Source organism: Haemaphysalis longicornis, unplaced genomic scaffold (genome assembly GCF_048455015.1).
Source record: "Haemaphysalis longicornis isolate Haplotype H1 unplaced genomic scaffold, Haemaphysalis longicornis Haplotype H1 scaffold_7, whole genome shotgun sequence".
NCBI classification, from domain to species: Eukaryota; Metazoa; Arthropoda; class Arachnida; order Ixodida; family Ixodidae; genus Haemaphysalis; species Haemaphysalis longicornis.
This window is the reverse complement of record NW_027526422.1, coordinates 140,027,547-140,099,471: the sequence shown is the minus strand read 5'-3', so window position 1 is coordinate 140,099,471 and position 71,925 is coordinate 140,027,547. Positions and strand designations below refer to the sequence as shown.

The 71,925-nt window shown below is 47.6% G+C and overlaps 2 protein-coding genes across 3 annotated transcripts; both read left to right on the top strand.

Moving 5' to 3' along the window:
* The first annotated feature begins 23,498 nt into the window (after nt 1-23,498).
* Nucleotides 23,499-69,449, top strand: LOC144147073 (uncharacterized). Of its 2 annotated transcripts, none has more exons than XM_077679112.1 (5): nt 23,499-23,656; nt 60,069-60,130; nt 64,808-64,903; nt 66,491-66,514; nt 69,321-69,449. In XM_077679112.1, the coding sequence occupies exons 1-5, from the start codon at nt 23,500-23,502 to the stop codon at nt 69,375-69,377; spliced, it is 396 nt and encodes a 131-aa protein (XP_077535238.1). In that variant the 5' UTR covers nt 23,499; the 3' UTR covers nt 69,378-69,449. The 2 variants fall into 2 exon arrangements, with proteins under 2 accessions (XP_077535238.1, XP_077535239.1); XM_077679113.1 differs by lacking the exon at nt 23,499-23,656 and adding an exon at nt 50,547-50,705.
* On the top strand, nt 53,062-54,406 carry LOC144144791 (uncharacterized). Its single transcript, XM_077676295.1, has 2 exons — nt 53,062-53,778; nt 54,377-54,406. The coding sequence occupies exons 1-2, from the start codon at nt 53,062-53,064 to the stop codon at nt 54,404-54,406; spliced, it is 747 nt and encodes a 248-aa protein (XP_077532421.1).
* Nucleotides 69,450-71,925: the final 2,476 nt, after the last annotated feature.

Here is a 71,925-nt window from a genome sequence, read left to right as displayed (position 1 = left end):
CCCCCACGTGGGTATGTGCCATGTCAGCGGCCAGGCTGCGCGTTCGCACGAGCGCGGACATCGCCGGTGGACGCAGGTTCAGGGTCGCTTAAGAAGTGCATTCGCACTTAAAAGCAGCACGACGCAGGAAATGCCTACGCTGCAGCGCCGTTGCCGGCGGACGCCGATATCGACACAGGTGCGCCCGCACCTTTCCCACAGCAGAGTCGTTCAGCACAAAAGCAAAATAATGCTTCCAAAGACATGGTGAGGCTTACGCGCACAACGAGTAGTGAGTGCATTGTTAGCTTGCAGACTAGCGACACATATCGGCAAGTGGCTGAGCGGCCGAAAGGGAAGGCGCTCCCCGAGAGCTGAGAAATCTGTGGCCGATACGAAAACACGGCAACTGGCGATCGGCTGATATGTGCCGACGAATTCACTCGTGTCTTGTGACAGGTAGGCTGTAGGACGCTGCGTGATACGGGATGTCGAAATAATTCTTTTGAACTCGGTCGCTGGGGCACAATGTTGCTGCTGCTGTTGCTTGCATAACCGCTGCCGCAGAGCAGCCCTTGCGCCGCGCTCACTTCACAGCCTATGAACCAAGACTATCTCGTATTCGCTCGTAATTAATTTTGGGTTGAAGCCCGGCTCAAATTGTTGGCACCGTTGGACGGAAGAGCCTCTCTCTTCGAGCAACCGACATTAACGCGGCACGCCGACCGTTACGGAATAACTCGAACACGGCTCATAAAACAAAATTACAAACTGCGTCTTAGGAAGCCCGATAGACGTGGATGATGATGATAGTTGGATTTTTATGGCGCAAGGCCGGTTAAGCGCAAAGAGCGCCAGAGAAGTTATTTAATGGCTGATGAGATTATATACCTGTGATTAGAAGTAAAAGTGACGCAATACAAAACACATTGGAGATGGCTGGTGTATAGGACCAGGATGATTACACGTAATATGACAAGAGCTGCAGAAACTTTACCTCAGCTAAAAACTTAAGAACGCGTTGAGTAGAAAACAGTGGTTCCTCGGCTAAGAGGTATGATGGGTGCAGTGGACTGTGTCGTCTCTATAATTCAGGGAAATGTTTGTGTCGTGTTGTGTCAAGTGCCTTGCATGTGATTAGTATGTGGGTTACGGATAGGTCCCTTCCACACCTGCTACACGTGGGTCACGAAGATCCTGTGAGCAGGTGGGAGTGCGTCACATGTGTGTGGCCTATCCGCAGCCTGGCCAGGGCAACTTCAGTGTATCTGTTGTTTCAGTCAGTTGTGAAGCGTTCCAGTTGTGGTTTTATTACGTGTAGTTTGTTGTCTGCCTGTTAAATCCAGTGTAGTTGCCATGTGTTACGAAGCTGTCATCTGATCTGTGTTAGGTCGGTGTAAGGTACGGTTGTTACGTCAACTGTGGTCATGAGAGCAGCAGCACCAGCCATTATATCGGAGGTCTCATTGCCAGGGATCCCACAGTGACCTTGTACCCAGCATATAGTTATTTTTAAATTTGAAGCATATGCAGTCATTATAACATTTAAAAGAACACTGATTAAATAGTTTTTAGATGACCTTCCTGATGATAGTGCCTGCACAACGCTTAGAGAATCTGTGTACACGATGGACGTGGGAATTTTATATTGATGCGTGTTGAAACTAGTAAGATGCCATACGCTTCGGCTGTGTAAATACTGCTATGAAAATTCATTCTTTTAGTAACGCTAACATTTGGTCTGTGCGCAGTGTAAGAGACAGCAGAAGAAGTTTTCGACACGTCGCTGAAGAATTCTGCGCACCTGTACTTGTCCTGGAAGAACAGGAAGTGCAGCATAATTGCAGTCCTGGGCACCCTATTTTTTTATTGCGTGAATGGTAGGTCACACGATATAAGACGAAGATGCCATGGTGGAATGAAAGGGGGGGATTGAGTGCAGAAGCCTCATCCCTAACTCTGAGAGAAAACGGTAAGGGAATAGATGGCCTGTTTAAAAAGTGTTGTAAATTTGATGTATCAACCATGATGGGATTAAAAGGATGGTTGGTCAGAGACACGATCTTGGATGCATACAACAGGTCAACATACTCCCGCTGATGGCCTAGGCACCATTTGTCGCACTCGACATAAAGACTTTCGACAGGGCTAGTGCGGAAAGCACCGCATGAGAGGAAAAGGGCAAGATGCAGCACTGGGTGGAGCATTTTCAATGCTGTCTTTTTCGCCGAACCATACACGACACTGCCGTAGTCGAGCCGACACCCCACCAAGGCTGTGTAGAGGCGCAGCAGGAGTTGTTTGTCGGCCCCATAAGATTATTGTGAGAGGACCTTAAGAATATTTATTGTTTTCAGGCATTTGCATTTGAGCTGTTTGATATGAGGAATGAGTTTTTCATCGAATAAAATACCTAAAAACTTGTGCTCCTTGTTCACAGGAATCGGCACATTTGCAAGAGTGATGTCTGGTTCCGGGTGGACCCCACGCTTCCTGGAGAACACAACACAAGAGCTCTTTCCGGGATTAATTTTAAAACCATTATTGTCAGCGCAGGTGGAAAGTTTGTTGACACCAAGCTGGACTTGACGTTTGCAGATGGACATGTTACACTATTTAAAGCATATCTGCACGTCATCTACATGCATGGAGTAAGAGATTGTATGTGGCAATGCCTTTCCAAGAGAGTTCATCTTTACTATGAAGAGAATGCAGCTCGATACGCCACCTTGCGGAACGCCATTTTCTTGCACGTGAACCTTTGAGAGTGCACAACCAACTCTCACTCGAATCGTTCTCTCCGACAAGTAACTAACAAGTGTGTTTAACATGTTAATAGAAACACCGAATGACTTGAGGTCACTAAGGATCCCATAACACCAAGCAGTGTCGTACTACTTCTGAAGTTCGAAAAACACAGTTAAACAATACTGTTTATGCCCGAAGGCATCCTTTATATATGTTTCAAGGGCTACGAGCTCATCGTTCGTGGAGCGCCCCGTCCTGAAGCTTACCTGGCAGCTCTCGAGAAGACCGTTGTACCCAAGGAAGTACACGAGCCTGCGATTTATCATCTTCCCGAGAAGCTTGCACAGACAGCTCGTCAGGGCTATGGGACGGTAACTTGAGGGGGACGACGAGTCCTTCCCCTTTTTCAGGAAAGTTACAACTATAGCCTCCTTCCAAGAGTTTGGAATGTGCCCCGAAAGCCATACCTTGTTATATAGGTGGAGGAGTGTTCGAAGAGTGTCTGAGTGCAGGTGCTGTATCATTGTATATGTGATGTTGCCTGGGCCTGGAGCTGAGGGTTTACAAGTGCTCAGAGCGGCCCTCAGCTCATGAAGTGAAAACTCAGAGTTATAAGCGGACGCTGACTTGTCGTTATCAAGTAAAGACTTTCTTTCGGCCGATTGTTTGTGTTTCATGAAACCGTTAGTGTAGTGTGCTGAACTGGACACGTCTTGGAAGTGTTGTGCGTGTGTGTCAGCCTGGTCTTCGAGTGTGTCCCCCGTTGTGCTGACCAGAGGCAGGCTGTGTGTTTGTTGTCCCTTGAGTTTGCGAATTCGTGTCCATACTTTTCGTGTGTCCGTGTAGGAGTTTATTGATGTTATGAAGGAACGCCAACTATCTCGTTTGACCTCACGCCGCGCACGTTTTCCTAACGCCTTGGCCCGTTTGAACAACAAAAGGTTACCCGACGTGGGGTGCCGACGGAGGATACCCCACGCCTTGTTCGGAGCCTCTCGCGCTCGCCTACAGTCCTCATTTCATCACGGCCTCCTCTGGTTGTGCGGGGCACCAGAGGCGTGGGGAATGGACTTTTCGGCAGCGTCGAGAATATGCGCCGTGAGGAGTAGGGTAGCTTCTTCAACCTGTAGGTGTCCAATAGTTGTGTGGTGTAGTTTGGATGTCTCTGTGCATGTATTCCAGTTAGCTTTTGCTTCATTGAACCTGTTTTGGGAAGATGGACTCCATGGGCTTTTACCTTTATATGTTAGTGAGGTAGGGAAGTGGTCACTACCATATGGGTCCGTGCCAATGCCCCACTCAAGAGAGGGAAAGAAAACTGAGGAGCCAAATCAGGATATGAGTATGTGTTGTTTCCTATGTTATGTAGGCTGTTTCTTGTTGAAAAGGCATGCTCCAGAGGATCTTAAAAACTTCTCTATCAGGCGACCTCGAGCATCAGTGCGAGAAGAGCCCTTAAGAGAATTGTGTGCATTAAGGTCGCCTGTTAGGATGTATGGTTCGGGCAGCTGGTGCACCAGCGCCTGAAAGTCAGAGCTCGAAAGTGCAAGATCAGGAGAAATGTAAATGGAGCATACTGTTATCAACCAATTAAATATTATTGTGCGTATTGCTACAGCGCCAAGGACAGTGTAAGGTCCACTTATGAGGTCAGTGGTCAGGCGCGCAGGCTGCGCGTGAGAACCCGCCACTCTGTCTGGCGACGTAGCACTGCCAACACTGCAGAGCAGTCGACGCCAATTTGTCACGGCACGCACGGGAGACGGATTGTCCGGCCGACCAAATACCACGGGGATAATCCCCCATTGAAAACGCAGACGGCGCCGCCGGGTTCCGAGAATCGTCGGCGTGGTGCGCCGGGGAGGGGTAATTGCCGGGGGCGCCGTCAAAACAGCGCACGACGAAAGGGCACGCGACAGAAGAGCACCGACATAACAGCACGGCGTCAAAAGGGCACGCGACAAAACAGCACGCGACAAAACAGCACGGCGTCAAAAGCGCACGCGACGGAAGAGCACACGGACAAGACAGCACAGCGTCAAAACAGCACAGCGACAGAATGTCACTATTTTATGGAATGTCTAACTGGGCTATTGTTAAGATTTTAAAGCGTATACAAACATTTTAGAGGGCGCAAGATGCTCTGTAGGAGTTTCTCTTCACTTTCCGCTACTCTTTATCGAAAAACCTGTTCCGGATTTAATTTTTAGACAATGTAGGACGTTTGAAATGAAAGCGGCAGAAGCAAGGGCCGTCATTTGATAAAACTATTCAGACACCGAGAGAAAACAAACTTGTAAACATAGAAACGATCCCTTACACTAATCGTTTTTGAAGTAGCCTTCAATTTTTGGGGGTAATAACAGAGTATAATAAAAATAATAAATAATAATAATAACAAGCTATTGCCTTGAGACCCCCTTACAAAACTTTTTGGAAGTCTCTGCACATCACAGTTCTTTCGATTCCATTCAAATATTTTCCAGCCTTGCAGTTCTGATTGAATGTAGAGGTGCCACAATATGTGGAACCTCTTTTCCACCTTATGCGACTCGGCGTTGAATACACATTTTTTCTTGTTTAAAAAATGGCGCAGCTTGCACTGCAAGCGAAAAAGCAGAGCTGGCGGCCCCCTCTCTTCGTCAGAGACCAGTCTGTTGCATCTCACATTTATTTCCGAACTTGCCGCTGAAAGGTCTCCAAGACTGGCAGGCCCGGATCGCTTCGTCCGCAGGCTTCCACATCTTTCCCAAAGTGGGCCGCCCGCGCTAGAACTGCCGGCCGAGTCTAAAGTCAACGCCCGCGCTAGAAACCCAAAGGAAATGCGGTGCTCCCGGAATGCGATGCTCAATCAGTATCCATAACGCGAGAATCCCAGGTTCGATACCGACCACGGGCAGGTGCCCCTTAGGGGCTGGGGATGTTGGCGTCTCCTGTCGTCGTGGTCGTCGTCGTAATCGTCGGCTCACGTAGTCATGGGGCTAAAACACAGGAAAAGTCGTTTACGCCTCGCGCTAGAACGTAACGCGTAATGAAAAACCGTGACACTCGTTTACCCCTCGCGCTGGAGTGCTTAGTAACGATTATTAAAAAACACCGGGATACTAGTTTACGCCTCGCGCACGAGAGCCTCGTGCTTCAAAGACAAGAGACTTTTACAGCAAATCTGTATACCTCTACCCCCAGTGGTTTCATCACCGTTGGCAAAAACGCCAAGGCGCCAAAATGCGCTTATACACTGCATGCACCGCCCCACCTCAGGTTTCACGTTAGTGGGGATAGCCCAGGATTTTTTTCTTTCCAATTAGTGTTTTTGTGTTGTTCACTGCCGCCGCTACAACCGTGCCACCCTTGGGCCTTTGGGGTGGCACAGTGTTAGGTTTCCGGTTTCATGGCGTTTCTGGTTTGTGGTTTCATGCCCTCCCGAACCACAGTTATTTCACAGTCTTCGAGGCTTTTTGGTGAGACTGACGGACAAAGCTCGGCCTCACCATTTCTACTGTTAAAATGACTGAAAATTCCCCATCCCGCGCATGTAGAGAGCACAAGGAATGTCACTTTCTAGCGCAAGTCGTTGGAAAACGAGTGTTCCGGTGTTTTAGCACCATGACTACAATGACGACAATGACAGGAGACGCAAAAAGCCCGAAACCCTAAAAAAACATCGAGCAAATACACATAACCCAAGCACGATGAAGTAGAGACCGATGATTGGCTTAAAGTACAAGACAGCGATTGCGAATAAAACAGAATCAGATCATTGGCTCCAACCTACCATAAATGACATTCATTGTAGCTGGTTGCAAACTAAACAGTAAATACGCAGACTCTGCGGGAAGCAATGTAGTTATCCAATTCAACGCAAATTATTCTCCCTCAGCTGATATTCAAGGCGAAACCCTTCCACCGTGCATAAAACCATAGAGGTGGCTTTAAACAAGTAAGCCTACAATCAGTTAACGCACTGAAATAAACCGCCACCAAATAATGCCTTTCTTAGTGAACGGCGTTTCGTAGAAGCAGGATTCTGTCAAGACGTTTCGTTGAATTAAATCGTACACATCTAGAGAAGCGTCTTTTGCGCGGATGGACAAAAGATAAGCGAGGTTGTTGTATTATATTCACGCTTACTGCATTTAAATTTGGTATTTCGACAGCAATCTTGTGTTCTTAATTTGTTGTGCACAGTAGGTATTCATGCCGCTCATTTATTTCTTTCAAAACAAATTTATAACTATGAAAGGCTTAGCTTCTTGGGCTTCTGCGGGATAGTTGCATGCATTTTTCCTAACATGGCGAAAATGTATGCCTTGTTCCAGTTGCTGCCTTTCAAATGCTACGTGCAAACACGGCTCCAGGACACAAAAAAATAATCAAAGTCATTTAATGAAGAAGACCGATGAAATACCTAGCTTTGTCTGGTTTAAATGAAGTGGGCGCTTACGATTCGTTTCTTTTAATTCGATTTATTGAGATGTTAGAGCGACTTGGAGTATAATTAGATGGAGAAAGCACGCCATTCTAAACTATTTATTAGAGATGTTCTTGCTCGCAATTCTGCGTTATTTTAGGCCAGCGGATGGTTATGCGGCCTTTCCAAAATGTACATTTATTTGTGGAATATGAGCCGATATAATTGAAGCGTTCAGTCAATTTTGTTCTTTATTTCTTTTTTACAGAGACTTAATTTATAGAGCAAATCAGTGACAGTATCATCGTGGATTTTTTTTTCACTGGTTTCTTGTAACGACTTATTGCCCCCTTTTTTTTTAGCAAAGCTTTGAGTAACCTGCGACAACAGCTGAGTAATATAGCGCCACGGCCTGCGTAATTGAAGTGAGTGCGTGTTGAAATATTGTTTAAAACAAACATTCACCCAATGAAAAACGATCGACGAGCGATCCTCATTAAAATCGCAGAAGCCATTGTTTCAAAAAACACGCGGAATTATAATTTCGCGATTTCAATCATGTTTCAATTGTTATTTTCCGGGATTTTATATTTCAGTCTCTGTTAATTTTTGAATATCTATAAGATGCACACTTTTTATTTGGTTAAGTAATTTTTGTAAGTTTGTTCTTTCTATTCTTGGGCGTTCAAATCTTCATTATACCAACTGCCTCCAGCCACGCTGTTATAAAGCTGAAATATGTCGGCTTGTTTTGCTTTCGTCTACTCGTATGCTTTCGCAGTACCTGCAGAAGTCTCTGTAGGTTTTTTCTGCCAGGAATGCCGCAGATGAGAGGAGGGGAGGAAGGGAGTGTAGGTGGCGGCCGAAGAGCCCCAGGGAAATAATTGAGACGCTAATGTACAGGACACTTTAGACTCGCCAACTTCACGTGCGTGCCTCGGCTCGCGGGGGGAAGGTCGACGAACCCAAATTCCAAGGAAGGAGTTCCGGGCGCCCCGCGGGCCAGTGACGGTCGTCATTGCATTGGCGTGGGTCGTCATCTTTTTTTGGGGGAAAACCTGATGCGGTGGGAAAATGGGAGTGTAGACGATGACGTTGACCAGATAGGCCAGCCGGCTTGAGCCGATAGCTGGCGGGTTGCCAGGGAGTAGTTATCGCCAAAGTTGTAATAAACGAGTGATGGCACAAGCAATAATGATATAATGAGCCGGAGAGTTCAATCTTGCCTACATCTTCGGTGCAGCCGCAACGAGTCTCAGTGTCCCCACGCAAACAAAGTTGTAATAATCTAGTGATGACACAAGCAATCATTATATAATGAGCCGGAGAGTTCAATCTCGTCTGCATCGTCGGTGCAGCCGGAACGAGTACTAGCGTCCCCCTCGGGGGTCATGGAATCAGCACAAAAAAGAACGCGAATGATATGACGCGAGTAACTCAACACAGCCGCTGCTTGAGCTGGCGAAGATGGGTATGTCGTGCCAGCTAATTAAAGTGATGAAAATGACCGGAAAAACAAGCAAGAAGGGGGCCCTCCAGCCGGTATCCGGACATTTCGGTGTAGGAGGACATGTCGGTGCAGGACGTTTCGGTGCGGACATTTCGGTGCACGGACATTGCGGTGGGTGGACCACGAAATAACCCGAACGCCCTTTGCCAGTCTAAGAATCCCCTTCTCAAAACAACCGCGCTATTTTCACTCGTGTTCACCGTCCCTCCTCTCAAATACACACGTCAGCATTTACAAATACACAAATTTACAAATACAGCAAATACACACGTCCTCTCAAATACACACGTCCGTGTAACCTCGACTGCGTCCTCTCCTCAGTGAAAACGAGGGGGGGGGTCGGCTTTTGTTGCACCCAAGAGGAACAAAGGGGCAGTGCCATCCCTGCGCAGGACTATACAATGGCCTCCGCTCCCCCCGGACACAACAGCAATAAACGGGTATTACAAGGCGTGCGCGGGGACGTACAATGCGTGCACATGCTTTCAAAAAGGTTCCTTCTTCCTTTTAGCAGTCCCTCCGTTCCGTTCCTTATGTTGTTACCGGGTTGACCGGGACCGGTCTGCTCCTGCGCGCGCGGAAGGGCGAGGAGGCGCGTACATAGCGAAGGCAGGCCGGCGGAACTAATGGTCCTACCATGACGAATGGTCAATTAAGTGCCCTGCGGGGTCCAGGTCAACCAGGTAACTCTGCACACTACGGAACGGGCGGGCTGCTAAAACTCTCTAATATCGCAGGCTTGTCTGGAGAAAAAAACTAGGGACAACAGTGTTTGAAAATTCAGTTTATTGTGACAACGCAGTTTACTTAAAACTTTTCATAAGATTTTCTGCATTTTGGGGGGCAAGTGAATGTTTGTAAAGCGGCTTTCTTTGCAAAGGCAGTGTGCCTTTTATTTTCAGCAAATATTATTAAGAATGCATTATACCGTAGTGAACACCGCCCAAATGCCTTAGTTGATTTGCTTGCCGTAAAAATTTATGGTCCTTATATGAAACTTATGTTCCCGGAACAAATAATCCCGGGCACCTCATCGGGCAAAAAGATTCTACGAATTCTTACGTTGGCTTTTTGTTTACATTTGTTGCATCTTGCTGAAGTGGTGTATCGCCTTCTCTAACAAAAACTGTCAGGAAACCATCGCTTCATTTCAGTATGCATTTTTGCGCAAATTCAAATGCATGGCGTAACACAGTTGGCTGGTTTCTTGTTATTTTTTATTTGTGTTTCCGCCATTATTTTCCGGCTTTTCATTTCATTCTTTGTTGTAGATGTTTGAAAATACATTTTTCTTTCTTTAGTTAGTAATTTTTTACTTTTGTATTTCTTTCGTAATATTTATTTATTTATTTATTGATTTATTTTGTATTTATAAAAATTCCGCACTACAATTTATTTCTATTAACGCTATTTTAACTATTAAACCGTTAAATCCGCTAATTATATATTTTCGCTAGTTCTTCCCACCCCTCTCCGAGGTTTTCCTTATCACAGGTACTACACTAACAGCAACTAAGTCCAGGCACGGCCAGGCTCCACGCTCCTTTCTCACTCAGGAAGACAGTTTTTGAGTCCGGCCGTGTTCCAGGAAGGCGCACCTGTCGCGAGTAACCTAAAGTTCCTCTATATAGCTCCCGCAGGGAGCTATAAACAGGAACTCTAGAGTAACCGCGGCGCATAAGAGAGGCTGGTGACAGGCAGAGTTCGGAGACATGGGCACGCCTGATTACGACTACCTCGCGCACCGTCGGCTGGGCCGCTGGTCCAACGTGGCTATCACGACATTCAGCACCATGACAAATTTCTACTAAAGAGAGCAACGAGGGCCAGCTCCGGCAAAAGAAATATTCTAGCGAAGTGAACCACTTTTACGCCCCCCGCCCGCTCCTTCCGGTTTGATCACGCTTTTTAAAGGGCGTCCCAAAAAGGCAAGTCTAGCGGCGTGGTGCATCAACTTGCATCAATCGTTGGCTTTTCATTGAACCATGACATGTGACTGTCTTTGGTTCTCGCAATTTCTGGCAAATTAAATCCGCCAGAAAGACGAGCGAAAACATGTTTTCGTATTTTCGCAAATAAACTGCATATATTCGTGCTCAAATGCAATTCCGAAGAATAAAGTTTGTTGTTGATGGTGGGTGACCAGTTTCGATGAGCTCACCTGCTGCCCTTAGCAAATGTTACTCTTCCGCAACACGCCGGCAAAATTAACAAATCATGTTAGTAGCAGTCTTCTAAACCTTGCAGCAAGATACGAGGCAAATTACTAGCTACTTCGCATATTTTTAGAGAAAAACAAAAGTATCTAAGCTGCAAGCTGCCAAATTATCAAGGCCCAAAATCTTTACTAGAGCCACTTCGCTCGATCCGAACTGCAGATATCCAAGCCTTTGAGATGGAGAGCGCCGTAACGGAGCTTAGCTAACAAAATATACCATTCATTGTGTAAGATTCTTTTTTGAAATAGTGATAAATCAGTGAGCGTGATGTACTAGTACAGCTCTATGCTGTCTAATATTCAGAAGTACCGGCCCACTCACATCTTCAATACTTCACATAACCTAAATAATACTGCCACTGTAAATAGGCTCCCCGCACAGGTTCAAGTGGCACTCGCTTCACAAGCTTTAATAAACAGAACAAAGCAAAGGAAGCACGAGAGAACACACAAGTACGACGACAAATTTGTATGCAGCATTTAACTAGAGTAAATTCAGCCTTAGCAAATATATTATAGAGGGTGGTCAAAGTTAGGCCGACAGGTTTTTTTTTTAGTTAGGCGTTTAATTTTACGCGAAGACCACCTCGACAATTAGGTTATGCGTCCAGGGGGACACAGAATGATGTGCTAAATTTTGATGTCGGTGGCTTAATTAACTAAAATTGAATATTTAACTTTTTTGTGGCTGCAGTAAGCAGGCATGTTTGTATTGAGAAGTTCCATGTAGTTTCATTTACCAGAATTCTTCTAGCGCATCCGTACTCCGAGATATCCAACTGCGAAATTTTATTACCCTTCGCATGATTACGCATGTCAGACAGTGACGACCGGCGCAAAGCTCTTCCCCTTTGTTCTGTTTCGATTGTTGTCCTGAGTACTGCAGATTGCGATAACACCAGCTAAGACTGAAAGGGTGCCAGTTATCACTTTTTCTTATGCCTCCACCGCGTTGTCGAACTAAACACCGTACACAGCAGGCACGTCACAAAAGGGAGGAGCTTTGCGCTGGTCTTCACGGTCTTGCATGCGTAATTATGCGAACGGCAATTAAACTTCACGTTTCGACATCTCAGAGTACGAATGCGCTAAAATAATTATGTCAAATGGAACTTCGTGGAAACACGGTTGCCTCTAAATTTTCAATACAAACATGCTTGCTTACTGCAGCCGCTAAAAAGTTAATTAAACAATGTAAGTTAATTAAGCCACGGACATCTATAGTTACCACCTTACTGTGTGTCCCCCTTGGTGCATAACCTCACTGTAGTGGTGGTCTTCACGTATATCTAAGCGCCTAATTTTAAAAATAAATGTCGACTTAACTTTGATCACCCTGTATATAGACAGATGCAAAATAAATTGTGCACAAATGCAGACATACAAATATAAATACACTGACCCCCTCCCTCCTTCTCTCATAGAGGCGCTCATGCATAGGTGCAGTAGCGGTGGGACCATTTTTTCCTATTTTGAAGTTGAGACCAATTGTTCCTAGACTATTTGTTCCAGGACCATTAGTTCCGGCGGAATTAGTTCCGGGGCTATTTGTTTCGGGACCATTTGTTCCGGGGCAATTTGTTCCGAGACTATCTTTTCCGTGACCGGGCGTGGTGTAGTACCGGTGAACGTATGGTGCGAGAAAATCAACACGGCCGCTGTTTGAGCCGGCGTGTGTGCCCCTGTCATACCCGTGAATTCAAGTGTTGAAAAAAAAAAAAGTTGAGCGAACGCGTGCCTCAAACGACCGCGTAATTCGCGGGTCGAGTGGGAGAGGGCAGTAATCGTTGGACGACAGAGACTAGAGCAGTGCAGGGACCGGAATTTCTAGGCCCGGCGCCGACCCGGCCAGGTAGGGACATGGCCAGGGCCAGGCCCGAGCCTGACAAAACATTAAGATAAAAGCCCGAGCCCGGCCCGAGCCCGACAGCATTTAATAAAAGAAACTCGAGCCCGCGCACTGTTTTTTAAGCTTAGCCCGAGTCCGCCAGACCCCAAACATGAGCCCTCAAAATTTGGTGTTTTTAGCCTAAAATAAGCCTAGAGGAAGTATATTGAATTTACACTTGTTCAATACTTAGACCTATATCTGTACAACACAAATATCGTGACCTAAAAAATGTATCTTTACGGAAAATCTTGGTAAAACAGGCGCTGCATTTGCGACAGTCTCCGAACTTAAAGCACAATGAGGATCGCTTAAATGATGCTGAAAAAGTGGTTATTTTTATTTATCCATTTCTTGGACAGATATTCCAGGTTTCGTTATTTCATTCAGTTCGTTTCCCAAAGAACTATTTTCCTACTTGTTTTTGACGATAGCACACTCTGCCGAGAGTTACTTTAACTTGTCCTTCTCTCAATTTAATTTGCCAAGGTTTGTTGTCGGTTTGCACCAGGTGTCTATCTAAGTAGACCTAAGTTCCTCCAATGCTCACAAAGATTTCTGCTCAAAAAGTCGCTTTATGGGCAAAAAGGTATGTGTACAAAAAGCTTTAAGAAAGACCGAAGGGTACGTTAGCTAATCTTTGCTGTTATGGTCCGCACAAACTCACAATGTTCAGGTCACATTTGTTCTTTTTTTTTTTAGTTTGAAAAACAGAGGAAAGAGACAATCATGTACTCTACTACCAGAGTGCTTTCGTTTTCTGACCCATTCTCTCCCACTATGTTGATGAAGCCCATACGTTTTCTTTTGTTGGCTTGAAGGCTTTCTAAGTGCATACGTCATTTTGTTATTTTTTTAGATCGCCACGGTGACAGACTGACAGCACCTCGCTTTTTTTTTTGTTTTCATTTCACCCAAACGATCAATGAGCCGAATTTCTTGTTGTCAACATTTTAAATTTGCGGCACACGACTGCCGGGAGTCAGGGTTTGCCCGGGCCGGCTCGGCCCAAAAAGTGTTTTCATTCAAGCCCAAGCCCTGCCCGGGCCCGAGAAAATGCGTTCTGCCCGGCCCGAGCACGGCACGCGGGCCGGGGTAGGCTCGTCCTTTTGGACCGTCCCGGGCCTGAGCTGTGCCCTTACTAGAGCACTACCCGGGCCGCAATTTCCAGGCCCGGCCCAAACATGCCCGATAGAGACACGGCGCGGGCCCGGCAAACTTCTAAAATGTGGGCCCGAGCCAGACCCGAGCCCGGCAGAATTTGATAGATTAAGCCCGAGCCCGCCAGACTTGTTAAATGCCCTCCCTAGTCCGACAGGTTATAAACATGAAATTGAAGAATTTTGCTGTTAGCTTAAAAATCGCAAGCACAAAGCGAATACGACTAATTTGAATTTATATTTCCATTAAACTTGGACCGAACTTTGTACAACTTCAATATCCTCACTTAGAAACTGTTCTTTCAGGATTCATGTACTCCATTTGCCACTTCGTTTGGCAGTCTTCGAAATAAAGAAACACCGAGGATAGTTTAAATCATTTGGAGCAAGTGGACAATTTTTTGCAATATTGAAATTCTTCAGCAGATACTGCAGCTTTCGCTGTTTTATTACTTGCTAAAATTTGAGCTGACGACGCGTCCGGTTTCACCACTTCATTTTAGTATTTTCCTCTAGTTACCTTGGCAGCAATATTTTATCGGCGCTTCTGTTCTTGTCGCCTCTTTTCATGGTTTTGAAAAAATTCTTCCCGGAAGAAATCGTGGGCTCTGCTTCAAAAATTGCTCCTTCAAACTCCGCACATAGTCCAGGTCACGTTTGTTCTGTTTGTGTTTGTTTGAAAAGAAAAGGGAAAACACAATCATGTTGTACTGTGTGGCTAGAGTGCCGTCGTTTTCTGGCCCACTCTCTCCCACTACGGTGATGTATTTTGTATTGATGTAAAGGCTTTCTAGGCGCAATCGCCTTTTATCAAATTTTTTAACAGCGCCGTAATGAATATACACTTTGCTTCTTCTTGTTCTAACTTAACCTGAGAGATCAACAAAAATCTTTTTGTTGTCAACAATTTATAATTTGCGGCACAGGATTGCCCGGCCTCAGGGATGGCCAGGCCGGCTCGGGCTGGCACCGCCCGAAAATTCTGGTTCAAGCCCGAGCCCCGCCCGGGCCCGAGAAAATGCGTGCTACCTGGCCCAAGCCCGCCCCGCCAGTGCACTACGTCAGACTACCAAGCTACGCCACCGCGCCCAACTGTTTCACGGCTGTGCCCTTGCGGTGTGCTGTTTTATCGAGTGCTGTTTTGTCGCTGTGCTATTTTGTCGCGTGCGCTTTTGTCGCTGTGCTGTTTTGTCGCTGTGCTATTTTGTCGCGTGCGCTTTTGACGCTGTGCCCTTCTGACGCTGTGCTGTTCTGTCGCGTGCTGTTTTGTCGCGTGCTCTTTTGACGCCGTGCTGTTATGGCAGTGCTCTTCTGTCGCGTGCCCTTTCGTCGCGTGCTGTTCTGTCGGTATACCAATTGCCTATGTCGGAGCGTGCGCCACGCGAGCCTCCATTGTTAACGCGCTACGTTCGGCATAGTGCACTGTCGCCGCCTTTCGCCCTCACCCCGCGGGGTCGCACGCGCTTGCTCGTCCGCGAGCGGGCCGTTGATCCAAAGACGGTGGCACCTCATTGAATATTCCGTAGCGCACTGAGTGACAGCTGTCTACGTGAATTTGGGCACTCCCTTCCGCGTGTACGAATGTTACAGGGGCGTTCCCGAGAGAGCGTGAGCTCGAGGTGTTATAAGGCCGAACTTGGCCGTTAGAAATCGTTCCTGTCTGAGCGCTGAGCTGGGCAGTTCCCGGCTGGAGAAGGAGTCTCGACCGTTAAAGCTAGGTTGGGATTTGTCAGCCCCGTGGGCTAGAGGTTAGGATCGCGTCGCAAGTTTAGGGTACTGCGCCATAGCAGGCAACTAGACGGATCCTGCGGTGAGACAGGGTCTCGGCCGTCGTTTCTCGAGCGGTTTGTGTACGCTCCGAGAATACGAGCGTAAGACGAAGTGTAGGAGCTCGAGTGATTTGTGCGCACTTGGAGCTAGCGTCTAGCTGAAGTTTGAAGTTTTTCCTTTTACTATTCATGTACCCAGTTAATCTACTGTAAATAGCTGTATATAAACTTTCGTTTCACTTAATCAACCTCAACGCCTCGAGTTCGTAAATTCGACCGCCGCCCCCAAGAACTTCAACACCATCGCCCTGCCAGCCTCCTGCCAAATCAACCGGAGCCCGGGCGATTGGGTTCCTGATCGACACCGGCCTTCGGGGAAACGAACAACAACCATCTTTACTGGCAGTGTTAAGAGTGACAGGGTGGAATGCTAAGGATTTCCGGGCGATTATTGCCACTCCTCCAGAAGAGTGTGTGCAGCCATCCCCGTCCTTTCTGTATACCAGGTAACTATCCAAGAAATTTGTGTGTCTATAATTCAAATGCGTTTCCTGAACACACATTACAGTATTTCGTATACATCGTCAAGATTTTTAAGAAGGCCTCTGCAGTTCCATTGCACCATGTTTTCTCTTCCCATTATGCAGTGTTCAGAGCTGCTGGAGTGTGACTATTTATGTAAGGTCTTTCGGGGCTTGCACTCATCGGATGAGTTTTTAAACCTTTTCTGGAGGTTTAGATCGAGGAACCCGCTCATTCCGTTGCGACGCAGACAGGAAAGGTCCTACATCTATGTCATCATCAGATTTCGAAAGGGTACCTGGCGGACCAGATTCCTCGGACTTGGCACCCGTTCCGGTGCCCTTGGTTCGAGCTGCGACCGCCGAGGGCGCAGGAGCGCCCCAGGTGGTACAGGTGGTGCGGCGGAGATGGGAACTGCCGCGGTTTCCTCTGTCTCCATCTCCTCCGGGCCCTCGCGTGTGCTTCGGGCCGATGGAGAGGAAATAGTGGGTGCAGCGGCCTCCCCCATCGACGTAGATGCTACCACAGCCGCTGCTGCCTCAGCGAGCGGTGCGGAGGCGGGTTGGGCTTCTCCCAGGGGGAAAGAGGTGAACCTCTTTCGCGCCTCTGGGAAGGTGATGTTTTCAGTGAGGTTCCAATTTATGAAGGCGTTCTCCTGCTTAAACGTTTCGTATTTTCGAGAGTAGGCGGCGTGGGGTCCCTGGCAGTTGGCGCAGGTGAGGGTTTGTGATGGACAATTGTCAGATAGATGATCATGCTGGGCACACTTTGCGCAGGTCAGTCGGCCATGGCAGGACTTGTTTCTGTTCCCAAACCACTGGCACTTAAAGCAGCGGCGCGGGGTGGGAATGTAGGGCCGGACATTACAATGTAAAAAACACGCGTTTACGTACTCTGGAAGTGTGGACCGGTCGAACGTAAGGATAATGTGCTTGGTCGAGACTACTTTGTCATCCCTCCTCATAGTTATGCGCCTCACAGCTGTCACAGCCTGATTTCTCAGTCCCTCCAGCAGGTCAGCACCTGTCTCATTCATGAGGTCTTGTTCAGAAATGACACCTTGAGTACTGTTCAGGCTCCGGTGGTGTGTCAGCCTGATTGCAAGATTAGCTGTTCGAGTTTGGTGAAGGAGGATCTTTGCATGTTGCTAGCTGTGTACTTCAACCAGGATTTCTCCAGTTCTTTGTTTTTTGGCCTTGTATTTGTCACCAATGATTCCCTCCAGAAATTTTGATATTAGGAACACGGAGTGTGATGCAAGAGGCTTTTCTTGTTTAGTAGATTCCAACACAAAAAAACGGGGGTAGTTATCTGGCTTTGGAAAACTGAGGGCTAGGAGTGGGTGAAATGAACCTTCGGTGCGGCTTCTTTTCAGGGGCCGATCACGTTTGGGGGGGTTATGATTTACCATATGGCACGTAAAAGAAGCAGGGGACGGGGGTACTTTCTTCGACAGCCTTACCTTGATAGCTGAAGAGGTCCCGGAGCTCCCTGCCTGGTAAACAGACAGGGAGCCCGTCCGCCGGAGCTTGACCTGGGCTCCGACGGCCACCGTATGAGGTTTCTACCCTTCGCCTTAAAACTCATTACCACGGTCGGTTACAGCGTGAGTATGGGGGCTCGGGGACCGCGATGTCGCCAATACCGTCACCAAGATTGCTCAAGGTGCCCCGTGTGGGGCCGGTAGACGTGGAGTAGGCGCGGCCGCCTGCGCTGTGCAAGGGCCGTGCATACGACGTAGTCTTAGCAACTAGTACGCGCAGGCTCCGGCATGGCGCCCCCCACACATGGTTGCCCGAATGCGCGCCAATCCAGTTTATGTAACCTATGCACTGTAGTTATTGAGCTCTCATTTTTACTGACTCGAACCACATGTCACTGAAGTCTTACTTCACTGAAATCAATTCAGTTCCAAGTTCCAGTGATTTTATCCAACCCTAAGGACTATAAAATAACTATATAATGTAGCGCAAACTGCCCCTCCTTCTCCGCCGCTCTCCTCATTTTTACTTTCTCCTCACACGCGGTGCCACGCTCTTTAACACCCTGCTGGTGCCGCCATCTTTGTTGACCCCTTCAGACCAGGCGCCCTCGCAACGCTATGGGCTGCTCGCTGCAGACAATTTTTCTTGCAGTTTGGTCCTCATTTGGTGGCATTCATAGGATTTTGAGAGCCCCATTTTACCAACACGCACCAAGTGAGGCCGTTTTGTTTTATATTTTTTCTCTACAAGGATATATTATTGTGCGGGGTGGATGCTGCTCACGCATACGCATAGCGCGCTGTTTGTTTACGTGTGCGGCATGAAGCGGCTTGCTACAACATCTCAAGAGTGTTCGTAAACGCAGAAGGATCGAACGAGAGCATGGAAACTCACTCTGTTACATTAATTCGATTCTTGCATCCGCGTGATTGAGTTGTGGTCGTACAATCACTGCAGGCTTAAGCATGGTTCGCGGTATACAGAAGGTTTCATTCGCAAATGTAGTAGTTCGAGCGCTGGTCTGGCTTGCTGGCGTTCGCGTTTGTTGTGAATCATTAGGCGGTGCTGTCTGCGCCAGCATTTACTGCCGACGTATATCCTACCTTAATTTCGTGCAGTTTCGAGTGCTTTGAAGTTTTTGTTGGAACTAGTTATTTCACCTTTATGTCGTTATAGGTTTCCGAACCGAGATTAAAAAACTTACACACACCATTGTTGTCCGCGTGTGCACGTACAGCGACGTTAAAAATTCATGCTTCCCCGAATTCTCAGCCGGATGCATTAAGCTGCACGTGCTTTTGGCCGTACGTTGACGTGCGAAGCGAGTAAAAACCGTAGGCTTGTAATGATGGGAATAGACACCAGAGAAGACTGCGATACATTGATCGGTTAACATATAAATTGCAGATTTGTGACCTCTTATTTCCCATACGAACGGGAAATCGAGTTTCTCCAGGAAGAACATATATGCAAATTGCTCTTACAACTAATTACGTCAGTTATTTGCTCAGGCAATACTTTTTTAGGGGACGTTACCGCATACAGGCGTTATTAACAGAGGCAGGAACACCCAATTGTTTTGTACTCGGATATATTCTGGCATATTTGTACATTGTACTAACGCAGGAATACATCCTAAACAAACCCAAAAGAGAAAGCATATCACAATGATTAGCAAGAACAATAAAGTGTATCGCAAAAATGAACTGGTGCCACCAAATGAATGTTTTATTGGAACAAACGTCCGTAATGATGTCGTGCAGGCGGCTTGTGCCACTGAGGTGGATTTCTGAGGGAACAAATGCTGGGAGTGGCAAAATCACGCCCACTCCTAAACGAGCATCCTTGCCCGCGTGGGTTCGAATCCCATTCTTCGCGCCGAGGTAGTGACACCGCGTGCCGCCGATGAATGAATGACTATATAACTTGAGTACACATTGGAACAAAAGACCCTTTATTCAAACTTGCGCATTCTTATATACCTAAACAACACTGGCGCCACGAGGGGCTGTGATCTCGGAACCGAAACCAAATATACAAATATAGAACACTATCCTGGTACGAGTGGTAGAGGCGTCCACATCCAGACGCCCTAGTGGGCAGTGGCCAGGCCCCAAGGGTCCTGCCCGCACGCATCAGCAGAGACGCCCAGTCGCTCCTGCTTCGCCTGCGGCTCAATGGCTGCAACGTGGGAACCCGCCTGCACCACCAGGGCCACCGGGTGTCCCCCACCTGCGCCGACTGTCAGAGCCCAAGACGCTCGAGCACTTACTGTGCTCTTGGGGCCAGCACGACACCGCGAGGGAGAAACTCCGGGCAGCACTCCAGCGACTTGGTGCACAAAGCGATAAGCTGAAAGGCTTCCTGTTCCCCACGGGATCGGATGCCATCCGACGAGAGGTCTTCCAGCACCTATTCAACTCCCTGGTCGTGACATGACTAGTGCATCATTTCTAGCCGTCGATCCATTGACGAGACGAACGCGACATAGACAGTTCCGATCTCTACTCATCCTTCCCATTTTCTTCCCTCTCTCTCTCTCTTGCTATTTTTTGGAGCCCCCATTTCCCTTCCCTGGACCGGGTTTTGCTACGGAGAATCCACCGTTGAGTCCAATAATATCCCCAGTTCTTTTCTCTTCCCTCCTTTTTTAAATAAATTACCACCACCACCACGGCCGCTTGCCGAGTCCGCGTGAGACGCTGCTCCGAAAGTGTAATGGGATGAGCAGATGCCGAGCCCGCACCGGACACGTATGTGAAAACAGCCCTCGGCGTCTAGTGGCGCCCGATAAAAGAAACGCAAAACCAAGCATCCATGAAAGCAAGTGTCTTGTTCTTTCAAGTTCTGCGTGCTTCATGTTCATCGGTCCTTCGGGTCCTTCGTCGTCGTCCTCTTTGCGTAGTCATCTTAACCACGTAAAATTTGCGCGGGAAGTTCAAAGACGATTTACAAAAGATGGGTCGCGGCGATGCGCTGAGTGATAACGGCAGAGCAGCGCGCGCCGCCGTGCGTTCGCTGATCACGCGGTCACTTCCTGAGACACAGAAGTTTTGCACCTTACCCGCCGCGGTGGCTCAGTGGCTAAGGCGTTGTGCTGCTGAGCAAGAGGTTGCGGGTTCGATTCCCGGCCGCGGCGGCCGCTTTCCTGATGGAGGCGAAAAGCAAAACGCCCGTGTGTACCAGATTTCGGCGTACGTGAAAGATACCCAGGTGCTTCACTACGGCGCGCATCCTTCGGCGCGTTAAACCGTACAATCAATCAATCAACCAATCAGTTTTGCGCCTTGACTGAGAAGACTGCAGTTAGTGCTGCGCACAAAATTCGCATTAGGGAGTATCGTAATGGTCAGGTATTTTTGAATGGTATTTTCGTGGGATTTTGATGCATTCCTTTATGTCTTCCACCTATTTCCCTCATTGTGCAACGTGTATTATGAATAGAAAATTGACTGTGATGCCCCTGCTGCTTGGGCCCTTCAATAAACTTGCAGTCTGTTAAAAATAAATAATAAAAATATTAATGATATTGTTTGTAGATGCAGCGGTACCTCATGCAGGAAAACAGCATGAAAGGAAAGGTAAGAACAGCGATTGCTATAATAAGACTTTATTTTTCAGGGTATGTAAGTCTCTGTAACTGTACAGTGGACCTGTGACGCGTGATAGTTTTGTAACGACTTCACCTTCATGCAAGTTACAGACCATATTTCAGGAAAGGTTACTCCGAACGACTTAAAACTGTTTACTGTTTAGGTGGAACAGCCGTTTAAAAAAGTGTTTCAGTTGGGGGCAGCTGTTTAACTTTTTCTCGGAATAGAACGCCCTTTGTCTTGCCAGTGTTTATTGCTAGTCTCTTACTTACTGCCCATTCACGAAGATGCAGCCACATACCATTTCGCCGCTTAACCAAAACTTCCGAAATAGTTCCCGAAATAAATAGGCTGGTATCGTATACACCAAATACAAACATAACTGAGGAAGAATCGATTTGAACAGTAAGCTTTACTCTGATTTGAAATATAAGGTCAAAATATGACATTAAATACCGCCCTTGGAGGATGGTAAACAAGATCTCTTTTTAAGTAATTATGATTATTTAATCAATCGTGTAGAGCACGATTATTGAAATAAGATTGGATAGTATTGTGCGAACTGCAACGTGTACCATAATGATTGAATTTCTACAACAATACTTGTCTGTTAAGAGAATCGAAGGCATTGGAGATATCTACAATAATTCCATTGTCTATTTTCTTGCATCAAGTATTTAATGTTTTTGCAAGGCAGCGCAATTTTGGTAGAACACTTACGTCGAACTCCGTAGTGGTGCTTGTTAATGAATGCTGTTCATCTGTAAAAGATGCAAACCTAGAATGCATAAGCTTCTGAGACATCAAGAAGAGAGGTTAAAGTAGAAATAGGCCTGTATTTGTCAAGATTAATTTTGTCATTTATTTTATATATAACGCCAATTTGCGCTATCTCAAGCGATGAGGGGAAACTTTTGTTTGCCGTGAAGCTACAAATTTTGAACACTGCACGCAGCCGACAGAACTCAGCTTCTTTGCAGAGAATGAATTCTGCTTTTGGTTTCATACTATAGGTTTTCCTAAGGCTTCGGGTGAAAATAATCGGCGAAACCAAGTTCGCTGGGAATGCCACGTACTGGTTTTCTGAAGAAGATGCCCAGCGCTAGGAACACGTCGTGAGGAAAAGCTGCAAAAATGGTGAGGATACAGAGATTAGGTCACCGGGTGGCGCTCGCATTTATGAGTATGTACAAATGCGTGTGCAAATGCCTGTGTACTCCCCACGCATATGCACATGAACGGAAGCGCACGCGCAGAACACTTGTAGACACAGTTTACGTAAATTGGGATGATTTCACAAAACATCCATGAACAATAAGAATGAAACTGTGCACTCCTTCACCCCAAGATATCTAGTGAAATATTCTTTATGACTAGCACTATATCCCCCATTTTATTTAGTTCACATCTGGAGAATGTAAAATTAAAAAAAAATTACATAGTAAATGCAGCAGAAATATATCAAGGTAAGATATAAAAAGTACGTAGTTGATCATCCAGTTTTATGGCGGTATTATAGGTACTTTCAATACTACTGCCCAAAGCACTCTGTGTGTGGTGGAATGTAGCGTTCCTAGTAATTGTAAAACAGAAGCTGACTGTGCCCCTTCAATTAAAGACATCAACTCACTACCCTGTATGAAGCAGCAATTTTAAATTTCATTTGGTGCTTTTCGATAAGCGAGAACTGAGCCGTCCCTATAAATCATTTCAGTCTCAGTGCCAGTGGGCGGCGTCTGCGTGTAGCTGTTTACCCCGGCGACGATAAAGTGCCTCCGGAACTGCTTCATACCGCAGCGCACGAAAGGGAAAAATACGCTTATCTCGCCGGCTGTAAATGCTTTCTGGGCACGAATTGTAACTACAGGTGTAAGGAAAACGCAATCACACGGGTAAGCTGTGTTAAGTGCTTCCTTGCTTTTTTCCCGATATCAACCGCATCCAGGGGTGGTGACTGCCGCGTCGCGCAAACAGAAGAAAATACGTTTGTCTTGGCGGCTGTCAGTTTGTGGAGGAGAAGGCACGGCAGTGCTCAGGGCAGAGACACACAAGTGTTGTGCCTCAGCTGTTTTGCATACGCGAGAGAAAAGGTACGCGCGCACTCAAGGAGGACGCGGATCATCCAAAACCCACTTATCTTTCCGCTTGCGACGGGTCTCGGAGAGCACGTTATCATGAATTGTGCCAGCACAACGGGGTTCCCAGTATCGGGGCAAGATGCTTTATAAAGACGCCAGCGTTCCAAAGTACGGCACAGCTACATTCTCACCTTCCACCGTCCGCACCGCACCATCACCGCCAACCATGAAGGCTGCCTTCGCCCTCGCCTTCTTCGCCGTCATCGGCCTTGCCTACGCCCAGGACGGCGTCTGCAGTGAGTGCCGCACGCCATTACATTGCCCGTGCATTGGGACGACTTGTTACGTATGGGCTCCTCGTTAAAGATCCCGAGGTGGTCAAAATTAATCCGGAGCCTTCCAATACGGCGCCCCTCATCTCCTGCATTGCGTCGGCGCGTTAAACCGCACAATCAATCAATAAACCAATCAAAGAATGGGCTCCGTGAACAGCTCTACTAATACATACGCGTGCCCTACGTTGACGTAGCTGCAATTCGGATGATCCCGTACGTGAATGTCGGCCGCGAAAATCCCTAGGCCGCGACTTTCAAATATCGCTTACCCAAATGCACAATCAAGGCCAGCACGATTGGTTGTCTGCTGTTGTATGGTTGTATGCTGTTACCGGGTGTCAATTAGGGTTATGTATTGCCTTCGTGCAGAGTCTGGCAGCGCGAATGTCCTTCCAATGTCTGTCGTGACGTCGCTAGCTAAAACAAGTGGTTGTAAATGATTGAAAAAGAAAGCTGCAGTTTACTCAACCTAAAAGAGCCATGAAGACAAAATACCAGTTGGGTTTATTAGAAAGACTGCTTAGTCCCGATAACAACGATACCAATATCATCGAAATCTTCGAACAAATAACAGAGATATTAAAGAAAACGTGTGAAGCAGTCGCGACCCCCTAGCCAATATCCCGCAACTTTTCTATGACGTCACGGAACCTTGTTTGTGCGATGGGCGGCCGCCTCACTGACCTGTCACGACGACATATGACTGGACGTCTGTAATGGGGCTTCTAGTTCCATTTGACCGTATCACTTGAATGCTAACCTGCAGTTAACAGACTGAAAATTAAGTTTTATTGTTGGCCCGTATGACGTCACTCTTGCTCATAACACGTAACTGTGGCGCAAAATTTGAAAGTTTTAAATACTTCTTGCTTTTTTTGGTTAAAAAAACACCTTTTGTGGCTGTAATGGAGCTGAGTGAGATACTGAATGCTAGTTCTTTGAAATTAAACAAAGTTGTATTTTGTCTTCGTGCATGGAAGGATAGGTCAACGAGTAGTAAACAAGTCTCGGATAGAAAATAACGATAAAAGGCTTCAAATATTTTTTTATTGATTAGTTAAATGCTAATGGCCCATTTCTTTAATCAGATGTATGCCACTGAAACTACTGAAGCAAAAACATTCAATGTGATAGTGGAAGGCTTTCTCCTTATATCAGTAAACTCACCTCATCCGCATATATATATATATATATATATATATATATATATATATATATATATATATATATATATATATATATATATATATATATAGAGCACGAGGTCGCGGGTTCGATTCGCGGCCGCGGCGGCCGCTTTTCTGATGGAGGCGAAAAGCAAAAACGCCCGTGTGTACGAGATTTTGGCGCACGATAAAGATCCCCAGGTGGTCAAAATTAATCCGGAGCCCGCCTCATCGCCTGCGTTGCGTTGGCGCGTTAAACCCCACAATCAATCAATCAATATATATATATATATATATATATATATATATATATATATATATATATATATATATATATATATATATATATATATATATGTATGTATGTATACATATATGTATTTTTTTCTCTCCTTTCTTCCTTTCCAAATTGTTTATCTGTTTCAATGACCTACCGCATCTTCCGCTTTCCTTTCCGAGGTTTTCCACGAGCCCCTAATTTCCTATTCTGATTCGCTACGTGCATAGCTAGGGCCTCGGTTCTGGCAGTCGTGGTGCCATAGGGAACTTAAGAGGGTTCAACGCTGGTCGACCACTCTCGACATATCGTAGACACTCGAGTCACGGCCCGGGGGTTAAAAAGAAGGTCCCCTTCACCCCGAGTAGTCCGAGTGGCGCTGGCTACCACGCCCAAGCGCAGGAAACAAAAATACCTTAATATAAATACCCCAGAAAGTGGAGGGAAAAATAGCCCCGTCAGTAGCGTAGTGGTCATCGCACCAGACCGGTATTCTGGAGGTCGTGGGTTCGGATCCCACTTGGCGGGCATTTTTTCGCCACTTTCTTTTTTTCTAAATTCTTTAACTGTTTGAATGACCTACCTCCACGAGCCCCTCATTTCCTATTCGGATTCGCGATATAAATAAATAGTATATTAATATATATATATATATATATATATATATATATATATATATATATATACCGAAACAATCAATGCATAGTAGGTTTACCTCTGGTAGTGCACTAAAAAGCCCCGGGTGGGTTTGTTTGTCTAAATGGTTATTTTCCGAAATGAGTATTTTCAATGCAAATATGGTCACATGAGCCTTTCTCGTAATTCGATTACAACACATAGTAATCTTCAAATTCGCGAGAAGCTATTCTGATGTTCTGGTGGCAATTAACAACATGTAAAATTATTGCGATATAGTAACCCTGAAGCTGTTTAGCAAATTGTAATTTTTCTTGTATGCAGTTAAAAATACCAAGAAATTGCCGACCGCGCGCACGTGAGCGCGGACCCCCCGGCGACCGCCCGGCAGTCAACAAAACCAAGACCAGAGTCCTTCAAAGCATTGAAGGACTCTGCCAAGACAGTGCCTAGCGCTCGCCAGTGCGCGCCTCGCAACGATCGCCCACCGCCACCTGCGCACGTTCGTCAAGCAAGCATATTAACTTATGGAGATTGGCCAAGATCGCTGCGATGGCCCGGCAGTTAAGAAAACAAGAAAATGCCGTAATACGTGTTGCTGGGCGAGTTGGTTAATTTTACAGAAAAAAAGATTTATCGCCGCGAAAGACACAGCCAATGAAAAGGACGGCACGGGCACTGGCGCCCGTTTGTCGTTTTTATTGTCCGTGTCTTCCGCCTCGCTAAATCGTTTTTCTGTAACAGGAAAATGCCGAGCGTTCGTTCGTGCTTGCCTCGCGGCGACCGTCCAGAGTTCCCGGCGCACGTTTTTAAAGCCGAGATTAGCCAAGATATTCGCCAAGATTGGCCAGAAAAACTCCAACCATTGGCCATAATAGTGGTAAGACTTACTCGGAACCAGAAAAACACAGCATAGCGTACGCCTCTACAAGGTGATGTCCAATGATTATCACTTCAACAAAAAAAAATGGTAACTCAGACTTATGCCAACAATGATGGAGCAAATGTCTTTTTGGCATCGAAGGAGAAGCAAATTGGCTGCAATCCTGACTTAAACGTTCGTGATGGTCGTGAAGAGTGCGTACAGCTTCGCTACCTTCTGGTGTTACGTGATATCGTGAGCTTCCTTCATATTTTGCTACTTACACAGTCATGCCACTATTCGATACAGTGTTAATCATCATAAAATGTTTGCTGAAAGCGATACTTCAGTTCGACCGTACACTATTTAAGGCACATAAATTTTAAGCAATTACTTAAGGCACTTCGAGCATAGCGTTTAGTTGATGCTCACGACCTCAGTCTTTTGTAAAGCATTCCAATAGCAAATTGGAAAAACACTTTTTTCCAGCAGTGGTTTTGGTTTGACAATGAGTTTTTGTAGTAGCCAAAACTTGCACTTGGTAGCATCGCAGCAAGGAAGAATTCAAATTTCGAAGATAGGCTCATTTGGATAGTACGAATATCGGGGGCCGGTTGAGTGACACATTTAATGATGTGGCTCTACATTTCATAAATAGAACATATCTTAGCAGCGTTGGATTAAACCATGCTCCTTCCAATTTCAGGCCTTCCAGCCGAATCGAGGGAAGAGCTTGTGGAATGCCTGAGGGCTCGCGTGGGCGAACCGGTGAGTCCGTAGCGGTATCTGGAACTTAATTGCACCTGATGAAACATGGCCACTTAAAGTTGCTGTTTTTTCTAAATGTTCTCCTGTGAGGTCAAAGCCAAACTCCACCTACTATGTATTTCTACATATAGGCAAGCGTCACGCTCAGGAAAAAACGTCAGGCGCACTCGACAAAGAGAAATGTCTGTATTGCATGAAAAGTGCTCGTTTTCGGGGGGACATTCGACTATTCTCCCCAATGATCAATCTCAGCATTTAAGGTTTAAATTTTGGCAAATAGCAAGGCAAAGACGACTTAAATCTTGGAGCCTGGAATAAGAAATGGCTGGCTTGTTTGGAAGTTCACTTACGACCGCATTTCCGCCACAGTTATGTGTGAATGTACACAAGGAAGAAATGATTCGCGAAAGCACTTATCACGCCATTTTAACCTGTTTTTTTGTCCAAATCGGAGTCTGCATTGAACAGGCAGTGTCGTGCGGCCGTAAAGCGGGCTGCGTTTTAGTCAATGCGTCCGGGTGAGCATAGAAAGCACTGCTCCACGTGGCAAGGACCACCGACAACATCCCGTCGGTGCGTTTCTGTAGCGTTAAACGGCGCATGCGCGCGCCAGCCCCTACCCCGCTACTCAACTCCGTTTGGCGGGGAATTTTTATTCTGAATGATACAGAAAACGCGCGAAATATGAAAAATACCACGTGACGGCGCTTCCGCGCGCGTGAGCGCGCATCGTAAAGCAATTCCCTCAAACAGGCTGAGTCTGAGTTAGCCAGAACGAAATAAACAAAAGAAAGAAGAAATCGCGACCGCGTTTGTGCCTTATCTGCGCACGCGCACCGCGAATCTTGCTGTTGCTGCTCCTTCCATGCATGCCATTATCAAGGTGATACGCTGTCTCTTCGGGCGGGTGACAGGCGAAGTAGTTGTTTTCAATCAACTTATTTGGGGGCGCTGCTTTACGATACGCGCAGGAGCGTGGTCACGTGGTATTTTTCATATTTCGCGGGTTTTCTTTATCAGCCAGAATAAATGAGTGCGCAAATAGTTCTTCGCTGAAAATACCGCAGTTAGATGCCCCTCGCGGGTACCTACAAGTGCTTCATTGACACTTTGGGGATCAGGACAGTAATTACCGAGTGAGATAATTAATTACAAATATATAATTAACTATAATTAACGAAAAAAATGCTGTCCACTTCTCCACAGTACCGCAAACATTATGCACTAGGTTTTCTTCGAGTAACTCTATCGCTCTTTTTTTAAGTCTTGGTACATGATAGCTGGGACACCCTGTATATATATATATATATATTTATATATATATATATATATATATATATATATATATATATATATATATATATATATATATATATTTATATATATATTTATATATATATATATATATATATATATATATATATATATATATATATTTGTTATGAAACAATAATTCAGCGATTAGGAACGCATAAATTTCTTCGTTAAACAGACAAACTCGCTGTAGTTGTTTCCGCTGTAGGGGCCTACTAGCCAGGCCGTATAGAATCCGTGTTTCATATAGGATGCTTGGTTGTACAGGCGGTTTCGTAGTAGGAGCGTTGGTTTGTATACCGAAGTTTGACTGTATTCGGTTCTGGGTGAGCTAGTCTAATAATCTAGAGCAACTTGTATGTTGTATTTATTCACGATCGCAGACTCTCGCAAAGTTCCGTCAAATCAAGTCGGAGGTCGTGTGTGCAGACATCGAGTGCGTTTTTCTCAAGATCTGCGGGCTGAGCAGCGACACCCACGTGAGTGTGGTACCTGGTGTGCCGAGCACGCCATCCCGCATTGTCATCTTGCTTGTGGCGTGTCCCCCTGGAAGCACGCGTTTCTCATTTCGGAAGAGCGTCGCTTGGTTGTGCGCTTTCTCAAGGAGCCAAGACGATTCTTCCTGGCGTTGTTTAACACTGGAGCGGTTCTAAGTCTGGGTTTGGCGATAGCGTCTACTGGTATCGTGATTCATGCAACGCTCTCTGACGGGCGGAAAGCAGCTGCCGTATAGAAAAACTTCATACAAAAAAAGGTCCTATGACCTTCGTAATTCGGCGGAAGACGGCTTATGTTGCACCTGGAACACTGTCTTCATAGAAAGGCGCTTCCTTTAACAGGCGAAGCTGTCGTTAAGGGGATCCCTGTTAGCTTGGTCTTTGTAACCTGGCTTTTTTAAATAGGGTTTGCATAGTATCGGCGGAGAGAGCATGATTCCAGAAAATGGCTCAACTCTTGTGGCATTTAACGTAGCCCTAAACACATTTAAGGACAATTAGCCGCTCAGGTACACCAGCGTTACGTCGAGTTTCGTTTACGTGACGTATTTAGTTCACAGTGAAGATGTAAAGTTGCACAATTATTATCCGCGGCCAATACATGCAGGGTTACCTACGGAGGGAGTCTGGATACAGAACACGGCTGTAACTGTTGTTTTACCGGAACTACGCGGAAACAAATTATATTTAAATTAGTTGATTGGACAACCATAAAATTACGCACAAGAAAGAAGTAAAAGATGAGCGGACTCTTTCTAAAGATAACCCACAGCTTCGCTGTTTTCGAAGATTTCACAATGGCTTGAAGCTTGTTTAAATTTTTTTGTCGTTGTTCTTGCCCTCATACTGCCATACAAGTATCACTACCACAGGGAACAAGAAGAACTGTCAGAACATTTTTAAGTTGTTCCCTTGGGGTGTGTTTCGCACCGTTTTATTTGGCTTACAAGGCATCATGGAAGGGAACTCAACTGCGTTAATCAAGACTCCGACAATGAATCTGCCCATTAAACGAGCGCGAAAATGAGCGGTAACTGTTTTCCCCGGGACAATATCTCTTGAGAGTGCGGAAAACAACGAGAAAGAAACATTCGGCATTTCCTTAAGAGCTTGCTAAAATAACCGACTTGTCTTGCCACAATGCCGTCATCAGTAACTACGCAGAGCTGCTGAGCCCTGCCAGACATGTAAACACTTTGCGCGACCAACAGTGTTATGTTTGTCTGTTCCATTTAGTGTCACCTAGATTCTTTTTCTCTCCAATGCTGCATTTTTTTATTTATATAACGTTACTTTCGTTGATGTGCTTTCCCTACGTATGTACACTCGCTGAGAATACTTCGTACCACTTTTTCAGTGTGTTACAGTATGGTTCATACTTTTGTTTTGGTTTTTAAGTTGCCCCCCCCCCCCTTCCGCTTTTGTAATACCCCTTTCCGGGGCCTTCAAGGGTACTTTCAAGAAAAGAAATCACGCAAACGCCATTGTTCTTCGCGTTCCTATTCCTTGAATCTCGCTAAGTATGGTGCCGGCTAATCGCTTTTTTTCGGTTTCTGTTCGCAGGCGCAGCACGCTGACTTTTTCTCGGTAAGTTCGTCCTGCGAAGTTCTTGCATGCTCAGTCAATGTGAGCTGAACACGCAGTGTACATTTTCTCCCTCACCAGCTGTGCGCACGTGAAAATCACTTATAGCGATTTGAGGTCATATATGGCTACGCATGCGTAAAATACGAACAACCGGAATGCGGATTAGATGATGACGCGTCGAAGCAGTGCAATTCATCCCGCAATGTGTACGATAGACGACTGTGAGTAAATTCACACTTTGGTGGTGACGTACAATATGCTGTAAACTTTGCAAAAAGAGCTTACGTCATCTGAACCATATATCCTTGATATTGTGCTCAGAGTACATTCGGTGGCTGTCGTCTCACAACCGACCTCCGTCAATACCATGGTAGCCTCGTGGGCGAGTTTGCAGCGGAGCTGCCTCCATTTCGAACACTCTCGTGACCGCGCCTAATCCCATCGATAGTATGCTATCGATGAATACAAGTTTAAATTTTGGCGCTCTCCGACTAACTGCTGTCACACGAGCCGAAGGGCGAGAATTTATAACCACAAGTCCCAACGGTTCACAGCCTTGCAGCGTGGTGCGAACGCCACCGAAAAACACAAACACACAAAAAACTTTGTAAGTCAGGTGATGCGTTTGCAGAAGCCAGTGCATGCTATGCCGAGGAGAGATGACGAGAAGGGGAGGGTCCAACGCACGGCGGGCCTGTTGGAACACGATTTGCTATAACTATATTTCGAACGGTTCCCGCATCTGCCGCGCTGTTGTCCGTGAAACAACGGCTCGAGGGCGTGGCCAGCCTGTCCCCGGCTTGTCGAAACTTCGATGCGCTGGCGAAACATCACACACGAAACTTCACCGCAGTGCACCAAACTTGTATCACGCGCGCACAGGCTAACGGTGAAGCACTTCGCGCTGAAAAGTAGCACTGCTAAACGCTCGCCTTGGCCAAGTTCAATATCATAATATTTATACAGCCCACGCGGAAGTTACTGAACAAACATTTCTCCGAGGGTGCGGCCAAGTCAGAAAATAGTAGTGCGGCAGAAGAAAGAGGCTAATCACGTGAGTAATCGCGGAGGATTCACAATCGCCGAGGATTCACAAACTACAACGTGGTCTTTTTTGTTCTTGCTTCGGTATGGGCCCTGTTCGACCTCCTTTCCGTCGCAATCAACCACGACGTCCAGAACAGCTGCGCTCGAGAGTAATGTTATAAAGCCTAGAACGTATTCGTTTCATTTGCAAAAGAAAGAGAGTTTCCTGTCTAGTAAAATTGTGCAAGTGTAATTTGGTGAAAAGCGCTGCACTACACTCATTAGCAAACCACTAAAAATTCCTGGTCACTTTGCTCTTGACGTTTCTAGCCTTTGTTTGGCTAAGGGCCAGGGAGCATTTTAGCACGAGCGATGTATCTGCAAAGACTCACTTCACCCTGTTCTGCTAGTGCTCATAAATAGCTTGCTCGTGCGATAAACTACTAAATCTCACGGCGTTTAGGCAAAAGGCATCACAATGGCTCAAAATTGCATATAAGGAACATGTGTATACGCGTGTCAAGAAATTGGAGAGTTGGCCTAGTTTGTTGATTCAAGTAATAAACGCTCAAACAACACAAGCTCGAGGGACGGGAAATTACAGGGCCTCATCCTACCTACCGGTGCCGGAGAAAAAGAGCCGTGGTGCGGGCATCCTTGTGTACCTTTCGCACAGTGAGCAATGCAGATTTAAGAGCTGTGCCCGCTGTGCGCCGACCCAACGGTATGACGTTAGGCCAGAGTGTTTTTTTTTGCTTTGGTGGCAGCCAAGTTAGGAGAAAATTAAATTATATACGTTTTTGTTTTTTCAAGAATCCTCCAAATTGAAATTGCATTTTCAGAGCCGACATTACACCCTAGCTATTCCATACGTCCCGTCAACAATAGCTACGATGTTCTTTAGTCCTGCTTGAATCTTTGAACGCGCAGCGAAAGGTCGTTCATGTAAGTTTTCTTCTGCTTCATTCATAAACGAGAGCTTAAGTCAGCAAACCCGCAACGGTATTAGCCACCGAGATACCATGCCGGAAGACGTTCCAGAACAGCAGGGCTAGTAAGAAGAAATGGCTGGGACTTAGCTCAACTAACCTTGGGCAAACCAGAAGCTTGGCTTAGTCTTGAGGAGTCTGGATTTCGCTTTGTTCACCTTTGATGTAGCTGTATTGCCAAACACGGCTCAACGCGGTTTTGTCCCGAACAACGCTCTCTGAAGGAGGCCGAGATTGCATTCATTTTGGGCGAACGTGGCGTTTCTCTTCGCCGGGCGCAAAGCGAGTCACGTAGCCCGAGACGACGCCGCGGCGCACGCGTGGGAGGCGGCGAGGTTGGTCGGCTGTCGATCAGCCGCTCACCACCCACAACCGCGGCGGCCGCGCCGCTAGATGACTAAAACGACTGAAAACGGGGCCTTGTGCGCAGCGCCGAAAGCGGGCCCGGCGAATCACGCGACGCGCTTCAAAGGGTGCGGCGCAGGGGGTGCGTCTACGGCCAAAAGGGGAACTTCCGCATCCGCGGCGAGACCAAGCGATGAAAATACTAAAGCTTTGCTTTAAAAACTGTGCAAAAATTAAAAGAACAAGAGAGCCTCCTTTTTAACTAAAATGGTGCCTCCTTGTGTTTCCAGGCGCAAGAGAAGACCAGACTTCGTGCTCACTTTGCCGCCTGCAGGGCGACCCTCTAGTTCACCAACGGAAGGATTTGTACACCGTGTTAGGTCAATAAAATATGGTCGTGGTACCACTGCTTCCCTTCAATGCTTGGTATTTTGAATTCCCACTGCGTGTCCTTTATAATGATCTCAAGCTTCGGAAGGTGCAGATGCCTCAACGGAATTTTGTCGCTGCAATAAACTAGCAGCACAGCAAACTATCGCGTTTCACCTTTACACGAACACCCAGTAAAACTGAGACACAAAAGGCGAGATACGGAATGGCGAAGTACACAAATAAAGCACCAATGGCATATGAGACTCTCGGAGTAATTATGACAATGTCCTAATGTAGCCTAGTCTGAGATTTCGGCGCGCGTTTAATATCGCCATGTGGTCAAAATTAATCCGGATCGCTTTACTACGGCGCGCCTAATTGCCTGCGTCGCGTCGGCGCTTTAAAGCTCATTATGAATCACTGCAATGCATTTAAGTAGTTCCTCGCTTCAGCTGCACAGCGATATATTCGGGAATCGGTGCTGCGAAGTCCGTCTCTCCTGCTTTGTTTGAACAAGTACGGTAGTGCACTGAGCAAGCAAGCAATCTCGTTGTGCTCGTTCGTAGATTAGGAACGTAATCCTTGTTGTCGTCGTTATCCCCTTTATCGACACAGGTGTTTGACTTAACAATAGGGTATATGAAAACGTCGTTTTCGAAGCTCCTAAAAAACGGTGAAGTTCCTTTTTCTCGGGCCCTGTCCCGTCCCTCGTTGCTGCTGTATACGGCACGGCACATTAATGATGATTGTGGCACGATCCCCCTAGAGATTGGCCAACCAAAGATTGGCCGAAGAGGTCAAAACGTTCAACGCGTTCGTTGCTACCCAACAAGGAGAAGATGAAGAACAGGTCGTTCGTCACCTGCGAGCTCAGGACACGTACCGGGGGTACGCGACACAAGACGCTCTGCAGAAGGCGATGGCCAAGGTGACTAAAATGTCACACACCGAATTCGCCAACTTTCCCATGGAGATTCCAATCGTGGAAAACAACCCCTACATAACCACCACAGACATTCGACGTCATCGACTGGCTTGTCAACGGAGCGGTGGAGAGCCTTGACGTGTCGAGTCTTCATATAATGTGTGGGCGAATGTTTCACGGTTTTACCGCCGTGATCTAGACGTCGCTGAAGATTTCTGCGCCAAGGTCACAGCCTTCTCGGCTCCAGTCTTACCTGCCAGATTGACCGATGTCTCTCCGCCCTCTGCAAGTGTAACCGTCATGGACAAGCCATTTACAATGGCAGAACTATTTGCTGCCTTGTCTTCCGTAAACAAGGCTTCTGCACCTGGCCCAGATGGCATAAGCTATGCAGCTTTGTCATACCTTGGAGACAAAGCTAAGCGCTTCCTTCTCGGCACATACAACCACAGCTGGGAAACGGGCCGCCTCGAACCGGGCTGGAAGCGCGGTCGCCTTCTTCCCGTGCTCAAACCCGGCAAAATCCCTACGGAAATTAATTCTTACCGCCCCATTGCACTCCTGAGCTGCGTGGGGAAGCTGATGGAGAAGATGGTCCTTGCTCGCCTAGACTGGGACTTGACAGAGCGGAACGTGTATGCCCCACAGATGACTGGATTCAGACAGTCCCGCAGCAGCATCGACAACGTGCTTGCCCTTGTCAATGACGTTAAGAGTGCGAAAGCCCAGCGTCGCATCACTCTAGCAGTGTTCATTGACATTAAAGCAGCCTTTGACTGTGCGGCACATGAGGCAATAAGATCTGCATTGGAGTCGGTAGGCATCGGAGGTCGCATATATGCGTGGATATCCGATTATCTGTCTGACAGATCCGTCTTTATGTCCACGAAAGACGGCGAAACAGCCCCTCACAATGTCACGCGAGGTGTGCCACAGGGCGGCATTTTAAGCCCAACCCTCTTTAATATCAGCCTCATTGGAATGGAGAAGTGCGTGCCACACACTGTCGTAATATCGCTCTATGCTGACGATATCTGCATCTGGAGCTCTGGCCGCAACAGGCGAGTTTTAGAAGCTCGCCTTCAAAAAGCCATCAATTCTATAGCGGACTTTTTGACGAGACGTGGCCTCGAAATCTCGGCTAGGAAATGTGCGGCAATAGCCTTCACCAGGCGTGATGTCTCCCGCTATCATCTTTCAGCGGCAGGGGTCCCCATACCCTTTGTGGACTCACACCGATTCCTGGGCGTAACACTTGACAGGTCGATGACGTCGTCCCCCCACGTTCGTCTCCTGAAGGAGAAACTGGGCTCCTTTGCTCAGGTGCTACGCATGCTGACCAGCGCCTCAGGAGGTTGTTCTGCTGGGCCCCTCCTACGTCTCTACACGGCACTCTGTGAAGGACTGCTCCGATACAGCCTCCCAGTACTCGGCCCTCTTTCCAAGACCAACACAAGGCTGTTAGAAAGTATGCAGGCCCGAGCTCTGCGGTTTTGTCTGGGTCTTCCGAAGACAACTTCTACGCTGGGGACCATACGAGAGTCTAGGCGCTTCTTACCCACTGTACTGGTGAAAGAGGAGCAGCTTCGCCTACATCTGCGGCTGGCGACTAGGGCCCATGGACATCCGCTGAGTTCTAGCTCTGCTTTAGAGGTACAAGACACTCTACCACCCTTGTGTCAGAAGTGCCCTGCGCCGCTTCATCTCCCGCCCTGGTTGTACTCCCCCTGGCGAATCGTCACCACAATACCGGGCATCAGCAGTAAATCAAGGTTGCCAATTCCGGCCCTAAAGTACTTCACTCTAGAGCACATGTGGAATTGCTACCCTAACCACAAGCATATCTACACTGATGGATCGGTGACGGCCACATCATCTGCTGTCGGAATCTGGGTTCCATCAACGCGCACCGCAATTGCGGCCAGGTTAAGCCACAAAACAACGTCAACGACCTCAGAACTTGCTGCCTTGCGCTCCGCTCTGCAGTACATTCTTGGGCAAGAAGCTTCTGTGTGGGTGATTTTCACAGATTCACGGGCGGCGCTACAGCAACTAGCATCATTCCCGCGCGAGCAACTGCAGCCCACGAAATACACACCCTGCATACACAAGCTGCCAGAATGCTTCACGAGGTAGTGTTACAGTGGCTACCTGGACATTGTGGGGTGAATGGGAATGTGGTGGCCGACGAAACAGCTTGCGCGGCCCACACCCAATCTAGTGTCATCATCCCGATTCCTTTCTCTAGACGTGACGCCGCGACACTTGCGTACTCCGTGTCGCATGGACGGACGGACAAAACTCTCCACATGGACCGACGGGACAAAAAATTATCAGCCACTGTACAGAATCGATCCCGCCTGCACTTTTTGAATGCCGTGTGGCCTGGGAAAGCGCGACGAAGCAGTCGTTCACCGCATTCGCCTCAACGTCGCTTTTACCAGCCACTACCTGCACAAGACGCGCCGGGTTGCCTCCCCTCACTGTCAAGTATGCAGTGTCCGTGAGGACATAGAACATGTTCTGTGTGTGTGTCCCCGTTATGACACCCCGTGGCTAACCTGGAAGACAACTTTGGGACTGCGTGCTGATGCACCATTGAAGCTTTCTGACGCCATTGGTCCTTGGCACTCAACTGCCGCGGTAACACGGAGAACACGGGCTTTGGTGTCATTTCTCCGTGACTCCGGCCTGAACGAAACTCTGTGAATGTGTGCCTCAACTTCACTTCTGTTTGTGCGCCGTGTGCATGATCCTGCATTTGTCAGTTTGTGTGCTTATTTGCTTTTGTAGTGTCTGCGTGAGTTTTTGTGTTTTCGTTTCCCTTCACTTTCGCACATCTCATGTTCATGTGGAGTAGCAAGCCAAGCTCGCTGCCAGGCTGACTTCTCTTCATTCATTAAAGGCATTCCTCCTCCTCCTAAAAACATCATACAACGCACTACAAGCTGGACTAACGACGAGTGCTTTCATAGCATTCTCTCAAATAGTCCAAAGAGGCTTCGACAACTTTCAAAGCAGAGCGAAATGCACACAAGCAAAAACACTCTTACGGAGTCGGACAGGCGATGAGGCAACCGCAGCCAACATCGGCGTGGAGCCCGCGCATGCGCAGGAGGGTCCTTGGGATGTGCAGCAAATTACAGGTCCAAGCGTGTCGAGGTCGCTGGCGAGATTCCAAGCCCTACTTAAGTAGGCAGGTGGGTCGATAGTGAGCGGTGGTGCTAGACGCAGACATTTATTGCCAGATTTACGCACAGGAGGTTATGCATGGGCTGCCCTACTAGGGGCTAGCCACTACAAGTATTAGGGCTTCCATCCCACCCGCCCTCCACAGGCCTGCAGCGAGGCGGACAGCAAGAGCGTTTTAGTTCGCCTCTTTAATAAATCACGTTATTTCTCTCTTTTTTTAGAATTACTAGTACCAATAGTTTACGAACACTACAAAAAACCCATACAAAGGGACACAGAGCAACTATATATTGAGAAAGGCCGGTATGTTCAATCTTATATATGTAGTAACGGCGTACGACAGTTTTATATCAATTATTCATTTACGAGCACTCGCAATCTCGTAACATAATTTCACCCCTTTGGGCAGCTTTTGCGATTTACCCAGTCCTCCTAACAAAAACAGCGTTAGCAGTTAAAACTGCTTCGCAAATGACGGTGGTCGATCGATGAGAATAACGATGAGGTGGAAAGGGGAAATATTTTGGAACCCGTGTTTTCTTTCAGCTGTTGCGACTCCTTAACTTGCGCGCCCCATCGCTTTGCAATGTCACAACAATCGTCCCCATAATTGTTTTAAGGCAGAAGTTTGAGGTACCGATTCTTCGAAGAGCGGTCCTTGTTTAGTCTGGGCACGAAATTAGACGCTGCTGCGAGAGGTAAACGAACCGAAAAACACGTCCGATCTGATTTAATTTGTACTCTAGTCTGCACGATAGCTGTACAGTGCTTTACCAGCTGTGCTACTCTCGCACTTTTTTATTACTTGGGAGCAAATGTCACAAGAACAATCCCAGAAAAAGGGAGTCGGAATACCGCTGCATATCAAACGGAACACGAAACAGAGCAGTCGTATTGCAAGAGAACCCTAGCCAAAACGAAAGTCACAACATCATAATAACGCAAATTAAAAATACGTCATTGACAGGCAGCGATCGAAACAATAAAACCAGTCAAGATAAAAGAAATCAAATCAGCAGTTGTCCTTCACCCTTATTATTCATTCACGCATGGAAACCATTCCGTGTTCTTTAACTGCAAGGACTGGCGCTATTGACAGTTCAGGCACAAATCCCTTATGTAGCCTTGTTTCGTTACACCGGTGCGGTACATTCTACTTCGTGGTATGTCATAATCTGCTAGTTTAATTTAGAAGGAAGTGCCGGGTAGCACCTTATTTTACTAGTTTATGTCTAACAATATGCATTGTTGTGTCACAATTGCCAGGGTTACCCGCAGCTTGAAGCAAGAGCAAAACGAGTATTTGTCTAATACACGCCGACTTACAACATTATATGTCACAATGTTAAGCTAGGCTTAACACCTCATGTTTAGCATTGCCATTAGGTAACCCCAGCCTTAAGCATAAAGATCTACCAAGCGACGTCATACCCGAGCTACACCACACTGTGGGTATCCGCTGACGACATTAGACCTCAAAGTGCGACGTTAGGCCTAACGTTGAGACGTCTCCATCAGGCGTTGCCCTCTTCTTTTGCTGCGGATAAAATTACGTTCCTATTAAAGCAAAGCTCCCATGTTTAGACTTGCCAGTAGGTAACACAAACTTTAAGAGTAAACACCTTTCAAGCGACGTCATACCTCAGGTACACCACACAGCGGTCATCCGCTGACGACTTTGGATCTCAAAGTGCGACGTTAGGCCTAACGTTGAGACGTCTCCATCAGGCGTTGCCCTCTTCTTTTGCTGCGGATAAAATACGTTCCTATTAAAGCAAAGCTCCCATGTTTAGACTTGCCAGTAGGTAACACAAACTTTAAGAGTAAACACCTGTCAAGCGACGTCATACCTCAGGTACACCACACAGCGGTCATCCGCTGACGACTTTGGATCTCAAATTGCGACGTTAGGCCTAACGTCGGGACGTGTCCATCACGCGTTACCCTCTCCTGCTGTGCATAAAATTGCGTTTCTGATAAAGCAAGGCTGCCATGTTTAGCCTTGCCAGTAGGTAACACCAACCTTCAGTGTAAGTACCTGTCAAGCGACGTCATACCTCGGGTACAACACACAATGGTCATCCGCTGACGACGTTAGACCTCAAAGTGCTACGTTAGGCCTAAAGTCGGGACGCGTCCATCACGCGTTGCCCTCGGCTTCTTCTGCGCATCAAATTGCGTTCATATTATTTCAAAGCCTCGTGTTTACCCTTTCCAGTAGGTAACACAAACATTAAGTGTAAGTACCTGTCAACCGACGCCATACCTTAGGTACACCACACAGTGGTCATCCGCTGACGACGTTGGACCTCAAAGTGCCACGTTAGACCTTAAGTCGGGACGTGCCCATCACGCGTTGCCCTCTTCTTCTTCTGCACATCAAATTGCGTTCCTATTAATTCAAACCTCCCAGTTTAGCCTTGCCAGTAGGTAACAGCCTAAGTGTAAGTACCTATCAAGTGACGTCATACCACAGGTACACCACACAACGGTCATCCGCTGACAACGTTAGCCCTCAAAGTGCCACGTTAGGCCTAAAGTCGGGACGGGTCCATCACGCGTTGCCCTCTTCTTCTGCGCATCAAATTGCGTTCCTATTAATTCAAAGCTCCTATCTTTATACAATAAAGTTCATTGTCTGTCTGTCTGTCCTATGTTTATCCTTGCCAGTAGGTAACACCAACCTTAAGTGTAAGTACTTGTCAAGTGACGTCATACCTCAGGTACACCACACAGTGGTCATCCGCTGCAGACGTTAGAGCTCAAAGTGCGACGTCAGTCCTAACGTCAGGACGTGTCCATCAGGCGTTGCCCTCTCCTTCTGCTGCGCATCAAATTGCGTTCCTATTAAAGCAAAGCTTTCTGTGCCTCCCTGGTACCGTCCACGGTTACGCTTACACAACGCACTGCAGGGAAGCGACTCTTGTACAATGAACCCCCCAATAAAAAGAAATGCCTGTTGTGGTTAGAATGGAACCCGGGTGTCTCGCGTTACGAAACCGACGTCTATGGGGTGGCACCATTCCGGCCCGACGAAAAAATTCGGATTTTGGACTTTGACTGAGGTTGCATGGTAGGAAGCGTCGCATTTTAACCATCTTTGTTTTAAACAAGGAATTTTGAATTTTCTTATTAGCTATGAAGGGAGCGAATTGGAATTTAGAAGCTGTATTTCGGCGAACCAATGAAAATTATTCCGCACCATACCTGGCTTAGTTGCATTTGCGCTCACTTAGGCACTTAAAGGATTGTCATTAAAATCAAATGCCACATAACAGACATAAATACGGTGCGCGCAACGCAATACGAGAATCCAATTCTGGAGGTTCTTAAAAAATGAAAGTAATTTAATGCTGATTCCCAGCCCTACATTCTTCCGGCTTTGTTTATTATAATAGGTGCAGGGTAAATAGGCGTGATAATATTTTCCCGTGGCTCTGAAATCACAGCGGCATTAAGGGGAATAAATTATGCCCTTAAAAGTACCACATTATCCTGCATTGCAGTATCACGCCCTCAAGCCACAAGTTTACTGATCTCCGTTGCCCGAGAGGCCCCACTCGCTATGCGGAATAGATGGTATTCACATAAAATTTTAGCGGCCACTTTATTCTGTTGGCAACACTGAAAACCACCATGATACTGCGAGCCGTCTCTGTGCATGCATTCGAATTTCGCAGAAAAAAGGCCCCGCGTTCGTCGTCTGCGCCATCACCACCCGATTCTCGGCCATGGCATCAAAATATATGAATAATGGCAGTGAAATTTTGTGCTGATACTTTATTTTCCGGTTGGAACTCTACAACAGCAACGGGAATGGAGCCCCGTCGCGAACGAAAGCTGCACGACGCAGGAAATGCCTACGCTGCAGCGCAGTTGCCGGCGGACGCGCATATGGACACAGGTGTGCCGGCCCCTTGCCCACAGCAGAGTCGTGCAGCACAAAGGCAAAATAATGCTTCCAAAGACAGTGTAAGGCTCACGCGCACACCGAGTAAGCTACGACTGTAGTGTAGTAGTGCGTCCATTGTTAGCTTGCAGACTAGCGACACCTATCCACAAGTGGCTGAGCGGCCAAAAGAGAAGGCTCTCCCCGAGAGCAGAGCAATCTGTGGCCGATACCAAAATACGGCAGCTGGCGGTCGGCTGATATGTGCCGACGACTTCCCTCATGTCTTGTGACAGGTAGGCTGTGGGAAGCTGCACGATGCGGTCGAAATAATTCTTTTGAGCTCGGCCGCTAGGGCACAGTGTTGCTGCTGCTGTTCCTTGCATAACCGCTGCCGCACAGCAGCCCTTGCACCGAGCTCGCTTCGCAGCCTTTGAGCCAAGACCATCTCGTATTCTCTCGTAATGACTTACGGGTTGAAACGTGGCTCAAAGTTATCGCACCATTGGACGGAAGAGCGACTCTCTTCGAGCAACCGACATTAACGCGGCACACCGAACGGTTACGGAATAACCCCAACACGGCTCATACAAGAAAATCACAAACTGCGTCTTGGGAAGCCCGGTAGACGTGTAGTAGTCGTGGCCGCCTCAGCTGTGCACGGGTAGTGCATACGACGTAGCCTTAGCAACAAGGACGCGCAGGTTATGGCATGGCGCCCCCCCCCCTCGACACACACACACATGGTTGCCCGCATGCGCGCCCCTCCAGTGAATATAACCTATGCACCGGAGTTCTTGAGCTCTCATTTTTACTGACTCAAACCATATGTCAACTGGAACTAAGACTTCAGTTCCAAGTTTGAGTGACTTTATCCGACCCTAAGGCCCCTAAAATAACTATATAAGGTAGCGCCAACTGCTCCCTCCTTTTCCGCCGCTCTCCTCATTTTTACTTTCTCCTCACCCACGGTGCCACGCCCTTCAACACCCCGGTGGCGCCGCCATAATTGTTGACCCCATCAGAGCTGACGCCCTCGCAACGCTAAGGGGCTGGTCGCTGCAGACAATTTGCTTTAAGTTTGGTCTTGTTTTTGCACGCAATTTTAGTTTGGTTGCATTCATAGGATTTCGAGAGCCCCATTTTACCAACACACACCAATTGAGTCCGTTTTGTTTTACATTGTTTTGTCTACAAGGGTATATTAAATGTGCGGGGTGGATGCCGCTCACGCATACGCATAGCGCGGTGTTTGTTTACGTGTGCGGCATGAAGCGGCTTGCTACAACATCTCAAGAGTGTTCGTAAACGCGAAAGAATCGAACGTGAGCATGGAAACTTACTCAGTTACAGTAATTCGATTCTTGCAATCGCGTGATTGAGTTGTGGTCGTGCAGTCACTGCAGGCTTACGCCTGATTCGCGGTATACAGAACGTGTCATTCGCAAATGTGCTATTTCGAGCGCTGGGCTGGCTTGCTAGCGTTCGCGTTTGTTGTGAATCATTACGCGGCGCTGTCTGCGCGAGCATTTACTGCGGACTTGTATCCTACCTCAATTTCGTGCAGTTTAGAGTGCTTTGAAGTTTTTGTTGAACATATTTTTTTCACCTTCATGTCGTTATAGGTTGTTGTACAGATAATAAAAAAAATACACACACCACTGTTGCGCGCATGTGCACGTATAGCGACGTTAAAAATCCATGCAACCCCGAATTCGCAGCCGCTTACATTAAGCTGCACGTGCGCCCGTACGTTCATGTGCCAACCGAGGGAAAAACGTAGGCTTGTAATTTTGGGAATAGGCACCAGAGAAGGCTGCGATAAATCGATCGGGTAAACTAATAAATTACAGATTTGTGGCCTCTTATTTCCCACACGAACGTGAAATCGAGTTTCTCCAGGGACGATATATATGCAAATTGCTCTTGCAACTAATTACGTGTTATTTGCCCAGGCTACACCTTTTTTAGGGGACGTTACCGCATACAGGCGTTATTAATAGAGGCAGGAAAGCACAATTGTTTTGTACTGGGATATATTCTGGCATATTTTTACATTTAAATAATAGAGGAATACATCCTAAACAAACCCAAAAGAGAAATCATATCACAATGATTACCAGGAACAATAAAGTGTATCACAAAAATGAACTGGTTCACCAAATGCATGTTTTAATGGAACAAACGTCCGTAATGATGTCGTGCAGGCGACTTGTGCCGCTGAGGTGGATTTCTGTGGGAACAAATGCTGGGAGTGGCAAATTGACGCTTCCCTCCTAAACGAGCATCCTCGCCCGGGTGGGTTCGAATCCCATTATCGTCGCCAATGTAGTGGCGCCGCGTGCCACCGATGAAGGAATGACTAGACAACTTGAGTACACATCGGAACAAAAGCACCTTTATTCAAAGTTGCCCATTCTTATATACCTAAACAACACTGGCGCCACGAGCGGCTGTGATCACGGAACCGAAACCAAACATACAAATATAGAACACTATCCTGGTCCGAGTGGTGGAGGCGTCCACATCCCGACGCCCGAGTGGGCAGTGGTCAGGCCCCACGGGTCCTGCCTGCACGCAGCAGCAGAGACGCCCAGTAGCTCCTGCTTCGCCTGCGGCTCAATGGCTGCAACGTGGGAACCCACCTGCACCACCAGGGCCACCGGGTGTCTCCCACCTGCGCCGACTGCCCAGAGTCCAAGACGCTCGAGCACTTCTTGTGCTCTTGCGGCCAGCATGACACCGCGAGGGAGGAGCTCCGGACAGCACTCCAGCGGCTGGGTGCGCAGAGCGATAAGCTGAAAGACTTCCTGTTCCCCACGAGATCGGACGCCATCCGACGAGAGGTCTTCCAGCACTTTTCAACTCTCTAGTCGTGACATGACTAGTGCATCGTTTCTAGCCGTCGAGCCATTGACGAGACGAACGCGACATAGAGAGTTCCGATCTCTACTCATCCTTCCCATTTTCTTCCCTCTCTCTCTCTCTTGCTATTTTTTGGAGCCCCCATTTCCCTTCCCTGGACCGGGTTTTGCTACGGAGAATCCACCGTTGAGTCCAATAATATCCCCAGTTCTTTTCTCTTCCCTCCTTTTTTAAATAAATTACCACCACCACCACGGCCGCTTGCCGAGTCCGCGTGAGACGCTGCTCCGAAAGTGTAATGGGATGAGCAGATGCCGAGCCCGCACCAGACACGTATGTGAAAACAGCCCTCGGCGTCTAGTGGCGCCCGATAAAGGAAACGCAAAACCAGGCATCCATGAAAGCAAGCGTCTTGTTCCTTCACGTTCTGCGTGCTTCACGTTCATCGGTCCTTCGGGTCCTTCGTCGTCGTCCTCTTTGCGTAGTCATCTGAACCACGTGAAATTTGCGCGGGAAGTTCAAAGACGATTTACAAAATATCGGTTGCGGCGACGCGCTGAGTGATAACGGCAGAGCAGCGCGCGCCGCCGTGCGTTCACTGATGACGCGGTCACTTCCGGAGACAAAGCAGTTTTGGGCCTTACCCGCCGCGGTGGCTGACTGGCTAAGGCGTTGTGCTGCTGAGCACGAGGTCGCGGGTTCGATTCCCGGCCGCGGCGGCCGCTTTTCTGATGGAGGCGAAAAGCAAAAACGCCCGCGTGTACGAGTTTTCGGCACACGTTAAAGATCCCCAGGTGGTCAAAATTAACCCGGAGCCCCCGAGCTACGGGGCGACTCCTCGCCTGCGTTGCGTCGGCGCGTTAAACCCTACAATCAATCAATCAACCAATCAGTTTTGCGCCCGGACTGAGAAGACTCCAGTTCGTGCTGAGCACAAACTTCGCATTCGGGAGTATCGTAATCGGCACGCATTTTTAATGGTATTTTCGTGGGACTTTGATGCATTCCTGTATGTCTTCCAGCTATTTCACTCACTGTGCAACGTGCACTATGAATAGGAAATTGACTTTGATGGCAGTGCTGCTTGGGCGCTTCAATAAGCTTGCAGTCTGTTAAAAATAAATGATAAAATTAATAATATTGTTTGTAGATGCAGCGGTACCTCATGCAGGAAAACAGCATGAAAGGAAAGGTAACAACAGTGATTACTATAATAAGACTTTATTTTTGGGGGTATGTAAGTCTCTGTAACTGAACAGTGGACCTGTGACGCGTGATAGTTTTGTAACGACTTCACCTTCATGCAAGTTAGAGACCGTATGTCAGGAAAGGGCACTCCAAACGACTTAAAACTGTTTACTGTTTAGGTGGACAGCCGTTTAAAGATTGTTTCATTTGTGGTCAGCTGTTTAACTTTTGCTCGGAATATAACGGCCTTTGTCTTGCCAGTGTTTATTGCTAGTCTATTACTTACTGCCCATTCACGATGACGCAGCCACATATCATTTCGCCGTTTAATCAAAACTTCACAAATATTTCCCGAAATAAATAGGCTGGTATCGTATACACCAAATACAAACTTAACTGAGGAAGAATCGATTTGAACAGTAAGCTTTACTCTGATTTGAAATATAAGGTCAGAATATAACTTTAAATACCGCCCATGGAGGATGGTAAACAAGATCTCTTTTTGAAGGGCCCCTGAGATGGGGGTTTTTGAGGTGTCGATGGTATCGAAGCACAACGGCTATTTCTTGAACTAATCGTGACGTACTATTGCGCTCTTGATTTAATCAATTTTTTACGAGCGTAAAAACATCAGAAAGCTACAAAAAACATATTTTGTGTGTGTGTGTGTGTGCGTTTACACAGTCGCACATATTTGTTTTATACCGGAGTGTAAAGCACTTACACACCGGGCCAAACCGGGCTTGACGCTCCTCTGTTCTCGGCGAAAGGATACAGTGAGCGCAGGAGCAACGACGCTTGCAGCGTGATCGCACAGCGCTCCGTGTCTGGTGTAAGAGTATCATCAGTTTTCTTTGCATTTGCTTCCTTGGACGCTGCATCCGAAAGGATTCTTTGCACCATCTGTGTTGCGAGCGTAGCCTCGACGTTGTTTCAGTTATGAGGTGGTAACGAACGGCGTGCCAAGGGAGCGCCGCGCCGACGACGAAGGCGGAGCTCCGCACTCAGCGCTTGGACGACGCCGGGCACTGCTCATGATCACGAGGCGCACGCTCAAGTGCGCTCACGCGGGCTGATAAACCAGTTCAAGCGCAAACGCTGTCGCAGCTGATTCTCTGCGCCGGTCGCGACAAGGGAAAGAGCATGCGCATCCCGTAACGACAACTCCTGCCAAAAAGTTTCATTTCATTGCTTCCCATCAAGTCATGATCGCAGGAAAGTGTGGTTTGCTGCACCGGTCTCCTGAATGAACCTGTTGCCTAGTGTCCTTAGCGCGCTTTGCCGTTTACCGTGTTAAATTAACCAAGAGTAGCCGTCTGCCGCTAAAAACGAAAGGATTGCACTCTGCGGTTTCTGCATTCCGATGATGATGATGATGATGATGATGATCTGTGGTCGTACCCTTTGTATCGGGCGGGCTCCAACATTGGTGCCCAGACCGTGTAAACTGTTCACACACAAACCTTAAAAAAACAGCACACAAAAACACACGAAAGGACAATTTCGGAGAGCTCAGTTTCGTTCTCCGGGGAGCCGGTGCGTACGGTGACGGTCCATCACGCACTATGACTCACGTGCACACACACACTGTCGTTGAGTTCAGGCTGCCTTTGCGGAGCGGTTGCTGCCGGTTCAGTTCAATTACCGGCGCACTATGGTCCACCACTCGCTCAGGCGTTTCTTGGCCACCGTCACCAAGGCCCCCGTGGTTTGCTGTTCCGAGCCGCCGTGAGAGGGGCTGTTCTCCAGTGGCTCAAATCCTAGGAGCTGCGGGAGCGTAGCGCCCTCTTCCGGCTCTGCCAAGTAGCGACATCTGGCGAATTTGTCTCAAAGCAAAGGACACAAAAGTTTGTGGCCCAGAACTGTTCGCTTACGCTTGAAATAGCTTGAATCTTGGACGATTTAGATTTAACTCTCACAATACAAAAATTTTCTTTTAAAAGAACCGTATACTTCTGCTGTAGAGCTTAAAAAATAGAAAACTTGACGTTGCCGCCGCCATCTAGTGGGAACAATTAGGACCAAGTATTGCATTAACCAGAATTTACGCCTCCGCGAAATATTTCAATGTAAAATGAGTAAGATATATTATAATGATTCCGCAGTTACCTATATTGCCTTGCCCAACACGATTTTAAAAGCATAAAAAACTATGCTAGTTTATAAAGGCATCTGAATCATTGCAAGCGTGGGAGGCTGGAGTAGGGGCAGAAATTTTGCTTGCCCATTCTGAAAAAAATTGCCATTTATCGTGCTCCTGATCATCATTTAGCAAGAATGTAGTAAACAACATCAACTAAGATTGCTTGCATGAAGTGCCGAGCGCATTGCATTTGCTGTGCCGTAAAGTTCCGGAAGAACGCCCACCCAAATTTAATTACGGTGATGTCAAGTGAAAAATACGAGATAGGTGAACTTTTGGGTCAGGTGCAAAAAACTACGAAAAGGTGGCCGCACCGCCAACCAAAACTGCGGAGATGTCAAGAAAAAATTCGATACTGGCGAACTTCCGGGTCAAGCACGGAAAGGACGAATAAGTGACCGCATCTACACATGAAGAAATGATTCTGGTTTGCTTTGTTCACTCATCGGCGCTAAAGCCATCGATTTTACGGGGTGGGTGCGTCTTTCACTAAATTGAATATTTCACCCGCAAAAGGAGGTGGGCAATGTTTCCGGGGAGGGCGTTCTCTGGGAACTTTACGGTAATTTAATCGAGACGCGAGCGTACATTTCGCAGGCGCAGGGAGCTCGCTGTTACAGTCGCTAGAAATTCTGGCCGCTGTATCGTTATGTAGCGACAGTAAAAATAAGTTACCGTTCACGGAAACTCTCGCGCTTGCAAGGTCGACTTCCGCAATCACCAGTACCTCCTGCTCAAAATTCGTAAGGACTGAAAAGGTAGCTTAAAAAAAAAAGGGCGTCGCCGTCTTATGTGCGACCCACTCGCTGAAGTAACCATGGTAACGACGACGCTGTATACCAACGACCGCCGCCTTCAAAAATCGCGGACAATCCGGCGGCCAAGCTGAAATGAGTGCTTCGCCTCGGACGAGGTCGGACTATGTCGTTATCGCAAGCCGCCGAGCCAACAAATAGTTCTTTCTCGTCGGGGTAATAACTTTTGTTAGCGTGAGCGAATATGCTTACTATTTTTGGACTTGTTTCTACAAGCACTATAAGTAGTTTTCTGACACAAACAAAAACACTTTGAAATCCATCTCAGGGCCCCTTTAGGTAATTATGATTATTTATTCAGCCGTATAGACCACGACTTTTGAAATAAGATTGGATAGTATTGTGCGAACTGCAACGTGTACCATAATGATTGAGTTTCTACAACAATACTTGTCTGTTAAGGGAATCGAAGGCATTGGAGATATCTACAATAATTCCAATGTCTATTTTATTCCATCAGGTATAAATTTTTTTGCGAGGCAGCGCAATTTTGGTAGAACACTTACGTCGAAGTCCGTAGTGGTGCTTGTTAATGAATGCTGTTCATCTGTAAAAGATGTAAACCTAGAACGCATAAGTTTCTGAGACATCAAGAAAAATGGTTAAACTCGAAATAGGCCTGTATTTGTCAAGAATAATTTTGTCACTTATTTTATATAATACGTCGGTTCGCACTATCTCAAGCGATGAGGGGAAACTTTTGTTTGCCGTGAGGCTACAAATGTTGAACACTGCACGCAGCCGACAGAACTCGGCTTCTTTGCAGCTAATGAATTCTGCTATTGGTTTCATCCTATGGGTTTTCGTAAGGCCTTGGGTGAAAATTATCGGCGCAACCAAGTTCGGTGGGAATGCCATGCAGTGGTTTTCTGAAGGAGACGCCCAGGGCTAGGAACACGTCGTGAGGAAAAGCTGCAAAAATGGTGAGGATACAGAGGTAAGGTCGCCGGGTGGCGCTCGCATCTATGGGTCGTACAAATGCGCATGCAAATGCCTGTGTTCTCCCCACGCAAATACACACGAACGGAAGCGCACGCGCACAACACTTGTAGACACAGTTTACGGAAAGTGGGATGATTTCACAAAACTTCCATGAACAATAAGAATGAAACGGGGCACTCCTTCCCCCCAAGAAACGAGTGAATTATTCTTTATGACTAGCACAATATGCCTCATTTTGTTGGTTAACATCTGGGGAATGTAAAATTAAATAATTACATAGCAAACGCAGCAGACACATATCAAGGTAAGATATAAAACATACATAGTTGATCATCCAGTTTTATGGCGGTATTATAGGTACTTTCAATACTACTGCCCAAAGCACTCTGTGTATGGTTGAATGTAGCGTTTCTAGTAATTGTAAAACAGAAACTGACCGTGCCCGTTCAATTAAAAACCTCAACTCACATGCCTGCATGAAGCAACAATTTTAAATTTCGTTTGGTGCTTTTCGATAAGCGAGAACTTAGCCGTCCCTATAAATCATTTCAGTCTCAGTGCCAAGTGGGTGGCGTCTGTGTGTAGCCGTTTACCCCGGCGCCGATAAAGTACCTCTGGAACTGCTTCATACCGCAGCGCACGAAAGGGAAAAATACGCTTATTTCGCCGGCTGTAAATGCTTTCTGGGCAGGAATTGTAGCTACAGGTGTAAGGAAAACGAACTTCCACGGGTAAGCTGTGTTAAGTGCTTCCTTGCTTTTTTTCGATATCAACTGCATCCAGGGGTGCTGATTGCCGCGTCGCGCAAACAGAAGAAAATACGTTCGTCTTGGCGGCAGTCAGTTTGTGGAGGAGAAGGCACGGCAGTGCTCAGGGCAGAGACACACAAGTGTTGTGCCTCAGCTGTTTTGCATACGCGAGAGAAAAGGTACGCGCGCACTCAAGGAGGACGTGGATCATCCAAAACCCACTTATCTTTCCGCTTGCGACGGGTCTCGGAAAGCACGTTATCATGAATTGTGCCAGCGCAACGGGGTTCCCAGTATCGGGGCAAGATGCTTTATAAAGACGCCAGCGTTCCAAAGTACGGCACAGCTACATTCTCACCTTCCACCGTCCGCACCGCACCATCACCGCCAACCATGAAGGTTGCCTTTGCCCTCGCCTTCTTCGCCGTCATCGGCCTTGCCTACACCCAGGACGGCGTCTGCAGTGAGTGCCGCACGCCATTATATTGCCCGTGCATTGGGACGACTTGTTACGTATGGGCTCCAAGTTAAAGATCCCGAGGTGGTCAAAATTAATCCGGAGCCCTCCACTACGGCGCCCCTCATCTCCTGCGTTGCGTCGGCGCGTTAAACCGTACAATCAATCAATAAATCAATCAAAGAATTGGCTCCGTGAACAGCTCTACTAATACGTACGCCTGCCCTAAGTTGACGTAGCTGCAATTCGGATGACTCCGTTCGTGAATGTCGGCCGCGAAAATCCCTAGGCCGCGAGTTTCAAGTATCGCTTACCCAAATGCACAATCAAGGCCAGCACGATTATTTGACTGCTGTTGTATGGTTGTATGCTGTTACCGGGTGTCAGTTGGGGTTATGTATTGCCTTCGTGCAGAGTCTGGCAGCGCGTATGTCCTCGAATGTCTATCGTGATGTCGCTAGCTAAAACAAGTGGTTCTAAATGATTGAACAAGAAAGCTGCAGTTTACTCAACCTAAAGTAGCCATGAAGACAAAATACAAGTTTGGTTTATTAGAAAGACTGCTTAGTCCCGATAACAATGATACCAATATAATCGCAATCTCCAAACAAATAACGGAGATATTAAAGAAAACGTGTGAAGCAGTCGCGACCCCTTAGCCAATCTCCCGCAACTTTTCTATGACGTCACGGAACCTTGTTTGTGCGATGGGCGGCCGCCTAACTGACCTGTCGCGACGACACATGACTGGACGTCTGTAATGGGGCCTCTAGTTCCATTTGACGGCATCACTTGAATGCTAACCTGCAGTTAACACGTCACTGTGGCGCAAAATTTGAAAGTTTTCAAATACGTCTTCCTTTGTTTTTTGTTAAAAAAACACCTTTTGTGGCTGTAATGGAGCTGAGTGAGATACTGAATCCTACTTCTTTCAATTTAAACAAAGTTGTATTTTCTCTTCATGGCTCCTTTAAGCAGGCGCATGGAAGGATAGGTCAACGAGTAGGAAACCAGTCTCGGATAAAAAACAACGATAAAAAGCTTGAAATATATTTTTCTTTGATTAGTTATACGCTAATGGCCCGTTTCGTTAATCAGATGTATACCACTGAAACTACTGAAGCAAAATCATTCAATTTGAAAGTGGAAGGCTTTCTCCTTATATCACTAACCTCACCTTATCCGTGAAAGTTTCCAAAGATCTTTGCGGTCGTTTTAATAGCTTTATATATACATATATAAACATATATATATATATATATATATATATATATATATATATATATATATATATATATATATATATATATATATTCTCTACTTTCTTTCCAAATTATCCGTCTGTTTCAATGACCTATCATGTCCTCCCCTTTGCTTTCCGAGGTTTTCTTGACTGCCAACCCTTATTTTTGTCATATTTCCACGAGCCCCTGATTTCCTATTCTGATTCGCTACACGCATAGCGAGGGCCTCTGTTCTGGCAGTCTTGGTGCCGTAGGGAGCTTAAGAGGGTTCAACGCTGGTCGACCACTCTCGACATGTCGTAGACACTCGAGTCACGGCCCGGGGATTAAAAAGAAGGTCCCCTTCCCCCCGAGTAGTCCGAGTGGGGCTGGCTACCACCCCCAAGCGCAGAAAACAGAAATACCTTAATATAAATACCCCAGAAATGGAGGGAAAAATAGCCCCGTCGGTAGTGTGGTGGTCATCGCACCAGACCGGTTTTCTGGAGGTCGTGGGTTCGGATCCCACTTGGCGGGCATTTTTTCTCCACTTACTTTCTTTCCAAATTCTTTATCTGTTTCAATGACCTGCCACATCCTCCCCTTTGCTTTCCGAGGTTTTCTTGACTGCCAACCCTTATTTGTCTAATTTCCACGAGCCCCTCATTCCCTATTCTGATTCGCTATATATATATATATATATATATATATATATATATATATATATATATATATATATATATATATATATATATATATATTGTACTGGAGATAGTAGTCTCCGACACGACGACATACCTTGCGGTTAGTGTGCGCCAATCTCCCCTGTACAACCGACGGGGTATGTAGCGGAGGAAGGACTACTATGGGCCGCATGATGATGGCAGGTGCAAGGTGCTGCGCGAGAGAAGAAGAGGCACGGTCAGCATCGCGTGGCTCGCTCTAAGAGAACGCACCGAGACATCGGTCTGCGCTGCCTTACCCGTCTCTGGTCTCTGCTTCTTTCCAAGCGTCTTGCCGGTCCCCAGCTATAATCCCCCTTACAGTGTGGTGGAGGTGCAGTTCCCCTTTGCCTTACCAGCCTGGAACTACGGAGCAAGCGCATAATTCGACCAGTATTACAAGACATCCATCGTGGAATGGCGCCTCCGCAGCATGAACCCATCATGTGCTCCGGATCTCTTCCTCGACGCGACCCTGCCAAGTTCTCCGGCGCCGACGATCATGACGCAGAAGACTGGCTGTCATCTTTCGAAAGAGTGAGTGCCTACAACCGCTGGGATGACCCGACGAAGCGTGCTAACGTCGGCTATAGCCTTACTCAAATAGCCGAACGGTGGTTCCTCAACAACGATGCCGACATGACAACCTGGTCTGCCTTCAAAACGAGATTCTTAGAAGTGTTCGGTCGCCCCGCCGTCCGCAAGCTTAAGGCTGAACAGAGCTTACGTGGGCGCGTGCAGCTTCCCGACGAAACTTACACGAGCTATATTGAGGACGTTGTCGACCTCTGTAGGCGCGTAAATCCTGCTATGCCCGAGTCCGAGAAGATCAAGCACGTCTTGAAAGGCATCGAAGACGGCGCGTTCCAGATGTTGCTCAGCAAGGACCCCCAGTCGGTTGCAGACATAATCAAATGGTGTCTCAGCTACGACGAGCTCAGGAAGCAGCGCATTTCTACCCGCCAGTGCTTCCCGAATGACGAACCGCATCGGGCCTCACTTTCAGCACTTGCAGTGTCATCTGATCTTGCGCCTCTTCTTCCACACATTGAACAATTCGTGCGCGAGGAGGTTGCGCGTCAACTTAACCTTCAGCCATTGGCATCCACGCCCTCATGCCCGTTACCTACGACAGTACGCCGCGTAATTCAAGACCGAGTCGCCGAAGCGCTCCCGTTAGACCACCACCCTACATCCTCGAGTGCGCACCTCGTCCCGGCCGTTACTGCTCACCTCGACTCGCCCATGGCTGCGCCCGCAGCCGCACCTGTGGCGGCGCCTCTCTTTTCGGCTGTGGCAGCACCTATTCCTTCCACCATGGCGGCACCCTTCGCTACCCCGGTGGCAGGGCCTTACACGTACGCTACGATTTGTGCGCAGCCACCGCCCGCAACATTTCAGCCGCTGCAGTACGCCACAAGTCAGCGGGTGCTCCCATATCCTCGTGCGGCAGCTCAAGCCCCCAACCCATGGCGCACGCCCGATAATCGCCCCATATGTTTCGCGTGTAATGTTCCCGGACATGTCGCACGTTTCTGCCGACGCCGACCGCTTCAGACGAGTGACGTTCCTCGAGCGCCCGCCTTTGGCTCTCAGCCCCACTCAGCGCCCGTTCCTTCTGGCTCAACGCCTGCTTCGTATTCACCCGACGGGTTTCCCTTTTCTGGCCGTCGTTCTGCTTCCCCACGCCGCCGTTCCATTTCCCCGATGCGCCCCCGTGTGAACCCTGCAGCCGAGGGAAACTAGCAGCCGCAGTTCCTGAGGCACGAGCTGCGAAACTGTCGAACGTGCTAAGTCCTCATATTTCGCCTTGTAATGTCATTGATGTGATTGTGGATGGTACCCCGGCACTCGCGCTTATTGACACTGGAGCAGCCGTATCTGTGATTCATGAGACGTTTTGCCGCAAAATTCGCAAAGTGATGACGCCGCTTTCAGGATTTACTCTTCGTACTGCCAACGCACAGCCCGTTCAACCGCTAGCCATGTGCACTGCTCGCGTTACCATTCAAGCCATTCCCCACATTGTTGAACTGGTCGTCCTACGCTCATGCTCTCACGACGTCATCCTCGGCTGGGATTTTTTGTCACGTAACCGCGCTGTCATCGACTGCTTCCGTGCAGAAGTTGAACTGTTTTCACCTAATGATGGTGCGGCGGAAACTAGAAGCGTGAAATTGGTTGCTGCCGAAGATGCTTCCATTCCCCCATCCTCTTCCGTTCTTGTACCCGTCTCGTCACCTGATGTTCCGGACGCCACCGTTCTCTTCACGCCATCCAGTCTGTTTTCGTCGCGCACAAACCTACTCTTGCCGTTCGCTGTCCTGGACATCAAATGCGGTTCGAGCATCATGTCAATTTCTAACCCGTCTCCTTGTCCGTCTCGAGTGCTTCGCGGCGAATGTCTTGGGTACGTCGAAGTTGTTGCACCACACCTCGTTGTCGACATCCCGAACGAGTCAGCCACAGGCCATCTCGACGCGCTAAGCCCCGACACCACTTTCGATCCGGCAGTTTTTCTGCCTTCCATAGATACTGGCCTCACCGCGGAGCAAACAGACCAGCTCCTGATTCTTCTACAACGATTCCGCACGTCCTTCGACTCCTACCAAACAACCCTAGGGCGCACGTCAACTGTCTGTCATCAGGTTGACACCGGGAACCACGCACCACTGCGCCAGCGACCATACCGCGTGTCACCCAAGGAACGCCGCGTTATTGAGGAGCATGTAGGCGATATGCTGTCCCGGGACGTTATTAGACCCTCAACGAGTCCCTGGGCTTCCCCAGTCGTGCTTGTCAGCAAGAAGGATGGTTCCATTCGATTTTGCGTGGACTATAGACGTCTAAACAAGATTACACGGAAGGACGTGTACCCGCTACCTCGAATAGATGACGCGCTGGACTGCTTGCAAGGTGCCGAGTTCTTTTCTTCATTAGATCTGCGCTCGGGTTACTGGCAAGTACCCATGGCTGAGGCTGACCGACCGAAAACAGCGTTTGTGACACCGGATGGGCTCTACGAATTCAACGTCATGCCCTTTGGACTGTGTAATGCGCCAGCGACATTCGAACGAATGATGGACAATGTTCTGCGTGGGCTGAAGTGGCGTATCTGTTTATGCTACTTGGACGACATTGTCGTGTTTTCACCGGACTTTACGACCCACCTCCAGCGACTTGACCAAGTCCTTACGTGCCTTACTTCGGCTGGCCTGCAAATGAACCTTAAGAAATGCCGTTTTGCTGCCCGCAGACTTACTATATTAGGTCATGTGGTATCTAAAGACGGCATCCTACCAGATCCAGCCAAGCTGCGTGCGGTTCGCGAGTTCCCTAAACCGAACACAATGAAGGAGCTTCGAAGCTTTATTGGGCTTTGCTCCTACTTTCGGCGATTTGTCCGGAACTTCGCGTCTATCATCGCACCATTGACGCAGCTTATCGGTGACACCAAAGAAGTTTTAAACTGGTCAACGGCTTCCGAGAGAGCGTTCGAGACCTTACGAAGGCTTCTGACATCACCGCCGATATTGCGCCATTTTGATCCTACCGCACCCACTGAACTTCACACGGACGCCAGTGGTACCGGTCTCGGCGCTGTCCTGGCTCAACGCAAGGCTGGTTTTGACGAGTATGTCGTGGCGTACGCAAGTCGCGCTCTGACAAAAGCCGAATACAACTACTCCGTTACAGAAAAAGAGTGCCTTGCAATCGTTTGGGCAATTAGTAAATTTCGACCCTACCTCTATGGCCGCCCTTTCGAAGTAGTCACGGACCACCATGCTTTATGCTGGTTGGCATCGCTGAAGGACCCGTCCGGACGTCTGGCCCGCTGGTCACTTCGGCTCCAGGAGTACGACGTTCGTGTTGTTTACCGCTCAGGCAGAAGACACACCGACGCAGACGCCCTTTCTCGTTCGCCATTGCCATCGGAAGCCACTACGTCAGCGCTGGTGTCGAACATCGACGTGTCGTCGCTACAAATTGACGACATGGCAACCGAGCAGCGGAAGGACCCTTGGATAGCTTCGATACTAGGCTTCCTTGCAAACCCTACAACGCCTTCCGCATCTCGCACACTGCGGCGCCAAGCAGCGCATTTTGCCATTCGAGAGGAGCTCCTATACCGGCGTAACTATTCCGCAGAAGGCCGCAAATGGTTGCTAGTAATACCGCGTCACTTGCGCTCCCAGATATGCGCATTGTTTCATGCTGACGCCCAGTGTGGGCATGCTGGCACACTAAAGACATATCAGCGCCTACGCCTACGCTACTACTGGCGAGGCATGTACACGTTCGTCGCGAAGTACATTCGCTCGTGCACTGACTGCCAGCGTCGTAAGACCCCTTCACGACACCCCACTGGAGAGCTGCAGCCGCTACCATGCCCGGAACGGCCTTTCGATCGGATTGGGATTGACATCTACGGACCCCTTCCAAGCACTCCATCAGGCAACCGTTGGATCATCGTCGCGGTGGATCACCTGACTCGATACGCCGAAACAGCCGCCCTGGCCACCGCAACGGCACGCGACGTCGCCATTTTCCTACTCCGGCGTTTCGTCTTACGCCACGGTGCGCCCCGAGAGCTGCTTAGCGACCGAGGCCGCGTATTTCTCTCTGACGTCGTGGAGGCGCTGCTAAAGCAATGTCAGATTGTCCACAGAACCACGACTTCATACCACCCCCAGACAAATGGCCTGACTGAAAGGTTCAACCGCACCCTTGGAGATATGCTCTCCATGTACATATCGTCCGACCATTCACATTGGGACATGGTGCTACCTTTCGTCACGTACGCATATAACACCGCCACGCAAGCGACCACAAGCTTTTCACCGTTTTTTCTTCTATATGGACGTGAGCCGTCTTGCCTGATCGACACTATTTTGCCCTACCGCCCCGACGCCTCTGAATGTGCCCCTGTTTCCGAGATGGCGAGGTACGCGGAGGAATGTCGACAGCTCGCTCGCAAGTTCACATCAGACGACCAAGGACGCCAGAAGTCTCGACATGACTGCTCCGCCGCTGCACCAACGTTTGAACCTGGATCAATTGCATGGCTTCGTGTGCAATGCCCCAATCCTGGTCTTTCGGGGAAATTCCTTGCTAAGTACCACGGCCCATATAGGATTCTCGAACAAACATCGCCCGTGAACTACCTCGTCGAGCCCGTGACTCCCACCTCAGACCTTCGTCGTCGAGGTCGTGAAATAGTGCACGTTGAACGTTTGAAGCCCTACTACGATCCCCTCGTGGTTTCGTCCCCTTAAGTCGCCAGGATGGCTCCTCTTTTCGGCGGGGGGTGATTGTACTGGAGATAGTAGTCTCCGACACGACGACATACCTTGCGGTTAGTGTGCGCCAATCTCCCCTGTACAACCGACGGGGTATGTAGCGGAGGAAGGACTACTATGGGCCGCATGATGATGGCAGGTGCAAGGTGCTGCGCGAGAGAAGAAGAGGCACGGTCAGCATCGCGTGGCTCGCTCTAAGAGAACGCACCGAGACATCGGTCTGCGCTGCCTTACCCGTCTCTGGTCTCTGCTTCTTTCCAAGCGTCTTGCCGGTCCCCAGCTATAATCCCCCTTACAATATATATATATATATATATATATATATATATATATATATATATATATATATATATATATATATATATATATATATATAGATAGATAGATAGATAGATAGATAAGAAAAGAAAACTTTGAACAAGGTAAAAGCACGATTGTTGCCAACGTTTCAGCTAAGAGACTAGCTTTCGTCAGGGCGAAAGCAAGTCGCTTTGCTGGAACGTTGGCAACAATCGTGCTTTTACCTTCTTCAAAGTTTTCTTTTCTTGTGTTCTCTACCATCTTCAAAGTTCTACTGCTCCCTATATATATATACAGAAACAATCAATGCATAGTAGGGTTACCTCTGGTTGTGCACTAAAAAGCCCCCGGTGGGTTTGTTTGTCTAAATGGCTATTATTCCGAAATGAGTATTTTCAATGCAAATATGTTCACATGAGCCTTTCTGGTAATTCGCTTATAATACATAGTAATCTACGAATTCGCGAGAAGCTATTTTGATGTGCTGGTGGCAATTAACAACTTGTAAAAAATTATTGCGATATAGTAACCCTGAAGCTGTTAAGCAAACCGTAATTTTTCGTGTCTGCAGTTAAAAATACCAAGAAATTGCCGACCGCGAGCACGTGAGCGCGGACCCCCCGGCGACCGCCCGGCATTCAACAAAACCAAGACCAGAGTCCTTCAAAGCATTGAAGGACTCTGCCAAGACAATGCCTAGCGCTCGCCAGGGCGCGCCTCGCAACGATCGCCCAACGTCACCTGCGCACGTTCGTCAAGCAAGCCTATTCACTTATGGAGATTGGCCAAGACTGCTGCGATGGCCCGGCAGTTAAAAAAGCAAGAAAAGGCCGTCATATGTGTTGCTGGGCGAGTTGCTTCATTTTACAGAAAGAAAAAAGATTTATCGCAGCGAAAGACACAGCCAATGAAAAAAGGACGGCACGGGCGCTAGCACCCGTCCCGTCGTTTTCATAGTCCGTGTCTTTCGCTGCGCTAAATCTTTTTTCTGTAACAAGAAAATGCAAAGCGCTCGTTCGTGCTTGCCTCGCGGTGACCGTCCAGAGTTCTCAGTGCACGTTTGTCAAGCCAAGATTAACTGGCAGATTCGCCAAGATTGGCCAGAAAAACTCCAACCCTTGGCCATAATAGTGGTAACACTTGCTGGGAAACAGAAAAACACAGCATAGCGTACGCCCCTACAAGGTGATGTCCAATGATTATCACTTCAACAAAAAAAAATGATAACTCAGACTTATACCAACAATGATGGAGCAAATGTCATTTTGGCATCGAAGAAGAAGAAGCAAATCGGCTGCAATCCTGAACTTAAACGTTCGTGATGGTCGTGAAGGCTGTGTACAGCTTCGCTACCTTCTGGCGTTACGTGATATCGTGAGCTTCCTTCATATTTTGCTACTTACACAGGCATGCCACTATTCGATACAGTGTTAATCATCATAAAATGTTTGCTGAAAATGATACTTCACTTTGGCCCTACACTATTTAAGGCACATAAATTTTAAGCAATTACTTAAGGCACTTCGAGTATAGCGTTTAGTTAATGCTCACGACCTCAGTCTTTTGTAAAGCATTCCAGCAGCAAATTGGAAAAACACTTTTTCCAGCAGTGGTTTCGGTTTGACAAAGAGTTTTTGCAGTAGCGAAAACTTGCACATGGTAGCATCGCATCAAGGAAGAATTCAAATCTCGAAGATAGGCTCATTTGGACAGTACGAATATCGGGGGCCGGTTGAGTGACACATTTAATGACGTGGCTCTACATTTCATAAATAGAACCTATCCTAGCAGCGTTGGATTAAACCATGCTCCTTCCAATTGCAGGCCTTCCAGCCGAATCGAGGGAGGAGCTTGTGGAATGCCTGAGGGCTCGCGTGGGCGAATTGGTGAGTCCGTAGCGGTATCTGGAACTTAATGGCACCTGATGAAACATGGCTACTTAAAGTTGCTGTTTTTTTTAGATGTGCTCCTGTGTGGACAGAGCCAAACTCCACCTACTATGTATTCCTACATAAACGCAAGCGTCACGCGCAGGAAAAAACGTCAGGCGCTCTCGACAAAGAGAAATGTCTGTGTTTCATGGAAACTGCTCGTTTTCGGGGGGACATTCGACTATTCTCCCCAATGGTCAATCTCAGCAGTTAAGGTTTAAAGTTTGGCAAATAGCAAGGCAAAGACGACTTAAATCTTGGAGCCTGGAATTAGAAGTGGCTGGCTTGCTTGGAAGTGAACTTACGACCGCATTTCCGCCATAGTTATGTGTGAATGTACACACGAAAAAAATGATTCGCAAAAGCACTTATCACGCGATTTTAACATGTTTTTTTGTCCACATCGGAGTCTGTATTGAACAGGCAGTGCCGTGCGGCCATGAAGCGGGCTGCGTTTTAGTCAATGCGTCCGGGTGAGCATAGAAAGCACTGCTCCACGTGGCGAGGACAACCGACAACGTCCCGTCGGTGCGTTTCTGTTAGGGTTAAACGGCGCATGCGCGCGCCAGCCCCAACCCCGCTACTCAACTCAGTTTGGCTGGGAATTAAGGCCCAAGTTTGCAAATGTACATCACACTTTGGCCCCTTGGTCACGGATCTCCGTGGGCAGACGACAAGGTTATTTTTATTAGGATGTTCATCTTTATCTCTTCGTCCTTCAAATAGTTTTATATCGCTCGTGAGTACGGGCCCGCGGGAAACTGCCCATTTAACGAGTTGGTGGTGGTATGAAACATTCAACTGAATGCCACGATTCCTTCAGAAACTTTTGCGGATAAAATAGATTCCAGAAGGGCACATATACCGTGTGGGGCGAATAAGCGCTGCGTGTGCCTTGAATGACATTTCATAGCTACAATTATGACGCCGATTATCATAAGTTGTGCTTTACTTCTCAGCGTAGGCCGAGATGACCTGCAGAAACCCTACAACCGTGCAAAGACAGGTTGCCCCGGTGTATTCTGCACTGCCTTCTACTTTTGTCACCCGCCGCTGTGATAGGTGTCGGCGGCGCCCGTGTAGCTGAATCTGCGTGTCCTCACTCTGGCGGCGTTTGCTGTCAGCCTATGATTTTAGATATAAACACTGTAGAGATGAGTGAGCATTGTTGGTGCCTATTAGCTGTGTCCATGTCCAGTAGATACCACGAATTATGCGCCTCTAAAAAACCGCGAAATATTGTTAAAAGATAAGTGGTTGAACCAAATGGTGATGCTCCGTGTAGAATCAAGGTGCACGTACTCTCCATGAAGGGCACAGTTGGGAGAATTTCTGTATTGCAGCATAGGCGCTCGTTGTTGCCTCAATATTGTTCACAATTTTAGGCCGGAAGGTACTGGAAAACTTTCACTAATCTAAAGGGACACTGAAGAGAACCAGCAAGTTGGTTAAAAGCGACAGTTCCACCTTCTCGTAACTGTTCTAGCGTTGTTTTGTTGGAGGGAGATGTCTTAATTGCTGAGAAATCGCTGACGAAACTACAAATTTGCCTTCCTTAGTGTCACGATAACCGAAAGATAGCGGTGATATAAAGCGGTATGGAAGCAACCGAATAAGACGCTACTACGTATCAAGCACTTTCGACAGTTTCGGCCAAATCAGTCGGGCTTTACCGAGCTCCACATGTTCTGCTGCTCCCGACCGCTACGCTAAGCAAAATGTTTATTCACGGGAGCCGCGATCAGTAGTCATGCTTTGTTGAAAACAAGTGTATTGTCCGTTTTAGCCCGCGTGGGCGTTGGCGACGAGCAGCCCCCCGCAAGCTGGCTCTCATAGCTGTGTCGCGACAAGTGCGGACGAGTAGCACCGTCCGGTGGAAGCCAGGGAAGACTGCGTACGTCATACGTTGCATACAATTAAAAATACGTACTTTAGCCAAAATGGCCGTCCCCGAGTTGTTTTTGCGCTGGAAAACCGCGCACAGGGTCATAATAAATGTGGCTATTCCCACAGTACTATGCAAGACTCGCGCAATTATTGGGCCAAGTACTGCAGCAGGTATTTCACCGAAACCGAAACAAACTTGGCGTTTGTGGTGGCCGCGTGATCTATCGGTTGGGATCCCATAGTAGTTTTAACAGCAAATCTTTTTAGCAAATCGTAATTTTTCGTGTCCGCAGTTCAAATACAAAGAAAATGCCAAGCGTGCGCACGGGAACGCGCGTACAGCGGCGACCATCGGGCCGTCAACAAAACGAAAAAATTCACCCGCATTTCCCCGAAGGGGAGCATGGGGAAGTGCGAATGCACGGGTGATGCTAAGGAACTCTTCTTGGCCAATCGCCCTAAGTGGGTATGTGGTGGGGTCGCTTTCGCACTTAAAAACTCTTCTTGGCCAATCGCCCTAAGTGGGTATGTGGTGGGGTCGCTTTCGCACTTAAAAACTCTTCTTGGCCAATCGCCCTAAGTGGGTATGTGGTGGGGTCGCTTTCGCACTTAAAAACTCTTCTTGGCCAATCGCCCTAAGTGGGTATGTGGTGCGGATGGACGGACGGCGGTGGACGCGTGATTCAGGGTCGCTTAAGAAGTGCATTCGCACTTAAAAAAAAGCCTAGCCTTCGTGTGTGCGTGCTTTGCGGTGACCGCCCGCGTCCCCTGCGCACGTCTGTCCATCTAAGCATAGCCACTTGGGGAGATTGGCCAAGACTGGCAAAAACAAAAACTCCCGCATTCCCCGCAAGCGTGGAAACACTTGCTCGGAACGAGAAAGACACGTCGTAACGTACGCCCCTCCAAAGGACATTCAATGGTTATCACTTTACCCCCAAAACGGAAAGACGTTCACACTTATTGCAACAATGAGGGAGTAAAGGTCGTTGCGGCAGCGAAGAAGAAGCACATCGGCAACAATCGTTGACTTAAACCGTCGTAATAGTCGTAAAGGTCGCGTACAGCTTCGCTACCTTTACGTCTTACGTGTTAGTGTGAGCTTCCTTCATGTTTAAGAACGAAGCTTTCTAGCAAATCGTAATTTTTCGTGTCCGCAGTTAAAAATACCAAGAAACTGCCCAGCGCGCGCATTTCAGCGCGGGCCGCACGGGGACTGCGCAGCGGTTAACAAAACCAAGAAAATGCCTGTCGCTCGTGCGTGCGTGCATCGCGACGACCCCGCAGCGTCATCGGCGCACGTTTGCAAGCCAAGCATACCCACTTTTGAGATTGGCCAATATTGGCAAAAAAAAAAAAGCTAAAAAGCACTCCAGCATTCACCGTTACTGTGGCAACACTTGCTCGGAACGAGAAAGACTCGTCATAGCGCGCGCCCCTCCGAGGTGATATCCAATGGTTATCACTTCCAAAGCAATTAAAGAACTTCACACTTATAGCAACACACATATAGCCGTGAAGAAGAAGCCAATAGGCAGCAATCGTTGACTTTAATGACCGTCGTGATGTTCGTGAAGGTGTCGTACAGCTTCCTACCTTTAAGTCTGACGCGTTCGTGTGAGCTTCCTTCATTTTTGCCAGCTTTCTTTTTTTTTGTTCAACGTTCAAACATGACACTACAAAAACTGCCAGTTAAGATTTTATGAATTTCAGAAGGCTAATCGTTAAAATATTCGGCCCGCAGTTTTAACCACATCCGGGAGGAGTTGCGCTGTGTAGCCACCTGTCTTAACGTTTTCAAAATTTTCTTCCCCCTTTTAGAAAAGCTACGTGTACACTCAAACACCTCAACCACCTCAAACACTTATATAACGAAGCCTGTGGAGGCGGAAAACTGGTTCGTTGTACACGTCAATTCGTCGTATGTGTCGGGCGCCTCACTGACCCCTTATAAATCACATAAGCATACTGAAACAATCATCAGATTTAAAATTCAACTGGTGAAAAAAGTGAACAAGTTTCTTCTGCACAGCAGTAGCACGTACTGAATGCTCAACCACCGCTGACCTGATGCTATAAATGTTCACAGCGTGCTGGGGCGCGAGGTGAGAGAGTGACGTGATATATATATATATATATGCAGCGCATCAACTGCAGCTAGCGCTCCGCGGGTAGTCATAGCACTTGGCACCAATTCAAGCTCTTCATTACTGATCGCATAATCATTTGTGGGGTCCCTTTTCTCTCTGATGGCCTCCACGATGTCGTCAGTTGTCAAGTCTGAGCAAACCGGGATCTGGTCGTCCTCCGAGGTGTAATTGTCGGCCGTAACAACCGATGCTGTGTCGCAACACGCACTGAGCGTGTTCATTGATTCCTGCAGTTCCGTGGTCGAACTGGACGACTCACTGTCGTCGGCACACCTATCAGCTGAGCGTTATCACGTGGACGGCTAGGCGCATTCGTTATGAAACAATAATTTAGCGATTGGGAACGCATAAATTTCTTCGTTCGACAGACAAACTCGCTGTAGTTGTTTCCGCTGTAGTGGCCTTCACAATACATAAAAAAACAGAGGAAACTGCCAGGCCGTATAGAATCCGTGTTCCATATAGAATGCTTGGTTGTACAGGCGGCTTCGTAGTAGAAGCATTCGTCGTAGCGACGTTTGACTGTATTCGGTTCTAGGTGAGCTAGTCTAATAATCTAGAGCAACTTGTATGTTGTATTTATTCACGATCGCAGACTCTCGCAAAGTTCCGCCACATCAAGACGGAGGTCGAGTGTGCAGACATCCAGTGCGTTTTCACCAAGATCTGTGAGCTGAGCAGCGACACCCACGTGAGTGTGGTTCCTGGTGTGCCGAGCACGCCATCCCGCAGTGTCATCTTGCTTGTGGCGTGTCCCCCTGGAAGCACGCGTTTCTCATTCCCCCAGCGCGTCGCCTGGACGTGCGCTCTCTCCGAGAGCCAAGACGATTCTTCCGGGCGTTGTTTAACACTGGAGCTGCTTGTTCTAAGTCAGGGTTTGGCGATAGCATCTACTGGTATCGTGATTCATGTAACGCTCTCTGTCGGGCAGAAAGCAGCTGCCGTATGGAAAAACTTCATACAAAAAAAGGTCCTATGACCATCGTAATTTCGCTCAAGACGGCTTATGTTGCGCCTGGAAAACTGTCTTCTTAGAAATGCACTTCCTTTGACAGGCGAAGCTGTCGGTAAGGGGATCGCTGTTAGCTTGGTCTTTTATAACCTGGCTTTTTTTAATGGGGTTTGCATAGTATCGGCGGAGAGAGTATGATTCTAGAAAATGGCTCAACTCTTGCGGCGTTTAACGTAGCCCGAAACACATTTAAGGACAATTAGCCGCTCAGGTACACTAACGTTACATCGAGTTTCGTTTACTTGACGTATTTATTTCGCAGTGAAGATGTAAAGTTGCACAATTATTATCCGCGGCCAATACATGCAGGGTCACCTACGGAGGGAGTATAGATACAGAACACGGCTGTAACTGTTGTTTTACCAGAACTACGCGGAAATAAATTATATTTCAATTAGTTGCTTGGACAACTATACCATTACGCACAAGAAAGAAGCGAAAGATGAGCGGAATCTTTGTAAAGATATCCCACAGATTCGCTGCTTTAGAAGATTTCACAATGGGTTGAAGCTTGTTTAGATTTTGCTGTATTTGTTCTTTCCCTCATACTGCCGTACAAGTATCACTGCCGCAGGGAACGAGAAGAACTGTCGGAACATTTTTAAGTTGTTCCCTTGGGGTCTGTTTCGCACCGTTTTAATTGGCTTACAAGGCAACATGAAAAGGAACTCAACTGCGTTAATCAAGACCCCGACGATATCTGCCCATTTAAACGCGTAGGAAAATGAGCGGCAAATGTTGGCCCCGGAGAATACGTCTTGAGAGTGCGGAAAACAACGAGAAAAAAATATTCGGCATTTCCTTAAGAGTGTGCTAAAATAAGCGACTTGTCTTGCCACATTGCCATCATCAGTAACTACGCAGCGCTGCAGAGCCCTGTCAGGCGTGTAAACACTTTCCGTGACCAACACTGTTATGTTTGTCTGTTCCATTTAGTGTCACCTAGATCCTTTCTCTCTTAAATGTTGCATTGTTTTTGTTTATATAACGTTACTTCAGTTGATGTGCTTTCCCTACGTATGTAGACTCACTGAGAATATTTCGTACCACTTTTTCAGTGTGTTACAGTATGGTTCATACTTCTGTTTCGGTTTTTAAGTTGTCCCCCCCCCCCCCCCGCTTTTGTAATACCCCTTCCCGGTGCCTTCAAGGGTACTTTCAAAAAAAGAAGTCACGCGAACGCCCTTGTTCTTCGCGTTCCTATTCCTTGAATCTCGCTAGCTATGGTGCCGGATAATCGTTGTTTTTTTCGGTTTCTCTTCGCAGGCGCAGCACGCTGACTTTTTCTCGGTAAGTTCGTCCTGCGAAGTTCTTGCATGCTTAATGTGAGCTGAACACGCAGTGTACATTTTCTCCCTCACCAGCTGTGCGCACGTGAAAATCACTTATAGCGATTTGAGGTCATATATGGCTACGCATGCGTAAAATACGAACAACCCGAATGCGGACTAGATGATGACGCGTCGAAGCAGTGCAATTCATCCCGCAATGTGTACGATAGACGACTGTGAGCAAATTCACACTTTAGTGGTGACGTACAATATGCTGTAAACTTTGCAAACAGAGCTTAAGTCATCTGAACCATATATCCTTGATATTGTGCTCAGAGTACATTCGATGGCTGTCGTCCCAGAACCAACCTCCGTCAATACCGTGGTAGAGTTGTGGGCGAGTTTCAACGGAGCTGCCTCCGATTCGAACACTCTCGTGACTGCACCTATTCCCATCGATAGTATGCTATCGATGAATACAAGTTCAAATTTTGGCGCTCTCCGACTAACTGCTGTCACACGAGCCGAAGGGCGAGAATTTATAACCACAAGTCCCAACGGTTCACAGCCTTGCAGCGTGGTGCGAACGCCACCGAAAAACACAAACAAACAAAAAACTTTGTAAGTCACGTGATGCGCTTGCAGAAGCCAATGCATGCTGTGCCGGGGAGAGACGACGAGAAGGGGAGGGTCCAACGCACGGCGGGCCTGTTGGAACACGTTTTGCTCTAAATATATTTCGAACGGTTCCCGCATCTGCCGCGCTGTTGTCCGTGACACAACGGCTCGAGGGCGTGGCCAGCCTGTCCCCGGCTTGTCGAAACTTCGATGCGCTGGCGAAACATCACAGACGAAACTTCACCGCAGTGCACCAAACTTGTATCACGCGCGCACAGGCTAACGGTGAAGCACTTCGCGCTGAAAAGTAGCACTGCTAAATGCTCGCCTTGGCCAAGTTCAATATCATAAAATTTATACAGCCCACGCAGAAGTTACTGAACAAACATTCCTCCGAGGGTACGGCCAATTCAGAAAATAGCAGCGCGGCAGAAGAACGAGGCTAATCACGTGAATAATCGCGGAGGATTGACAAACTACAACGTGGTCTTTTTTGTTCTTGCTTCGGTATGGGCACTGTTCGACCTCCTTTCCGTCGCAATCCACCACGACGTCCAGAACAGCTGCGCTCGAGAGTGATGTTATAAAGCCTAGAACGTATTCGTTTCATTTGCAAAAAAAAAAGAGTTTCCTGTGTAGTAAAATTGTTCAAGTGTAATTTGGTGAAAAGCGCTGCACTGCACTCATTAGCAAACCACTAAAAAATCGTGATCACTTTGCTCTTGACGACGTTTCTAGCCTTTGTTTGGCGAAGGGCCAGGGAGCATTTTAGCACGAGCGATGTATTTGCAAAGACTCACTTGACCCTGTTCTGCTAGTGCTCATAAATAGCTTGCTCGTGCGATAAACTACTAAATCTCACGGCGTTTAGGCAAAAGGCATCACAATGGCTCAAAATTGCATCCCTTATAAGGAACATGTGTATACGCCTGTCAACAAATTGGAGAGAGAGAGAGATTAAACTTTATTAAAGAAAAAAAGCCAAGTGGTCGGTTTCCTCAGTCCAGGACCCCGTTGGAGCGTCCAGCCGTCTCAGCCCGGTGAATCAGCCGAAGCTGTTCTTCGGCGCTCGAGCTGGCCAGTTCTCCTTCCCGCCGCTCAACCGAGGGAGTTGGCCTAGTTTGTTGATTCAAGTAATAGACGCTCAAACAACACAAGCTCGAGGGACGGGAAATTACAGGGCCTCATCACACCTACCGGTGCCTGAGAAAAATAGCCCTGGTGCGGGCATTCTTGTGTACCTTTCGCACAGTGAGCAATGCAGATTTAAGAGCTGTGCCCGCTGTGTGCCGACCCAACGGTATGACGTTAGGCCAGAGAGTATTTTTTTTTGCTTTGGTGGCAGCCAAGTTAGGAGAAAATTAAATTATATACGTTTTTGTTTTTTCAAGACTCCTCCAAATTGAAATTGCATTTTCAGAGCCGACATTACACCCTAGCTATTCCATACGTCCAGTGAACAATAGCTACGATGTTCTTTAGTCCTGCTGGAAACTTTGAACGCGCAGCGAAAGGTCGTCCGCGTAGGTTTTTTCCTGCTTCATTCATAAACGACAGCTTAGGTCGGCAAACCCGCAACAGTATTACCCACCGAGATACCATGCAGGAAGACGTTTCAAAACAGCAGGGGTCGTAAGAAGAAATGGCTGGCACTTAACTCAGCAAACCTTGGTGCAAACCAGAAGCTTGGCTTAGGTAGTCTTGTTGAGTCTGGGTTTCGCTTTGTTCACCTTTGATGTAGCTGTATTGCCAAACACGGCTCAACGCCGTTTGGTCCGGAACAACGCTCTCTGAAGGAGGCCGAGCTTGCATTCATTTCCGGCGAACGTGGTGTTTCTCTTCGCCGGGCGCAAAACGAGTCACGTAGCCCGAGACGACGCAGCGGCGCATGCGTGGGAGGCGGCGAGGTTGGTCGGCTGTCGATCAGCCGCTTAGCACCTGAAACCGCGGTGACCGCGCCGCTAGATGAGCAGAACGACAGAAAGCGGGGCCTTGTGCGCAGCGCCGAAAGCGGGCCCGGCGAATCACGCGACGCGCTTCGAAGGGTGCGGCGCAGGGGGTACGTTTACGCTCAAAAGGTGAATTTGCGCATCCGCGGCGAGACCAAGCGATGAAAATAGTAAAGCTTTGCTATAAAAACTGTGCAAAAAATAAAAGAACAAGAGAGCCTCCTCTTTAACTAAAATGGTGCCTCCTTGTATTTCCAGGCGCAAGAGAAGACCAGACTTCGTGCTGACTTTGCCACCTGCAGGGCGACCCTCTAGTTCACCCACGGAAGGATTGTACACCGTGTTAAGTCAATAAACTATGGTCGTGGTACCACTGCTTCCCTTCAATGCTTGCTATTCTGAATTCCCAGTGCGTGTCCTTTGTAATGATCGCAAGCTTCGGAAGGCGCAGGTTCCTCAACGGAATTTTGTCGCTGCAATAAACTAGCAGCACAGCAAACTATCGCGTTTCACCTTCACACGAACACCCAGTAAAATTCAGACACAAAAGGCGAGATCCGGAATGGCGAAGTACACAAATAAAGCACCAATGGCATATGAGACTCTCGTAGTAATTATGACAATGTCCTAATGCAGTCTAGTGTGAGATTTCGGAGCACGTTTAATATCGCCAGGTGGTCAAAATTAATCAGGATCGCTTTACTACGGCGCGCCTAATTGCCTGCGTCGCGTCGGCGCTTTAAAGCTCATTATGAATCACAGCAATGCATTTAAGGGGTTCCTCGCTTCAGCTGCACAGCGATATATTCGTGAATTGGTGCTGAAAAGTCCGTGTTTCCTGCTTGGTTTGAGCAAGTACGGTAGTGCACTGAGCAAGCAATCTCGTTGTGCTCGTTCGTAGATTAGTAAAGTAATCTTTGTTGTCGTCGCTATCCCCTTATCGACACAGGTGTTTGACTAAACAATAGGGTGTATGAAAACGTCGTTTTAGGGGCGAAGCTCCTCTTGCTCGGGCCCTGTCCCGTCCCTCGTTGCTGCTGTACACGGCACGACACATTAATGATGATCGTTGCAGGATCCCCTCTGGGATTGGCCAACCAAAGATTGGCCGAAGAGGTCAAAACATTCAACGCGTTCGTTGCTACCCAACAAGGAGAAGATGAAGAAGAGGTTGTTGTTCGTCTCCTGCGAGCTCGAGACACTTACCGAGGGTACACGACACAAGAAACTCTGCAGAAGGCGACGGCCAAGGTGACTAAAATGTCACACACCGAATTAGCCAACTTACCCATGGAGATTCTCATCGTCGAAAACAACCGCTACATAACCACCGCACACATCGATGTCATCGACGGGCTTGTTAACGTAGCGGTGGAAACCTTGACGTGTCGAGTCTTTATATGACGTGTGGGTGAATATTTCGCGGTTTTACCGATAAGCATTTTTGCTTCGCCCCTCTCATCATCATTCACTTCGTGGAGATGGCGGAATTTTTTTGTGGCATAGGTAACCCGTATGGTGTAAAACCTGTGTCACCTTGTTTCGCCCCGACTAGCTCCTGATAGAAAACGTCTTGAACTGGGAATCACCGTAGAATGTTTGTCCCAGCGAAACTTCACCCATTGATATATTAAATTGGTTTTTGCTTTCAAACGCAAAACTTCATCGTTTGGTCTTAATAAACCTGTGATGGTAAGAAGGATTTTTTTGCGAACACCCTTGTTATATTAGAGCTCAGCCAAATTTTGTAAAAAAACCATAAAAGCTGAAAAATTAGGGTGCAGATTTTGTTACTCGGTAGGAACTCAAAAAAGCTGCATATTTTACTTACAACAGTAAGGTATCCGCTCCACGTAGTGGTGAAGCCAGTACTAAAGGGGTTCGACGAATAGCGGCCCATGGTAATACAGGACTGTTTACGCAGGTTTCCTTGTGAGCCTGTGGCACTTTCGTATCCTTTATAAAAGACCACTTATATTGCTCCCTGAAAAAAATGTTTACCCAGCAAAGTGCCTATCATTGAGTTTCAAAACATACTGGCTTTACGCAGGAGCGTTAAAGCAAACCCACAAGACGTTTCACCACCTATGCGGGTGGCATCGTCACGAATAAACTGACCCGTAAGAGATACAAACAACCTATTTATCAAGCGCACCGTTTAGATCTTGTAGAAACCACGATTAACACTGCACTTTGTTGAGTAACGGTGAGTAAGCCGTGGCTCCATAAATTTTACGGGCACCACCGCTGTTCACGTGCTAGTGTTTTTATGTTGACGTAACTAAACACATGCCCATATTTTAAATAGTGGTCGACAAGCTCTGCCTTTGCACATCTAGCATTCGTTGCCTTGAAATCGTCTTTCTCATGTTCCTTCATTGGTGTTCCTCGTCGCCTCCCAGTCTCCCCAATGCACGATACGTTGCAGTCCTTGTATTCGACCTCGTAGACGACGCCACTTTGCTCATTCACTGGGAGGACGTGATCTTTGATTTCCAGAGCTGGTTTACGAGTGCGCAATGCTGTTTCAAACCTGTCCTAACAACCAAAGGCTCGACAGCCCTTTTTAAAGCTTTAAAACACTCCCCGAACAAACGGTACTGAAACAAAATATGTAGGCTCATCTTTCGTTTGATTGTGACCTTTCCGCGTGCGCCGTCGGGTATCGTTAACGAATGCGCGAGGGTAGCTACGGTTATGCAGAGAAGAGACAACGTTGTGGAATTCTTGTGCGCATTGTGGTTCATTTTGACAGCAGGGTCATTCCATGCCAAACTTCCCAGCCGTAAAGTCGACCATCACGGATTTCTTGAGTAAAAATGGTGGCTCGTCCTTGTATAGCCCACAATGCTCCCTCAAAGCA

What these genes read in the sequence shown, in the direction of transcription:
- LOC144144791 (XM_077676295.1), top strand. Translation starts at nt 53,062, where the DNA reads ATGGCGCCTCCGCAGCATGAACCCATCATGTGCTCCGGATCTCTTCCT. An exon ending in CATGCCCGTTACCTACGACA is followed by an intron (nt 53,779 to 54,376) that starts GTACGCCGCGTA and finishes TGAACCCTGCAG; the next exon opens with CCGAGGGAAACTAGCAGCCG.
- LOC144147073 (XM_077679112.1), top strand. Translation starts at nt 23,500, where the DNA reads ATGCTTTATAAAGACGCCAGCGTTCCAAAGTACGGCACAGCTACATTC. An exon ending in GGGCTCGCGTGGGCGAATTG is followed by an intron (nt 60,131 to 64,807) that starts GTGAGTCCGTAG and finishes TCACGATCGCAG; the next exon opens with ACTCTCGCAAAGTTCCGCCA. An exon ending in AGCACGCTGACTTTTTCTCG is followed by an intron (nt 66,515 to 69,320) that starts GTAAGTTCGTCC and finishes TTGTATTTCCAG; the next exon opens with GCGCAAGAGAAGACCAGACT.